A 72089-nucleotide genomic window follows, 5' to 3' on the forward strand; every position below is an offset into this window, starting at 1 on the left:
GACCTCTCATGATTTTAAACACCTCTATCATATCCCCCCTCAGCCGTCTCTTCTCCAAGCTGAACAGCCCTAATCTCTTCAGCCTTTCCTCATAGGGGAGCTGTTCCATTTCCCTTATCATTTTGGTAGCCCTGCTCTGACCTCACGGCTTTCTGTGTATTCTCTTAGAATTTCTCTTTCCTGAGATTTGTAAGGCAAGACTCACCTTATCTCAAACCAGGTTGACTCTTCCCCAATAATCCTTATCTATCTATATATACACACAGACCGAAAATATTATTTAATGGAGATGTTTCTGAAAAATGAAAACAAGTCTTTGTGATAATGTAAGATGTACTAAATCAAACTGAGAAACTCAAGAGTAAGAGGGACGGACGTATGATATTCACCCCAGAGATCTGAATGAACTTAAACACAAAATTTCAAACCTGTTGCTAGTAATCTGTAAACTATTATTTAATATAGATACAATTGTTATGCTTTATATGCAAATTAGCAAATGTGGGATATTTAGATTATTTTTCTTAGTTTAGGAAGATGTATTTTTAAAGTGGAGTAAATGAAATGGATGATTTTTATAGACTAATCAAAAGGCATCCTAAACAGATAAATCTTTAATAATGTTTTAAAAGTTCTAGCACTGTTTGTTAGATGTAATTTCTGTAGAATATACTTCCATAAAATCAGAGAAGCTACTGACAATGCCCTGTTCCAGGTCTCAGCAGCTGAATTCTGTAACACTTGTAAGGCATTTAGGTTGTATTTAGGTGAACCAAGATGTAGGGGTACAGTAGTCTAATAAAATTAAAATCAAGCTTGTACTACAGCACGGAAATCTGAGGCAGTAAGAAATGGTTTCATGATACGTACAACTCACAACTTCAAAGAAATGGAGGTTACAACAGACTTGGTTTGTTCTGTAAAATCAGGTCATTGTCAAGAAAGAGACTTTTTGCAGTTAAAGTAATTCATAGATCACTATGACTGATCAGAAATGATCTTGGAAAAACAAGGTGATTCCTGCATTGTAGAACAAGGACCTCAGTTTTGGCTAACGTAAAGGCCAACTTATTAAAGCTGAGCCACTGTCTAATTGAAGACATACAGCATTATATCATCTGACCGTGCCATCCCAAGATGCCTTTGTGTGGATGAAAAACCTCAATATTACGGCCCTGACGGTATCCAGCAGTAAGCCCCGCAAGAAGCCTGGAAATAGGAGTACTGCACAAATTAGAGAATACTCCAGACAATACAGCACAACAGTTGTGAGCAGGACGCATGCAGAGCAACCAGAGTTACGCAAGTATGACCAAAACCACTGCTAAGCTATTCCTGAAATGCAAACGACTCACAGTTGGCACAGCAGAATTTTCTGGTCAGTGGTGTCAAAGGTTGAGGAGATGTCAGGAATAATCAGCACATCATTTTCTCCCTGCATCAAGACCTCTCCTCAGTGGATGGAGCGGCTCCCCTATGCTGAGAGGGTAGATGGGTTAGGGCTCTTCAGCTTGGAAAAGAGACGGCTGAGAGGGAACATGATATAAAATCATGAGAGGGGTGGAATAAAGATGATTATTTACTTTTTCAAATAATACTAAACCAAGGGGAGCCTCCAGGAAACTAACAGCCAGCAGATATGAAACAGATCATAGGAAGTGCTTTATCACCCAGCAGCGCACTATCGAGCTGCCAGAGGATGTGAGCAAGGCAGCGAGCACAGCAGCGTTTAAAAGAGGTTGGGAAAAGTCCATAAACGCATTATTAGCCAGGCAGAGTAACGAAAGCTCTCGCTGTCCCTGAGAGTGAGGAACAGGAATTGGATCTGCTTTAGAGGATCTGGCAGGTGCTTGTGACCCAGACTGAGCGCTGCCAGAGTCTGGATGCCAGGCTTGATGGACCTTAGTCTGTCCCAGCATGGCATTTATGTTCTTCTGTTTTCAATCAAGATTTAAGCCAGATTTGAGCGAGGATATCACCTGCACAGAAAAGCTCTGGAATGGGAATACTTCCGTGGAAGGAGAGAGATGTGTTGTCAGAGTTTGTTATAGGTCTGATGTGACGGGAGGATGAACACTGTTCAACACTTGTTAGGTCCTTAAATGGTTAATCTCTATCCAATGACTTTGTTCTTTTTTTGCCCTTCCACAATTTGTGGACAGATCTATGGCCTGAGTTAAACTCTCACAGAGTTATTTGTATTTCTTTTACAAGTTACACTACTTTGTCCAAGATTTCCTTGGTGCCTAATGTATGCCTTGGACAAATATTATGAACATATAATATGGCCTGCCGGGGCAGATCAAGGTGGTCAGCTCACAAGCACCCAGGAGATCCCCAAAAGTACCTCTATGTCTTGTTACTCACTCTCTGGGATAGCGGTCAGTATAAAGAGATATTACGATACTGTACATGAGCATTCACGTTCACGTAGGTCCCTCTTCAGGTGTCCGACATCCCTTAGCATTGAGCCAATGAAAGACTTCACAGCTTATTCAGTTTCTAGCTCTCTCCATAGCCTTTATGGCTACTGAACCCATTACAATAAAATCTCTAAATATCGCAGCTCCTTTCAGTCTACAAGAACGATGGAGGAGAGGCTTCTCCAATGTAAATATCTAATTCTTTGTGAACAATGTGTCCAATGTTTTACAAAATTATCTGGCTAATGTGGAAAATCATTTGAAACATAATTTGTTGTGGCAGAAGGAAAACGATCTGAAGTGATCATGAAGTCAGGAATCCTAACAACACAAAACCTGTAATGCATTTCCTTACTAACCTGAAACCTTCGCACATTCTGTCAGTGTTTTCCCGGGAATGTGTGAATAGGAAAAGGTTTTGAGATTTATAATTTTTTCTCTTTCTGATTTTTCAGATTTGGACAATTTTAAATCAACCAGTTCTACGTCCAGTCTCAGATGCTGATCCTTCTTTTATAAAATGCATTGGTTGACCTGGGCCAATATAGAAATGCCCCTGACCATTGCCCGTAAATCAACATTTTCCTGTTGCAGTAACTGCGGTTCCTCTTTCATCTTCTTTTGTCCCTCATATTCAGAAATCCTTCTGCCTCATCTATGTGGCTTTATCAACATCTGGACAGCTAGAGACATTGGACCCTCACACAAGGGATTCTGACCCTTCTGAATCATCCTTAACCCACCGTCTCTATCTGACTCAGAGGTCAGAGGCACTAATAACGTTCCTGTGAGATCAGTAAGGAGGTCGTCCCCTCCAGCATCAAATCCACACTCTGCCCCATCTCCTGCAGCTCTGGTTTCAGTGGCGGCAGAGCAGCTCTGGTAATTGGGAGAGCAGGGGGAGAGAGGCTTCCATCAGGAATTTTTTATAGGTTTAGTCCACTTTGAGTATGATAAGGAGGAACAGAGACGTTTATCAGACTCTAACCTGTTTTTGCTGCATTTGTTGCATTCTGGGATCACTTTATGTTCTGTTTATCATCTCTCCCTGGAGCACAGCACTGTAGGAGGTGATGGGTTTCATATCTGACGCTAACACTAGTAGTCGATGACATAATTAGAGTCCTTACCTTAAGGAGAAAGGATTCATCTGCACCATCTTCAGTCTGGAAATCCTCAGCTCTCGGTGTTATTTATCCTCCCAGCTGGTCCCTCTGGGAAAGGATCACTGAAGTTGACGATGAGAAATCACAGATTACACAAAAGAGATTCAAGTAAGCTTTAGCTCGTTTATTTTTCCAGGTTGTGAGTTTCCAATTAATCAAAACAAGATTAATGAAACTATAAGAGGAGTAATACAAGAAGACAATTACAAATTACTAGCCCTGATAACCGCTATTTCAAATAGACCTCTTTATATCTCCTCAGGTTGTCTCCTACCCCTGTGTTTCCTATGTAATAAGAAAACGATGTTTGTAATAAGAATCTATTGATTTTGTTGCAATGTTAAGGGCAGAATTGCCCAATATTAAGATTATAATTTCTGTATATTCTGATACAATATATTTTGTTGTATATTTATTTAAAAGCTGATAAATAAAAAATTAAAAAAAACAAAAACAAGATTAATGGTTTTAAGTTGTCCACATGGCAGAGTGCACTAAAAGGTGAATTTTAGAAGCGCTATGCGCGCATTAGTTATGGGATGTGCGAATATGTTGGGTCGGCAGATGGCGAGAAGATTTGAAAAGCCACCCGGTTTTCAGAAGGCATCGGAGCGTGGGTCTGGTCTGGGGGAGCATGGGCATTACAGGAGTTTAATGTGAATTTTGCGTGTAAATGCTTAAGCGCACTCGAGCGTGCCAGGGTCCCTGCCCCATATCTTTACTTCTGCTATGGGTGACGTGCAAGTGAGAAAACAAAAACATCTGTGCACATCAGCGGGGTTTTAAAGCTCAGGGCTAACAGAGGGGAAGGGAAGTTATTAAAATAGTGGGAGTTTGGAAGACCTATCCCTTAACTGGAGCGAACTGGTTTTACTGGCAATGGCATTGGCGCACAGCCCTTTTCAAATCCCTCCACTTAAGGGGTAGAAGAGAGATTTGTGTGCACAGGCAGGCGACCACTTACAACTGAGCTCATGTGTGTGAGGCCGTGCATGTATGTTATAAAATAGGCATGTCCCTAGGCACGGGACGATGAATGCATGCACATGTGCCCCACGTGCTGCTTTGAAATTTTCATCTAACTGTGCAGTCACGCTTCTGACGTCTGGGTTATACCCTTAGCAGTGCGAACCATTTCATCAGGCCAATTGGTGTTTATCTGCCATTATCTACGATGTTACTTATGGAAAATATATAGAGGAAAGCAGAGCCAACATCACAACTGAATCAACAAATGAAAAGTGGGGGAAATATAGATCATTGCATCAAAGTTTATAAGTACCTAGAAGCAGATAGTCCTAAAAGGATGTTGCACGTAATGTCCACCCTGTGCAATGTTGTTATGACTGTGTTGTGAGCCTAACTTTGTTTGTGGTACACCAGATGCACATGGAAGTGATCCGCAGAGATTAATGATAATATTTTATGAGGGTCACAGAGTTTATAAAATACCATGTATTTTTGCCCTGAAAATATCCAAGTATATTTCAGTATGCACGCTGCGTAAATTTGCAATGCAAGAGCACGCATACTTTCTGTTCCCAGTTTATAAAAATACACATCTAATAAGTGTGACACATCGTGTGTCATAACTCAGGTATTTGTATAAAGTAGGTGCATACTCTGCTTCTGAAAATGCTTGTGTATGTACTTGGTATCACCAGTTCTCCAACATCTCCACCAGTGCATCCAGAGCCTCCAGCACTTCATCCTGAATCCCCGCTAGTAAACCTAATGCTCCAAGCCAAAAGCTACAAACAAATGACAAGGGCCATTTCAATTGCACGAGCCTTATATTAAGATACTTTTTATAAAGTTCCCTTCTTACCAAAAGCCAGGAGGATGTAAGAGGGTGGGAGGTGGATCACGACGTGTCACCACGTTGGCATTTGTGCATGGATTGTCCTTATAGAGACCGGGCAGTCACAGGAGAGAGGGAGGTGCATTGGGTGTGTAGAAGCTGACTTTTAAAAAGGAGCAAGACTGGAAAGTTGGGGGCTGATGGGAATCAATGGGAGGACTTGGGTGCACATCTATCTAGGTTGTTGGATTTCAAAGTAGGAAGACAAAAGTCTGTCCAGGATGAGGAGAAATCTGGCAGCTGGCAGGAATCTTTACCAGTGGAGACCATATGACTGTGACGATGATCTTTCTCTGCCAACATCTATTGTCCCACTATGTTCATGGAACGGGCGCCCGAGGAAAGTGCTTGACACAACACTGGAAAGTGAATTCATGAAAGCATGGGAGAAGCACACGGGATTCATACATGTGAGAAGCAGATGGAATTCATGAAAGCATGGGAGAAGCACACGGGATTCATACATGTCAACAGGAAGGAAAGCACACGGGATTCATACATGTGAGAAGCAGATGGAATTCATGAAAGCATGGGAGAAGCACACGGGATTCATACATGTCAACAGGAAGGAAAGCACACGGGATTCATACATGTTCCCAGCAATTCATACATGTTCACAGCAATTCCTCACTAATTCAGACACTGACTCCTACCTAAACTCTCTGACAAGTGTAGCCTATACACTTATGCCTCTTCTCATCATATTATTGTATTATCTAATTTGTTCAGTTATGCCTTCTATCGCTCCGGCTATCCTAGCCCTCCAGGTTAATACCCCTTGTTATATGTAACTTTCATTTCTTGTTATATGGTTGACTTTGTTATTCCCCTCATGTTATCTGTAAACCGATCTGATATGAATTTTCTTTCATGAAGGTCGGTATATAAAAATGTTAAATAAATAAAATAAATAAATGTGAGAAGCAGATGGAATTCATGAAAGCATGGGAGAAGCACACGGGATTCATACATGTCAACAGGAAGGAAAGCACACGGGATTCATACATGTCAACAGGAAGGAAAGTCTGACAGCACCTGGGGTCTAGGGCTTTGCCCCTGAACACTGAATGGGGGCAATGGGGAATATCTGCTCTCATGGCAAATGTTTCTATGTTTTCAGATACAGGATCTCAAGAAAAGGACCTGGCACCTCAGTAATAGCAGTGGCTACTCCCTAAGTAAACTTGATTAATAGCAGGTAATGTACTTCTCCTCCAAGAACTTATCCAATCCTTTTTTAAACCCAGCTACACTAACTGCACTAACCACATCCTCTGGCAACAAATTCCAGAGCTTAATTTATTTATTTATTTATTTATTTAATTTCTTTTGTATACCGACATTCGATCGAGATATCACATCGGTTTCCAGATAACTAAAGGAATAGGGTGGTAACAGCCCTATTTTACATTATAACATGGTATTAAATAGATATAAGAATATTTTACATTATAACATGGTAATAAATATAACAAGAATATTTTACATTATAACATGGTAATAAATATAACAAGTTGTAACAGAACTAACAGGATTACATGGAACATTAGACTATAGTATATAACATATGTACATAAATGGCTTGTTGAAGAGGATAAATTATGGTAAGGAGAGCAGGGAGTGTAGAGGGAGTAGGGGAGAGGAAGGGATGTGTGGGAGGAAGGTAGTGATAGGGAGGGAAAGGGTGGTGGGAGATGCTTGTGTAGGGAGGGAAAGGTGTGGGGCGAGATGCTTGTGGAGGGGGCATGGAGTGGATGGTGCGATATAGTGAGTAGGTTGTATGAAAGTCAGTTTTTCTCACACTGCCTTTTATTCTTCCTACTGACTTAACCCCTACGTCTTTATCTTTTCACAGATCCCACTCTCTCCTCAGAGGAGGAAGAGGAGCCTAACTTACTGCAGCCAGCAGGCCATCCCAGCTCCCACCGGTGACGAGTCTGCACCCTTCCTTTTCCTCCCGCTCACTAAAACCACCCTCTGTTTGGCTCCAGTATTTGAGGATGCAGGTCCTGGAGTGGCGCTGCTTTTGAAGGAGGAAGGTTAGGCTGCTGGGCCTCCTCTTAGCAGGCACAAGCCAGAGCCTCCTGCAGCTTCCAGGGCTGCATTTTTGGGAGGAGAGGAACCTCCTCAGTTAGAGCTGTGGAGTGGCCGTGCTGGAATGTGGCCACTCTTCAGGGTGACCTCGGGGGGTTACCTGGCTAACATCTGAGAGCCCCCAGCTCTGCACCAGGCTCCTCATCCTGCCGTCTCCTCCTCAGCTCCCTGGGGTCCTTTCCTTTAATCCCCGTTTTGCTTCCCGGATCTCTGTTCCCGTCCTCCTCCAGTTATGTTTTGTATGACAAAACATGTTTTTATCTACCTCTGGTGTGATGTATTTTGTTTGGTACGTGAGGCCATGTAACCCCTCGCTCTACCCGTGGACGAGGCTTTCTGGGGAAAGGAGGTGCAGAACATGGAGGGGGAACACTAAGGCAGGAGGTGTCAGAAATGGCAAATAATTGAGGTCCCCTCCTTAGCTAGAAACTGAACCTGGATAAGAGTTCCAGAGGCCATGCCTCATATTTTATTTTAGGGGAACACTGTTATTATGCCACAAGCTATACTTCAGGGTTTCCTGCATGGGGGATGGGGGTGCACTCACCTTGCTGTTAGAATTCCTCACTTTTAAGTCTCCCTGCATACAGCACTGATAATCACAGCACACAGAATAGTAAAGTCACTACTTACTAATTCACCAGGAGAGTTGTTTTGGGGTGTCCAACATTTATCTTTTACCGATAAGGTCATTACAAGTGCTTTTAGAAAGTTTGTGGGGGGAGCTCCTGGAGAGGTGAGAGGGCACTTCCTGAACCCCGGTCGGACTTCAGACAATGTCCATCTTGCTGATTACCCCGGGAGAGTTTGCGTTTGGGCATACCATCTAGCCCGATTGGTGCGCTGCGGGACACGTCATAGGGGCATGTCTCCTGGACCTTTAAAGCTGCCGGCTTGGCGGCACGTGGCTTTGTCCAGCTTTGTCTGGATTCGCCTGGATTGCCTGGTTATTTTCTTTCTTGAAATGTTTGTTAAATGGGGAAGAAAAGGAAAGCCAGGATTGTAACTTTCTGTCCGAGCCCGATGGATGTTCATCTGACTAGGGTGAATGAACTGCCAGCCGGGGACTGTGAGGGAGGCACGTCTACTGCTTCCTTGAGTGCCGGCAATGGTCTTCCTCCTCCTCAGCCTGCTGCTTTACTATCAGGAGAAACCTCAACGGTAAGAGACCTGCCAGTTCTTAATGAAGCTGAGAGTGAGTTTCCTACTGAGTCTCCTAAGCCTCTGGTCAGTCCATCTGGTTGCTATTCTACAATCAGTGAAGTTAAATTATCATCTGAGAGGCCTCAACTAAATGTTGAAGAACTTACTGATGTTATACTCACTGATTTGTGGAGGATGTTAGCCAAATTGGACTCTAATGTTTCTCAAGTTATTGCACTTCTTTCTTCCTTAGTGAATGCAAGTAGATCTATTCAAGAGCAGAGTAAGAAAATTGGTGAATTAGAATCCTCTGTTTCTAATTTGATGTCTAAGGTTCAGTATTTTCAGAATGCTGAAAATATGCATATTAAAGATAGCCTTGTGTTACATAGCGAGATTGAAAATAATGAAAATTTAATGAGATCAAAGAATTAACATTTGGTGAATGTTCCACACACACGGTTATTATCTGCTTTTGAAATGTTTAAGACATTTCTTCAAGAAATATTAGCATATAATGCTGATAATATTCCAGCCATCTCTAAAATCTGTTATTTCTCTTGGCAGATCAATGATCGTGATAATTTACAGAGAGAACATGAGGAGGTAACATCTAGTCCAGGGATATCTACTTTATTGGAGGAGTCAATCGATGTAAAAAACAAGAGGGCTACCCATTTTTGTATCCTGTTTAGAACAGGATAAAGAAATCATATTTGAGAGATTCTTTAGGAATAAAGATGTTCGATTTTGTGGTTAGAATCCACAACACAATGCAGGAGCAGAAGCCTGCACTTCAAATATTCAACACCAAACAGAGGGAAGTGCAGGTAATTCAATAAGTCCCCTCAACTTCAGATTCTTTCCATCAAAGGTTTCTTTTTATTTTACATCGGCAGCTCCATTGCTTAGACAAGCACAGAACTTAAGAAGGGTCCCCCGACATGGACCTGTGTTTCGTCAAACCCGGCTGCGTCGGGAGGGACAAGCATTTAGAGACAGGGACCCGTGTTGGGGGACCCTTCTTAAATTCTGTGCTTGTCTAAGCAATGGAGCTGCTGATGTAAAATAAAAAGAAACCTTTGATGGAAAGAATCTGAAGCTGAGGGGACTTATTGAATTACCTGCACTTCCCTCTGTTTGCTGTTCTGTTTTGTGGTCAGAACATTTTTCTATTTCCTGATGTCTCTAGATCCACACAGGTCATAGGAGGCATTTTCTGTCCCTGAAAAGTAGGATTTTGTCTATTGGTGGTACTTTCTTTTTGAAGTTTCCTTGCAACTGTTTTATTACTTTTCAGGCAAAGACATTTATTTTGACTGACCCCCTGCATCTCGAGACCTTTTTCCTTGATAAACCCACCTCAGGGGAGACTTCTTCTTTAGCAACATAAAGAATTAAGACCTATAAATGTGAATTGACTCCTCCCATTCTATATTACGATCTCTCCCCCTGATTATTGGGTCTAAGTATGTAGCTAAACTTTGGTTACATTGTATAATGTGTATTTTCCAAGACTGCAAACTTTGTTGCTTTTTCTTTTCTTTTATGTTGTAAAATTAAAAATTCAATAAAGAATAAAGAAAGTTTGTGTTTCTAAGTTTCTGTGGTGTGAGGAAGCTAGAATCAGTAGGAGGTTATATTGCTGAATCCACTAAAGAAAGGTTTAGTGACCAAAATGGATAATGCAGACAGAGTGTGTGTGTGTTTGTAACATTAAGAACAGTAGTTTGCCACCTTTCTGTGTCGAATCTTCTAATTTTCCTGTGCACTGCAGGATGCCACCGTGCAGGTTAGTACATGTGTTGTACAGTTTTGGGGCAATTTACAATCAAGCCCTTACTCTGTGCAGGGGTTTGATAGTTTATTAACTTAAGAGCATAACAGATACCATGCTAGGTTCAAGGTCCATCAATCTCAGCAGTGCAGGTCCCAAATACCCAGCAGATCCCATGAAATAGAACTAATTCCTGTTACTCATTCACAGCAATAGCTTTTGTTAGTCTACAGTTAGTACAGCTGTGTTTAAAAAAGGATTGGATAAGTTCTTGGAGGAGAAGTCCATTACCTGCTATTAAGTTCACTTAGAGAATAGCCACTGCCATTAGCAATGGTTACATGGGATAGACTTAGTTTTTGGGTACTTGCCAGGTTCTTATGGCCTGGATTGGCCACTGTTAGAAACAGGATACTGGGCTTGAAGGACCCTTGGTCTGACCCAGTATGGGATGTTCTTATGTTCTTACCTGGCCAATAATATGTTATGGACTTTTCCTCCAGAAACTTGTCCAAACCTCTTTTAAAACCTGCTATGACATTTGTCTTCACCATGTCCTCTGGAATGGAAATAAGAAAAAGAAATGCATAGATGGGAGGGGTCAACAAACAGGCTGCAGGTGAGACATTTTTATTAGACCAACTCAAACCCATTCATTGGTGACGAGTTTTCCAGAGCTTTGCTCCCTTCACCAGATCAATGAAAAGACAGAGCAGTAACTGCCTAATATGAAATCAACAGAATAAATTCAGGAAATGTTTCCATGATTTTAATGAGGTCAATACAGTACAAGACATTTATTTCTCAGATTCCAGATAGCAGAGAAACAGAAAAATAGAATTTGTGACAGCACGTAAAGATTTCTAGAGCTACTCCTTCTCTACCTAATAACGAAATGTCCTTAGTATGCAGGATGTGAGGTGCATATGTTTATATGCAACAGAAATCCTTTGTAAATTGAGCCCAAGGAAGTATAGAAAATATTGCAGTTTATCTTTTGGTTGGTTGCATGGTTTAACTCTTGCTAATTTGAAAAATGTTCTCATGAGCCTTAGGAAATTGCGTTCTGCTAAAATGTTTTCTTAAGGCTTCTTTTACCTCTCTGTTTTTCAGGGTATAAATGATGGGGTTAATCAGAGGGATTAAAACATTATACAGCAGAGCAATGAGCTTGTTTTGATCCAGTGACTGCATGGATGCTGGTCTCATATACAAACATGTTAGAGTTACATAGAAGAGAATAACGACCGTGAGGTGTGAGGAGCAGGTGGAGAAGGCTTTGCGTCTCCCCTCCGCAGACCTGATCCTCAGGATGGCAGAGATGATGTAGACGTAAGATGTAAGAGTTCCAGTAAAGCAGGGCACTGCTACAAATCCACCCAAAATATAAGTCACAAGATCAATGGTGGAGGTGCTGGTGCAGGAGAGTTTTAGCAGGGCTGAAAGGTCACAGAAGAAATGGTTAATCTCATTGGACCTACAGTAAGAGAAGTGAGAAAAAATGACAGTGTGTGTCACTGGTTCAAGAAATGAAAACATACAGGTGCCCATGGCCATCAGCACACAGAGTCTCTTATTCATGATCACAGCATAGCGCAGGGGGTGACATACAGCGACGTAGCGGTCATAAGCCATGACTGTAAGAAGAAGAAGTTCTTCACATACTGAAAAGATGAAAAAATATGCCTGTGTAAAACACCCAGCTGCAGTAATACATTGCCTCTTCCTTATGAAGATATCCAGCAGTCTGGGGAGAGTGACTGAAGTGTAAGAGATATCAAGGAAGGACAAGTTACAGAGGAAAAAGTACATGGGGGTGTGCAGGCGAGGGTCCAGGCACGTCAGGGCTATAATAGTGAGGTTCCCCATCAGGATGATCAGGTAAATCAGTAAGAACAGAAGGAAAAGGGGGATCTGCAGGTCTGGATATTCAGGAAACCCCAGAATGATGAATTCTGTCACTGTGGTGAGATTTTCCTCTTCCATTGATTTCTGGGAGGAGAAGAGTTGGAAAGAATGATGAGAACAAATGAGACACAGAGCTCAGACTATGAACACAGTTGCTGTAGGTAAGTAAGTACCATATTGCCTGGTAAATTTATTTATTATGTAATTGGTTGCACCGAATGCACACATTGGGACATAAAGTTCAGCCTTCTTTACACAACCCACAGTTGTGGAATTATTAGATGAAATATCTTTTTAACTACATGTATCATAGAAGTCCTCCAAAAGGCAACATCATCCTAGCACCAATAAGACTGACTCTCCTCCTGAATTAATATAGTCCAAGAGTGCATTAGAACTCACTATTGGCCAGTGGCGTCCAATGTTGCATGCTTTGAACCTGCACCACAGCTTGACCTGCCGGCTTTCTGTGTATTCTCTTAGAATTTCACTTTCCTGAGATTTGTAAGGCAAGACTCACCTTATTTCAAACCAGGTTGACTCTTCCCTAGTAACCCTTATCTATCTATCCACACACACAGACCGAAAATATTATTTAATGGAGATGATTCTGAGAACTGAAAACAAGTCTTGGTGATAATGTAAGATGTACTAAATCAAACTGAGAAACTCAAGAGTAAGAGAGACGGACGTATGATATTCACCCCAGAGATCTGAAAGAACTTAAACACAACATTTCAAACCTGTTGCTAGTAATCTGTAAACTATTATTTAATATAGACACAATTGTTATGCTTTATATGCAAATTAGCAAATGTGGGATATTTAGATTATTTTTCTTAGTTTAGGAAGATGTATTTTTAACGTGGAGTGAATGAAATGGATGATTTTATAGACTAATCAAAAGCCAACCTAAACAGATAAATCTTTAATAATGTTTTAAAAGTTCTAGCACTGTTTGTTAGATGTAATTTCTGTAGAATATACTTCCATAAAATCAGAGAAGCTACTGACAATGCCCGTTCCAGGTCTCATCAAAAACAAAAAGAAAAAAACGGAGTAAGCTTGTTGGATTATAAAGATGAATGAATGCATGAGCCCGTGGAAATGAATTGAAGACACTCAATTTATGGACCAGCATTAGGGTTTTATAAGAAATTCTAGAATGATCCAGAAGCCAGTCTAGCTCTTTTAACATGAGGCAGATGTGATCTGTCGTAGAGCGGCCAGTGAACAGCCTAGCAGCTGAATTCTGGTTGTATTTAGGTGAACCAAGATGTAAACAGTTACAGTAGTCTAATAAAGTGAAAATCAGAGTTGTATACAGCATGGAAATCAAAGGCAGTAAAAACTCACAACTTGAAAAAAAGGAGGTTACAACAAACTTGGGCCTGGATTTTCTAAAATTGCAGGCCTTTGAGAGTCACGTGGTAATGGGGAGCGGGCCTGTGAAAGCCGGCAGCGATCACACCACCGCGGTGTTATCGCTGCAGGCTTTTGCACCCAGTAGCGACATCGTATAAGGTGATGCTATTGGGCGCGTTACTGGCGGCGATAAGGGTCCTTACCTTTTCGCCGTCAGCGAAGTTTCCACAGTGTCCACCACGACGCTGCCCCGATTCCTCCTCTTCCGGTGCTGACGCCACGCTGACTCCACCCCGATCTAGGTATGGCGTGCTATAGGGTTAGAAAATAACCCCTTGATTTGTTCTGTAAAATTAGGTCATTGTCAAGAAAGAGACTTTTTGCAGATGAACTAATTCATAGATTACTATGTTTGGATAAGTTCTTGGAGGAGAAGTCCATTAACTGCTATTAATCAAGTTTACTTGGGGAATAGCCACTGCTATTAATTGCATCAGTAGCATGGGATCTTCTTAGTGTTTGGGTAATTGCCAGGTTCTTGTGGCCTGGTTTGGCCTCTGTTGGAAACAGGATGCTGGGCTTGATGGTCCCTTGGTCTGACCCAACATGGTAATTTCTTATGTTCTTATGTTATCAATCAGAAATGATCTAGGAAAAACAAGTTGTTTCCTGCATTGGAGAACAAGGACCTCAGTTTTGGATAAGTTAAAGACTAACTTATTAAAAGTGAGCCAGTGGTGTCAAAAGTTTAGGAGATAGGAAAACAAGGTGATAGATGCCAAAGTCTTTTTCAATTCTTTATTAAGGTGGAGACGTGTAAAACAATTGCCCGACTCAAGCTGAGTTTCATCACTTTTGAAGTGGCAACCTCAGGGGCTTACTGATTCATTGTTTCTCATTGTGAGATGAAAGGCTTTTATATTGTAAACGATCAGTGGTGCCAATGGGAAAAATATACTGACAATGTTCCGTGTCGATAGAGGAACTTAATTATTAAGATTTCCTTTCCGTTCCACACCTGGGATTGTAATCTCTACTCTTAACTGACTTTCTTTTCCAGCCAGCAGATATAAAACATCCTAGGGAGCACCTTTTCATTCAGTGGACTACCAAGTGTGGATGTGAGCAAGGTGACTAGCATAGCAGGGTTAAAAGAGGTTGGGACAAGTCCATAACGCATTATTAGCCAGGCAGACTAAAGGAAGCTATCGCTGTCCCTGGGAGTGAAGAACAGGAATTGGATCTGCTTTAGAGGATCTGGCAGGTGCTTGTGACCCAGACTGACCGCTGCCAGAGTCTGGATGCCAGGCTTGATGGACCTTAGTCTGTCCCAGCATGGCATTTATGTTCTTCTGTTTTCAATCACGATTTAAGTTAGATCTGAGCGAGGATATCACTTGCTCTGGAATGGGAATACTTCCGTGGAAGGAGAGAGATGTGTTGTCAGAATTTGTTATCGGTCTGATGTGATGGGAGGATGAACACTGTTCAACACTTGTTAGGTCCTTAAAAGGTTAATCTCTATCTAATGACTTTCTTCTTTTTTACCCTTCCACAGATTTGTGGACAGATTTATGGCCTGAGTTAAACTCTTACAGAGTTATTTGTATTTCTTTTACAAGTTACACAACGTTTGTCCAAGATTTCGTTGGTGACTAATTTATGCCTTGGACAAATCTTAAGAACATATAATATGGCCTGCCGGGACAGATCAAGGTGGCCGGCTCACAAGCACCCAGGAGATCCCCAAAAGTACCTCTATTTCTTGTTACTCACTCTCTGGGATAGCGGTCAGTATAAAGAGATATCACAATACTGTACATGAGCATTCACGTTCACGTAGGTCACTCTTCAAGTGTCCAATATCCCTTAGTGTTGAGCCAATGAAAGACTTCACAGCTTATTCAGATTCTAGCTCTCTCTCTCCATAGCCTTTATGGCTACTGAACCCATTACAATAAAATCTCTAAATATCACAGCTCCTTTCAGTCTACAAGAACGATGGAGGAGAGGCTTATCCAATGTAAATATCTAATTCTTTGTGAACGAGGTGTCCAATAATTTACAAAATTATCTGGCTAATGTGGAAAACCATTTGAAACATAATTTGTTGGGGCAGAAGGAAAACGATCTGAAGGGATCATAAAGTCAGGAGTCCTAACAACACAAAACCTGTAATGCATTTCCTTACTAACCTGAAACCTTCGCACATTCTGTCAGTGTTTTCCCAGGAATGTGTGAATAGGAAAAGGTTTTGAGATTTATAATTTTTTCTGTTTCTGAATTTTCAGATTTGGACAATTTTAAATCAACCACTTCTAAGTCCAGTCTCAGATGTTGATCCTTCTTTTATAAAATGCATTGGTTGACCTGGGCCAAGATAGAAATGCCCCTGACCATTGCCCCTAATGCAACATTTTCCTGTAGCAGTAACTGCGGTTCCTCTTTCATCTTCTTTTGTCCCTCATCTTCAGAAATCCTTCTGCCTCATCTATGTGGCTTTATCAACATCTGGACAGCTAGAGACATTGGACCCTCACACAAGGGATTCTGACCCTTCTGAATCATCCTTAACCCACCGTCTCTATCTGACTCAGAGGTCAGAGGCACTAATAACGTTCCTGTGAGATCAGTAAGGAGGTCGTCCCCTCCAGCATCAAATCCACACTCTGCCCCATCTCCTGCAGCTCTGGTTTCAGTGGCGGCAGAGCAGCTCTGGTAATTGGGAGAGCAGGGGGAGAGAGGCTTCCATCAGGAATTTTTTATAGGTTTAGTCCACTTTGAGTATGATAAGGAGGAACAGAGACGTTTATCAGACTCTAACCTGTTTTTACTGCATTTGTTGCATTCTGGGATCACTTTATGTTCTGTTTCCCATCTCCCTGGAGCACAGCACTGTAGGAGGTGATGGGGTTTCATATCTGACGCTAACACTAGTAGTCGATGATATAATTAGAGTCCTTACCTTAAGGAGAAAGGATTCATCTGCACCATCTTCAGTCTGGAAATCCTCAGCTCTCGGGGTTATTTATCCTCCCAGCTGGTCCCTCTGGGAAAGGATCACTGAGGTTGACGATGAGAAATCACAGATTACACAAAAGAGATTCAAGTAAACTTTAGCTCGTTTATTTTTTCAGGTTGTGAGTTTCCAATTAATCAAAACAAGATTAATGGTTTTAAGTTGTCCACATGGCAGAGTGCACTAAAGGTGAATTTTAGAAGCGCTATGCGCGCATTAGTTACGGGATGTGCGAATCTGTTGGGTCGGCAGATGGCGAGAAGATTTGAAAAGCCACCCGGAGACGCGCCCGGTTTTCAGAAGGCATCGGAGCGTGGGTCTGGTCTGGGGGAGCATGGGCATTACAGGAGTTTAACCTGAATTTTGCATATAAATACTTAAGTGCACTCGGTCGTGCCAGGGTCCCTGCCCCATATCTTTACTTCTGCTATGGGTGACGTGCAAGTGATAAAGCAAAACATCTGTGCACGTCAGCGGGGTTTTAAAGTCAGGGCTAACAGAGGGGAAGGACGGCTATTAAACTAGGGGGGGTTTGGAAAACCTATCCCTAAACTGGAATGAACTGGTTTTACTGGCAATGGCATTGGCGCACAGCCCTTTTAAAATCCCTCCACTTAAGGGGTAGAAGAGAGATTTGTGTGCACAGGCAGGCGACCACTTACAACTGAGCTCATGTGCATGAGGCCGTGCATGTATGTTATAAAATAGGCATGTCCCTAGGCACGGGACGATGAATGCATGCACATGTGCCCCACGTGCTGCTTTGAAACTTTCATCTAACTGTGCAGTCACGCTTCTGACGTCTGGGTTATACCCTTAGCAGTGCGAACCATTTCATCAGGCCAATTGGTGTTTATCTGCCATTATCTACGATGTTACTTATGGAAAATATATAGAGGAAAGCAGAGCCAACAACACAACTGAATGAACAAATGAAAAGTGGGGGAAATATAGATCATTGCATCAAAGTTTATAAGTACCTAGAAGCAGATAGTCCTAAAAGGATGTTGCACCTAATGTCCACCCTGTGCAACGTTGTTATGATTGTGTTGTGAGCCTAACTTTGTTTGTGGTACACCAGATGCACGTGGAAGTGATCTGCAGAGATTAAGGATAATATTTTATGAGGGTCACAGAGTTTATAAAATGCCATGTATTTTTGCCCCGAAAATATCCAAGTATATTTCAGTATGCACGCTGCGTAAATTTGTAATGCAGGAGCACGCATACTTTCTGCTCCCAGTTTATAAAAATACACATCTAATAAGTGTGACACATCGTGTGTCATAACTCAGGTATTTGTATAAAGTAGGTGCATATACTCTGCTTCTGAAAATGCTTGTGCATGTACTTGGTACCACCAGTTAATGGATTGTCCTTATAGAGTCCAGGCAGACAGGAAAGAGGGAGGTGGACTGGGTGGCACGTGTAGAAGCCGATTTTTAAAAAGGAGCAAGACTGGAAAAGGTGGGGCTGATGGGAACCAAGGTGAGGACTTGGGTGCACATCTACCTAGGTTGTTGGATTTCAGAGTAGGAAGTCAAAAGTCTGTCCAGGATGAGGAGAAATCTGGCAGCTGGCAGGAATCTTTACCAGTGGAGACCGTATGACTGTGAAGATGATCTTTCTCTGCCAACATCTATTGTCCCACTATGTTCATGGAACGGGCGCCCGAGGAAAGTGCTTGACACAGAACTGGAAAGTGAATTCATGAAAGCATGGGAGAAGCACACGGGATTCATACATGGGAGAAGCACACGGGAAAGTCTGACAGCACCTGGGGTCTAGGGCTTTGCCCCTGAACACTGAATGGGGGCAATGGGGAATATCTGCTCTCATGGCGGATGCTTCTATGTTTTCAGATACAGGATCTCAAGAAAAGGACCTGGCAACTCAGTAATAGCAGTGGCTACTCCCTAAGTAAACTTGATTAATAGCCATTAATGGACTTCTCCTCCAAGAACTTATCCAAACCTTTTTTGAACCCAGCTACACTAACTGCACTAACCACATCCTCTGACAACAAATTCCAGAGCTTAATAGTCAGTAGGTTGTATGAAAGTCAGTTTTTCTCACACTGCCTTTTATACATAATGACTTAACCCCTACATCTTTATCTTTTCACAGATACCTCTCACTTCTCAGAGGAGGAAGAGGAGCCTAACTTACTGCAGCCAGCAGGCCATCCCAGCTCCCACCGGTGACGAGTCTCCAGCCTTCCTTTTCCTCCCGCTCACTAAAACCACCCTCTGTTTGGCTCCAGTATTTGAGGATGCAGGTCCTGGAGTGGCGCTGCTTTTGAAGGAGGAAGGTTAGGATGCTGGGCCTCCTCTTAGCAGGCACAAGCCAGAGCCTCCTGCAGCTTCCAGGGCTGCATTTTTGGGAGGAGAGGAGCCTCCTCTGTTAGAGCTGTGGAGTGGCCGTGCTGGAATGTGGCCACTCTTCAGGGTGACCTCGGGGGGTTACCTGGCTAACGTCTGAGAGCCCCTAGCTCTGCGCCAGGCTCCTCATCCTGCCCTCTCCTCCTCAGCTCCCTGGGGTCCTTTTCTTTAATCCCTGTTTTGCTTCCCGGATCTCTGTTCCCGTCCTCCTCCAGTTATGTTTTGTATGACAAAACATGTTTTTATCTACCTCTGGTGTGATGTGTTTTGTTTGGTACGTGAGGCCATGTAACCCCTCGCTCTACCCGTGGACGAGGCTTTCTGGGGAAAGGAGGGGCAGAGCATGGAGGGGGAACACTAAGGCAGGAGGTGTCAGAAATGGCAAATAATTGAGGTCCCCTCTTTAGCTAGAAGCTGAACCCGGATAAGAATTCTAGAGGCCATGCCTCATATTTTATTTTAGGGGAACCTTGTTATTATGCCACAAGCTATACTTCAGGGTTTCCTGCATGGGGGTTGGGGGTGCACTCACCTTGCTGTTAGAATTCCTCACTTTTATGTCTCCCTGCATACAGCACTGATAATCACAGCACACAGAATAGTAAAGTCACTACTTACTAATTCACCAGGAGAGTTGTTTTGGGGTGTCCAACATTTATCTTTTACCGATAAGGTGCAATTGATGACTGAAACTTCATTTTCTAGTCATTACAACTGCATTTAGAAAGTTTGTGGGGGGAGCTCCTGGAGAGGTGAGAGGGCGCTTCCTGAACCCCGGTCAGACTTCAGACAATGTCCATCTTGCTGATTATCCCGGGAGAGTTTGCGTTTGGGCATACCATCTAGCCCGATTGGTGCGCTGCGGGACACGTCATAGGGGCATGTCTCCTGGACCTTTAAAGCTGCCAGCTTAGTGGCGCGTGGCTTTGTCCAGCTTTGTCCGGATTCGCCTGGATTGCCTGGTTATTTTCTTTCTTGAAATGTTTGTTAAATGGGGAAGAAATGGAAAGCCAGGATTGTAACTTTCTGTCCGAGCCCGATGGATGTTCATCTGACTAGGGTGAATGAACTGCCAGTCGGGGACTGTGAGGGAGGCACGTCTACTGCTTCCTTGGGTGCCGGCAATGGTCTTCCTCCTCCACAGCCTGATACCTTACCATGAGGAGAAACCTCAACGGTAAGAGACCTGCCAGTTCTTAATGAAGCTGAAAGTGAGTCTCCTACTGAGTCTCCTAAGCCCATTGTCAGTCCATCTGGTTGCTATTCCACAATCAGTGAAGTTAAATTATCATCTGAGAGGCCTCAACTAAATGTTGAAGAACTTACCCGTAATGGAGAAGGTTTTCATGGGTTTTCATGGGTAATGATTCAGATGATTCAGATGGACTGAATCAAATCACGGTGAACCTAGAAGATGTGGTAGGCCTGATTGACAAACTGAAGAGTAGTAAATCACCTGGACCGGATGGTATACACCCCAGAGTTCTGAAGGAACTAAAAAATGAAATTTCAGACCTATTAGTAAAAATTTGTAACTTATCATTAAAATCATCCATTGTACCTGAAGACTGGAGGATAGCAAATGTAACCCCAATATTTAAAAAGGGCTCCAGGGGCGAGCCGGGAAACTACAGACCGGTTAGCCTGACTTCAGTGCCAGGAAAAATAGTGGAAAGTGTTCTAAACATCAAAATCACAGAACATATAGAAAGACATGGTTTAATGGAACAAAGTCAGCATGGCTTTACCCAGGGCAAGTCTTGCCTCACAAATCTGCTTCACTTTTTTGAAGGAGTTAATAAACATGTGGATAAAGGTGAACCGGTAGATATAGTATACTTGGATTTTCAGAAGGCGTTTGACAAAGTCCCTCATGAGAGGCTTCTAGGAAAAGTAAAAAGTCATGGGATAGGTGGCGATGTCCTTTCGTGGATTGCAAACTGGCTAAAAGACAGGAAACAGAGAGTAGGATTAAATGGGCAATTTTCTCAGTGGAAGGGAGTGGACAGTGGAGTACCTCAGGGTTCTGTGTTGGGACCCTTACTATTCAATATATTTATAAATGATCTGGAAAGAAATACGATGAGTGAGATAATCAAATTTGCAGATGACACAAAATTGTGCAGAGTAGTTAAATCACAAGCAGATTGTGATAAATTGCAGGAAGACCTTGTGAGACTGGAAAATTGGGCATCCAAATGGCAGATGAAATTTAATGTGGATAAGTGCAAGGTGATGCATATAGGGAAAAATAACCCATGCTATAATTACACGATGTTGGGTTCCATATTAGGTGCTACAACCCAAGAAAGAGATCTAGGTGTCATAGTGGATAACACATTGAAATCGTCGGTTCAGTGTGCTGCGGCAGTCAAAAAAGCAAACAGAATGTTGGGAATTATTAGAAAGGGAATGGTGAATAAAATGGAAAATGTCATAATGCCTCTGTATCGCTCCATGGTGAGACCGCACCTTGAATACTGTGTACAATTCTGGTCGCCGCATCTCAAAAAAGATATAATTGCGATGGAGAAGGTACAGAGAAGGGCTACCAAAATGATAAGGGGAATGGAACAACTCCCCTATGAGGAAAGACTAAAGAGGTTAGGACTTTTCAGCTTGGAGAAGAGACGACTGAGGGGAGATATGATAGAGGTGTTTAAAATCATGAGAGGTCTAGAACGGGTAGATGTGAATCGGTTATTTACTCTTTCGGATAGTAGAAGGACTAGGGGACACTCCATGAAGTTAGCATGGGGCACATTTAAAACTAATCGGAGAAAGTTCTTTTTTACTCAACACACAATTAAACTCTGGAATTTGTTGCCAGAGAATGTGGTTCATGCAGTTAGTATAGCTGTGTTTAAAAAAGGATTGGATAAGTTCTTGGAGGAGAAGTCCATTACCTGCTATTAAGTTCACTTAGAGAATAGCCACTGCCATTAGCAATGGTTACATGGAATAGACTTAGTTTTTGGGTACTTGCCAGGTTCTTATGGCCTGGATTGGCCACTGTTGGAAAAAGGATGCTGGGCTTGATGGACCCTTGGTCTGACCCAGTATGGCATTTTCTTATGTTCTTATGTTCTTACTGATGTTATACTCACTGATTTGTGGAGGATGTTAGCCAAATTGGACTCTAATGTTTCTCAAGTTATTGTACTTCTTTCTTCCTTAGTGAATGCAAGTAGATCTATTCAAGAGCAGAGTAAGAAAATTGGTGAATTAGAATCCTCTGTTTCTAATTTGATGTCTAAGGTTCAGTTATTTGATATTAAAGATAGCCTTGTGTTACATAGCGAGATTGAAAATACTGAAAATTTAATGAGATCAAAGAATTAACATTTGGTGAATGTTCCACACACACGGTTATTATCTGCTTTTGAAATGTTTAAGAAATTTCTTCAAGAAATATTAGCATATAATGCTGATAATATTCCAGCTCTCTCTAGAGTCTGTTATTTCTCTTGGCAGATCAATGATCGTGATAATTTACAGAAAGAGCATGAGGAGGTAACATCTAGTCCAGGGATATCTACTATATTGGAGGAGTCAATCGATGTAATAAACAAGAAGGCTACCCTTTTTTGTATCCTGTTTAGAACAGGGTAAAGAAATCATATTTGAGAGATTCTTTAGGAATAAAGATGTTCTATTTTGTGGTAGAACATTTTTTTATTTCCTGATGTCTCCAGACCCACCAGACTCGTAGGAGGCATTTTCTATCCCTGGAAAGTAGGATTTTGTCTATTGGTGGTACTTTCTTTTTGAAGTTTCCTTGAAAATGTTTTATTACTTTTCAGGCAAAGACATCTCTTTTGACTCTGCATCTCGAGACCTTTTTCCTTGATAAACCCACCTCAGGGGAGACTTCTTCTTTAGCAACTTAAAGAATTACGACCTATAAATGTGAATTGTCTCCTCCCTCTCTAAATTTCAATCTCTTCCCCTGATTATTGGGTCTAAGTATGTAGCTAAACTTTGGTTACATTGTATAATGTGTATTTTCCAAGACTGCAAACTTTGTTGCTTTTTTTTTCTTTTATGTTGTAAAATTGAAAATTCAATAAAGAATAAAGAAAGTTTGTGTTACTAAGTTTCTGTGGTGTGAGGAAGCTAGAATCAGTAGGAGGTTATATTGCTGAATCCACTAAAGAAAGTTTTAGTGACCAAAATGGATAATGCAGACAGAACGATTGTGTGTGTTTGTAACATTAAGTAGAGTAGTGTGTCACCTTTCTGTGTCGAATCTTCTAATTTTCCTGTGCACTGCAGGATGCCACCGTGCAGGTTAGTACATGTGTTGTACAGTTTGGGGGCAATTTACAATCAAGCCCTTACTCTGTACAGGGGTTTGATAGTTTATTAACTTAAGAGCATAACAGATACCATGCTAGGTTCAAGGTCCATCAATCTCAGCAGTGCAGGTCCCAAATACCCAGCAGATCCCATGAAATAGATCTAATTCCTGTTACTCATTCACAGCAATAGCTTTTGTTAGTCTACAGTTAGTGTAGCTATGTTTAAAAAAGGATTGGATAAGTTCTTGGAGGAGAAGTCCATTAATGGCTATTAATCAATTATACTTAGGGAATAGCCACTGCTATTAATTGCATCAGTAGCATGGGATCTTCTTAGTGTTTGGGTACTTGCCAGGTTCTTATGGCCTGGATTGGCCACTGTTGGAAACAGGATGCTGGGCTTGATGGACCCTTGGTCTGACACAGCATGGCATGTTTTTATGTTCTTATGTTCTTACCTGGCCATGGAAATAAGAAAAAGAAATGCATAGACAGGAGGGGTCAACAAAAAGGCTGCAGGTGAGATACTTTTATTGGACCAACTCAAACCCATTCATTGGTGACGAGCTTTCCAGAGCTTTGCTCCCTTCACCAGATCAATGAAAAGACAGAGCAGTAACTGCCTAATATGAAATCAACAGAATAATGTCAGGAAAAGTTCCCATGATTTTGGTGAGGTCAATAAAGTACAAGACATTTATTTCTCATATTCCAGATAGCAGAGAAACAAAAAAATAGAATATGTGACAGCATGTAAAGATTTCTAGACCTACTACTTCTCTACCTAATAACGAAATGTCCTTAGTATGCAGGATGTGAGGTGCATATGTTTATATGCAACAGAAATCCTTGGTAAATTGAGCCCAAGGAGCTAAAGAAAACTTTCCAGTTTATCTTTTGGTCGGTTGCATGGTTTAACTCTTGCTAATTTGAAAAATGTTCTCATGAGCCTTAGGAAATTGTGTTCAGCTAAAAAGTTTCCTTAAGGCTTCTTTTACCTCTCTGTTTTTCAGGGTATAAATGATGGGGTTAATCAGAGGGATTAAAACATTATACAGCAGAGCAATGAGCTTGTTCTGATCCAGTGACTGCATGGATGTTGGCTTGACATACAAACATGTTAGAGTCCCATAGAAGAGAATAACGACCGTGAGGTGGGAGGAGCAGGTGGAGAAAGCTTTGCGTCTCCCCTCCGCAGACCTAATCCTCAGGATGGCAGAGATGATGTAGACGTAAGATGTAAGAGTTCCAGTAAAGCAGGGCACTGCTACAAATCCACCCAAAATATAAGTCACAAGATCAATGGTGGAGGTGCTGGTGCAGGAGAGCTTTAGCAGTGCTGAAAGGTCACAGAAGAAATGGTTAATCTCATTAGACCCACAGTACGAGAAATGAGAAAAAATGACAGTGTGTGTCACTGGTTCCAGAAATGAAAACATACAGGTGCCCATGGCCATCAGCACACAGAGTCTCTTATTCATGATCACAGCATAGCGCAGGGGGTGACATACAGCGACGTAGCGATCATAAGCCATGACTGTAAGAAGAAGAAGTTCTTCACATACTGAAAATATGAAAAAATATGCCTGTGTAAAACACCCAGCTGCAGAAATACTCTGACCCTTCCTTACACAGATATCCAGCAGCTTGGGGAGGGTGACTGAGGTGTAAGAGATATCCAGGAAGGACAGGTTACAGAGGAAAAAGTACATGGGGGTGTGCAGGCGAGGGTCCAGGCACGTCAGGACTATAATAGTGAGGTTCCCCATCAGGATGATCAGGTAAATCATTAAGAACAGAAGGAAAAAGGGGATTTGTAGCTGTGGAACTGCAGGAAACCCCAGAATGATGAATTCTGTCACTGTGGTGAGATTTTCCTCTTCCATTGATTTCTGGGAGGAGAAGAGTTGGAAAGAATGATGAGAACATATGAGACAAAGAGCTCAGACTATGAACACAGTTGCTGTAGGTAAGTAAGTACCATGTTGCCTGGTAAATTTATTTGTTATGTAATTGGTTGCACCGAATGCACACATTGGGACATGACGTTCAGCCTTCTTTACACAACCCACAGTTGTGGAATTATTAGATGAAATATCTTTTTAACTACATGTATCATAGAAGTCCTCCAAAAGGCAACATCATCCTAGCACCAATAAGACTGACTCTCCTCCTGAATAAATATAGTCCAAGAGTGCATTAGAACTCACTATTGGCCAGTGGCATCCAATGTTGGCCAGTGGCAACCACACATAGAAACATAGAAACATAGAAACATAGAAATGACGGCAGAAGAAGACCAAATGGCCCATCCAGTCTGCCCAGCAAGCTTCCCTCATTTCTCCTCTCATACTTATCTGTTTCTCTTAGCTCTTGGTTCTAATTCCCTTCCACCCCCGCCATTAATGTAGAGAGCGGTGATGGAGCTGCATCCAAGTGAAATATCTAGCTTGATTAGTTAGAGGTAGTAGGGGTAGTAACCGCCGCAATAAGCAAGCTACACCCATGCTTATTTGTTTTTACCCAGATTATGTTATACAGCCCTTATTGGTTGTTTATCTTCTCCCCTGCCGTTGAAGCAGGGAGCTATGCTGGATATGCGTGAGGTATCAGTTTTTTCTTCTCCCCTGCCGTTGAAGCAGAGAGCTATGCTGGATATGCATCGAAAGTGAAGTATCAGGCACATTTGGTTTGGGGTAGTAACCGCCGTAACAAGCCAGCTACTCCCCGCTTTGTGAGTGTGAATCCTTTTTTCTTCTCCCCTGCCGTTGAAGTTATGCTGGATATGCATGAAGCATCAGTTTTTCTTTTCCTCTGCCGTTGAAGCAGAGAGCTATGCTGGAAATTCGTGATGTATCAGTCTTTCTCCCATGCCGTTGAAGCAGAGAGCTTCAACGGCATGGGAGAAACGGCATGGGAGAAACACCAAACCTTTACAGCTCTTACAGAACGCTGCTGCACGTATCCTTACTAACACTAGAAAAAGAGATCACATCACTCCTACACTCATTGAACTCCACTGGCTACCAGTCCAATCACGTATCCTGTTCAAAACTCTATCCCTCATTCACAAAAGTATCACTAATGAAAACTTCAGTTGGCTCAGCCCCCCCTCCTACCTCGTTCCTCCACTAGATCCACACTTCCTGCCCTCCAAGGAACCCTCCGTTCCCCCTCCATCAAACCCTACAAGCTAAAATAGACAATGAATAGAGCCTTCTCCCTCGCCACCCCCACTCTCTGGAACTCCCTCCCTCCAGATATCCGCACAGAAACATCCACCCCAAAATTCAAAAAGAAACTAAAAACTTTGCTTTTTCAACAAGCCTACCTTCCCTCTACTCCCTCCACTTGATATATGAAAGCCACTTGTCCATATCACTCTCGTCTCCATTGTAAATATATTGTACATTATTTCTCTATTATTAATTTGATGACTTTCTCTGTTGTAATACCTGTTTAGCTTTTTAATTTTAGTTTCTGTTCCATGTAAAGGCTCCGCCTGTTAGTTCTGAGTTAAATGTACACCAATACGCTGTGCAAACCGCTGTCGGTATATAAAAAAATGTTAAATAAATAAATAAAATAAATAAATGTTGCCTGCTTTGAACCTGCACCACAGCTTGACCTGCCGGCTTTCTGTGTATTCTCTTAGAATTTCTCTTTCCTGAGATTTGTAAGGCAAGACTCACCTTATCTCAAACCAGGTTGCCTCTTCCCTAGTAATCCTTATCTATCTATATATACACACAGACCGAAAATATTCCTTAATGGAGATGATTCTGAGAACTGAAAACAAGTCTTGGTGATAATGTAAGATGTACTAAATCAAAATGAGAAACTCAAGAGTAAGAGGGACGGACGTATGATATTCACCCCAGAGATCTGAAAGAACTTAAACACAACATTTCAAACCTGTTGCTAGTAATCTGTAAACTATTATTTAATATAGACACAATTGTTATGCTTTATATGCAAATTATCAAATCTGGGATATTTAGATTATTTTTCTTAGTTTAGAAAGATGTATTTTTATGTGGAGTGAATGAAATGGATGATTTTTATAGACTAATCAAAAGCCAACCTAAACAGATAAATCTTTAATAATGTTTTAAAAGTTCTAGCACTGTTTGTTAGATGTAATTTCTGTAGAATATAGTTCCATAAAATCAGAGCAGCTACTGACAATGCCCTGTTTCAGGTCTCAGCAAAAGCAAAAAGAAAAAAACGGAGTAACCTTGTTGGATTATAAAGATGGATGAATGCATGAGCCCGTGGAAATGAATTGAAGACACTCAATTTATGGACCAGCATTAGGGTTTTATAAGAAATTCTAGAAAGATCCAGAAGCCAGTCTAGCTCTTTTAACATGAGGCAGATGTGATCTGTCGTAGAGCGGCCAGTGAACAGCCTAGCAGCTGAATTCTGGTTGTATTTAGGTGAACCAATATGTAAAATCAGAGTTGTATACAGCATGGAAATCAAAGGAGTAAAAACTCACAACTTGAAAAAATGGAAGTTACAACAAACTTGGGCCTGGATTTTCTAAAATCGCAGGCCTTTGAGAGTCACGTGGTAATGAGGGGGGGGGGGGGGGAAGCGGGGAGCAGGCCTGCGAAAGCTGGCAGCGATCACACCACCGCGGTGTTATCGCTGCAGGCTTTTGCACCCAGTAGCGACATCGTATAAGGTGATGCTATTAGGCGCGTTACTGACGGCGATAAAGGGGCCTTACCTTTTTGCCGTCAGCGAAGTTTCCACAGTGTCCACCCTGACGATGCCCCGATTCCTCCTCTTCCGGTGCTGACGCCACCCCGACTCCACCCCGATCTAGGTATCGTGTGCAATAGGGTTAGAAAATAACCCCTTGATTTGTTCTGTAAAATTAGGTCATTGTCAAGAAAGAGACTTTTTGCAGATTAACTAATTCATAGATTACTATGTTTGGATAAGTTCTTGGAAGAGAAGTCCATTACCTGCTATTAATCAAGTTTACTTAGGGAATAACCACTGCTATTAATTGCATCAGTAGCATGGGATCTTCTTAGTGTTTGGGTAATTGCCAGGTTCTTATGGCCTGGATTGGCCTCTGTTGGAAACAGGATGCTGGGCTTGATGGTCCCTTGGTCTGACCCAACATGGCAATTTCTTATGTTATCAATCAGAAATGATCTAGGAAAAACAAGTTGTTTCCTGCATTGGAGAACAAGGACCTCAGTTTTGGATAAGTTAAAGACCAACTTATTAAAAGTGAGCCAGTGGTGTCAAAAGTTTAGGAGATAGGAAAACAAGGTGATAGATGCCAAAGCCTTTTTCAATTCTTTATTAAGGTGGAGACGTGTAAAACAATTGCCCAACTCAGGCCGAGTTTCACCACTATTGAAGTGGCTACCTCAGGGGCTTACTGATTCATTGTTTCTCATTGTGAGATGAAAGGCTTTTATATTGTAAACGATCAGTGGTGCCAATGGGAAAAATATACTGACAATGTTCCGTGTCGATAGAGGAACTTAATTATTAAGATTTCCTTTCCGTTCCACACCTGGGATTGTAATCTCTACTCTTAACTGACTTTCTTTTCCAGCCAGCAGATATAAAACATCCTAGGGAGCACCTTTTCATTCAGTGGACTACCAAGTGTGGATGTGAGCAAGGTGACTAGCATAGCAGGGTTAAAAGAGGTTGGGACAAGTCCATAATGCATTATTAGCCAGGCAGACTAAAGGAAGCTATCGCTGTCCCTGGGAGTGAGGAACAGGAATTGGATCTGCTTTAGAGGATCTGGCAGGTGCTTGTGACCCAGACTGACCGCTGCCAGAGTCTGGATGCCAGGCTTGATGGACCTTAGTCTGTCCCAGCATGGCATTTATGTTCTTCTGTTTTCAATCACGATTTAAGCCAGATCTGAGCGAGGATATCACCTGCACAGAAAAGCTCTGGAATGGGAACACTTCTGTGGAAGGAGAGAGATGTGTTGGTCTGATGTGATGGGAGGATGAACACAGTCCAACACTTCTTAGGTCCTTAAAAGGTTAATCTCTATCCAACGATTTTGTTCTTTTTTACCCTTCCACAGATTTGTGGACAGATTTATGGCCTGAGTTAAACTCTCACAGTTATTTCTATTTCTTTTACAAGTTACACTACTTTTGTCCAAGATTTCGTTGGTGACTAATTTATGCCTTGGACAAATCTTAAGAACATATAATATGGCCTGCCGGGGCAGATCAAGGTGGCCGGCTCACAAGCACCCAGGAGATCCCCAAAAGTACATCTATTTCTTGTTACTCACTCTCTGGGATAGCGGTCAGTATAAAGAGATATCACAATACTGTACATGAGCATTCACGTTCACGTAGGTCACTCTTCAGGTGTCCGACATCCCTTAGCATTGAGCCAATGAAAGACTTCACAGCTTATTCAGTTTCTAGCTCTCGCCATAATCATTATGGCTACAGAACCAATTAGAATAAAATCTCTAAATATCGCAGCTCCTTTCAGTCTACAAGAACGATGGAGGAGAGGCTTCTCCAATGTAAATATCTCATTCTTTGTGAACAATGTGTCCAATGTTTTACAAAATTATCTGGCTAATGTGGAAAATCATTTGAAACATAATTTGTTGGGGCAGAAGGAAAACGATCTGAAGTGATCATGAAGTCAGGAGTCCTAACAACACAAAACCTGTAATGCATTTCCTTACTAACCTGAAACCTTCACACATTCTGTCAGGGTTTCCCGGGAATGTGTGAATAGCAAAAGGTTTAGAGATTTACAATTTTTTCTGTTTCTGATTTTTCAGATTTGGACAATTTTAAATCAACCACTTCTAAGTCCAGTCTCAGATGCTGATCCTTCTTTTATAAAACACATTGGTTGACCTGGGCCAAGATAGAAATGCCCCTGACCATTGCCCATAATGCAACATTTACCTGTAGCAGTAACGGTTGTTCCTCTTTCATCTTCTTTTGTCCCTCATATTCAGAAATCCTTCTGCCTCATCTATGTGACTTTATCAACATCTGGACAGCTAGAGACATTGGACCCTCACACAAGGGATTCTGACCCTTCTGAATCACCCTTAACCCACCGTCTCTATCTGACTGTGAGGTCGGAGGCACTAATAACGTTCCTGTGAGATCAGTAAGGAGGTCGTCCCCTCCAGCATCAAATCCACACTCTGCCCCATCTCCTGCAGCTCTGGTTTCAGTGGCGGCAGAGCAGCTCTGGTAATTGGGAGAGCAGGGGGAGAGAGGCTTCCATCAGGAATTTTTTTATAGGTTTAGTCCACTTTGAGTATGATAAGGAGGAACAGAGACGTTGATCAGACTCTAACCTGTTACTGCATTTGTTGCATTCTGGGATCACTTTATGTTCTGTTTCCCATCTCTCCCTGGAGCACAGCACTGTAGGAGGTGATGGGTTTCATATCTGATGCTAACACTAGTAGTCGATGATATAATTAGAGTCCTTACCTTAAGGAGAAAGGATTCATCTGCACCATCTTCAGTCTGGAAATCATCAGCTCTCGGTGTTATTTATCCTCCCAGCTGGTCCCTCTGGGAAAGGATCACTGAGGTTGACGATGAGAAATCACAGATTACACAAAAGAGATTCAAGTAAACTTTAGCTCATACATTTTCTCAGGTTGTGAGTTTCCAATTAATCAAAACAAGATTAATGGTTTTAAGTTGTCCACATGGCAGAGTGCACTAAAGGTGAATTTTAGAAGCGCTATGCGCGCATTAGTTATGGGATGTGCGAATCTGTTGGGTCGGCAGATGGCGAGAGGATTTGAAAAGCACCCGGAGACGCGCCCGGTTTTCAGAAGGCATCGGAGCGTGGGTCTGGTCTGGGGGAGCATGGGCATTGCAGGAGTTTTACCTGAATTTTGCATATAAATACTTAAGCGCACTCGAGCGTGCCAGGGTCCCTGCCCCATATCTTTACTTCTGCTATGGGTGAAGTGCAGGTGATAAAACAAAAACATCTGTGCACGTCAGCGGGGTTTTAAAGTCAGGGCTAACAGAGAGGAAGGAAGGCTATTAAACTTGGGGGGGTTTGGAAGACCTATCCCTTAACTGGAATGAACTGGTTTTACTGGCAATGGCATTGGCGCACAGCCCTTTTAAAATCCCTCCACTTAAGGGGTAGAAGAGAGATTTGTGTGCACAGGCAGGCGACCACTTACAACTGAGCTCATGTGCGTGAGGCCGTGCATGTATGTTATAAAATAGCCATGTCCCTAGGCACGGGACGATGAATGCATGCACATGTGCCCCACGTGCTGCTTTGAAACTTTCATCTAACTGTGCAGTCACGCTTCTGACGTCTGGGTTATACCCTTAGCAGTGCGAACCATTTCATCTGGCCAATTGGTGTTTATCTGCCATTATCTACGATGTTACTTATGGAAAATATATAGAGGAAAGCAGAGCCAACAACACAACTGAATGAACAAATGAAAAGTGGGGGAAATATAGATCATTGCATCAAAGTTTATAAGTACCTAGAAGCAGATAGTCCTAAAAGGATGTTGCACCTAATGTCTACCATGTGCAATGTTGTTATGATTGTGTTGTGAGCCTAACTTTGTTTGTGATACACCAGATGCACATGGAAGTGATCTGCAGAGATTAATGATAATATTTTATGAGCTATATAGCGGGGGCAACAGAGTTTATAAAATACCATGTATTTTTGCCCTGAAAAACTATTCCTCAAAGGGACTCCTATACAAAATAGTTGAGATAATTTATTTCCAGTGCATTGTTTCATCAATGGTCCTTGCTGCTGAATTTCAAAGAATCCAACTTTGATTAATCCTAGAACCTAACCCCTATTGCAGGAAGGTACTAGTGAGGAATCTCGAGTGGTCCAGAAGATTCTAGGAGATGTTCTGAATGGGTCCTGGGGTTTATCTCATTAGTTAAAGGCACAGGAATTACTGCAGGCAGTTTGGTATTGCACACGGGCAATGCTGAGGGAGCATGCACGAGGCACAGCAGATCTGCTGCTCATAGGTCTACGTGGATGCTCCTCCTCAAGACCTTGACTGTTGTGAGAAGAGGCTGCAATCGGGTCCATTTGCTAAATCCACTGAAGGAAAGGTTTAGTGACTGCAATGGACAATGCAGAGTGTGTGTGTGTGTGTGTGTGTGTGTGTTGGTGTGTGTGCGTGTGTGTGTGTGTGGTGTGTGTGTGTGTGTGTGTTGCTGTGTGTGTATGTGTGTGGTGTGTGTGTGTGTGTGTGTGTGAGAGAGAGAGTTTTTAAAATAAAGGGCAGGACTGGCCACGCCTCTCGGTGATGAATCTGCTGATTTTCCTGCCACCCCAGAGGTCAGTGCATGTGCTTTACAGTTTGGGGGGTGCTTTTTGGTGAAATGTTTGCCAATGCTTTCACCCAGGGACTTTTCACCGGTTCTCAAAGGGAATGTATGTGTGTATCATTTTCATTTCTGAACTGCTCCAGGAAAAAGTCTCCGCCAAGATTTGCACCCATTTTTCTGTGGATTCTTTCCCCCCGAAAAACAAATTGAGTCATTTCAAAAATAGAAAACTAGGGTGTGTGGTTGCCTCCCCCTGTCTAACCCTACCCTGGGAACACCTCAGTGAAAGCAGAGATGAAAGTAGGCACCTTGTACATCATTACATAGAGGAGGTAATTTTCTCAAAGGCTTCTTATCCACAAAACATTGCTCTCTCCAGTATGATAATTATCTGTTGGCAACTGGTTGCCCTTTCCGTAAGCACCTTGTTTTCAACTCAGCCACCATTGCCCGGCTGTGAAGATCAGTATAAGAGGAAAGAATGACCTCTGGGGGTGATGAATTGCACAGCCCTGCCCCAGAGGCTCCTGATGAGTTTCCCCGTAATACAAGGTGACCTTCAGAGAGCAGCAAGGTCAGCAAGCAGATGCTAAGAGCCTGATTTACTAATTCTTTTTTTTCTGGTCTGTGTCTAAGGAGAAAAAGATTCATAAATCAATGGTATGAGAAGTTTATTAATTTAAGAATATAAGAAATGCTATGCTGGGTCCATTGAGCCCAGTATCCTGTCTCCAACAGTGGCCAATCCAGGACACAAGTACCCGGCAGATCCCCTAAAGCAGATCCAGTTCCTGTTACTCAGTCCCAGGGACAGCAATAGCTTTCTTTAGTCTGCCTGGCTAATAATGTGATATGGACTTTTCCCAACCTCTTTTAAACCCTGCTGTGCTCGTTGCCTTGATCACATCCTCTGGAATAGAAATACATAGAAACAAGGGTCAACACACGGTTTGTAGGCAAGATCTTTTTATTGGAGTAACTCAAGATATCTGTGATGAGCTCTGCTCACTTGATCAGATCAATGAAAAGTCAGAGCAGTAACTGCCTAATATGCAATGAACAGGAAAAAAAAAAACTCAAGAAAAGTTCCTTTGATCTTAGCGAGAACAATAAGGTAATGAGACACTTGGCTCTCAGATTCCAGGTATCAGAGAAACAGAAATATAGAGAATTTTATAGCATATAAAGATTTGTATACCTATTCTTTTTGCAGACATCCTTAATAAAGAAGAAATTGGTCACACGTTTATATGTACTTATTTATTTATTAAAGGCTTTTATATACCGACTTTCTTGATACAAATCAAATCTACTCGGTTTACATCAAACTAAGTAGTAACTATAACCAACCAATCAACAAGAGACAATTTGAAGGAGCATAAAGTTACATTATAACAAGGAAGCCTTAACTGGGAGTAGGAAATAAGAAAGGGAGAACGAAGATAAAGTACTATACACAAGAGAGTATGGGAGGGAGGCAAGGAGCCGTCCTCATGATAACTTGTAAGCGTGATTTAGCATTTATTTATTTATTTACATAATTTCTGGAACAATTCTAAGTCAGGCTGTTGGGCTAATAGCGGGGAAGGCTCAGCAGAACAGCCATGTTTATATGCAACAGAAATCCTTTGAAAACTCAATCCAAGGAGGTATAGCAAACATTCCAATTTATCTTTTGCTTGGTTGCATAGATTTATCCTTGCTAATTTGAAAAATGTTCTTCTGAGAGTTAGGAAATTGCAACCTGTTAAAAAGATTCCTCATAGCTTCTTTTACCTCTTTATTTTTCAGGCTGTAAATGATGGGGTTAATTAGAGGGATTAAAACATTATACAGCAGAGCAATGAGCTTGTTTAGATCCAGAGACTGCATGGACGCTGGTCTCATATACAAACAAGTCAGAGTTACATAGAAGAGAATAACGACTGTGAGGTGGGAGGAGCAGGTGGAGAAGGCTTTGCGTCTCCCCTCCTTGGAACGGATCCTCAGGATGGCGGAGATGATGTAGATATAAGATGTCAGAGTTGCAATAAAGCAGGGCAGCATTACAGACTCACCCAAAATGTAAGTCACAAGATCAATGGTGGAGGTGCTGGTGCAGGAGAGGTTTAGCAGTGCTGAGATGTCACAGAAGAAATGGTTAATCTCATTGGACCCACAGTATGAGAAGTGAGAAAAAATGACAGTGTGTGCCACTGGTTCCAGAAATGCAAAGATCCAGGTCCCTGTGGCCATCAGCACACAGAGTCTCTTATTCATGATCACAGCATAGCGCAGGGGGTGACATACAGCGACGTAGCGGTCATAAGCCATGACTGTAAGAAGAAGACATTCTTCACATACTGAAAATATGAAAAAATATGCCTGTGTAAAACACCCAGCTGCAGAAATACTCTGACCTTTCCTTATGGAGATATCCAGCAGCTTGGGGAGGGTTATCGAGGTATAAGAGATATCGAGGAAGGACAAGTTACAGAGGAAAAAGTACATGGGGGTGTGCAGGCGAGGGTCCAGGCACGTCAGGGCTATAATAGTGAGGTTCCCCATCAGGATGATCAGGTAAATCAGTAAGAACAGAAGGAAAAGGGGGATTTGTAGCTCTGGGAATTCAGTAAACCCCAAAATGATGAATTCTGTCACTGTGGTGAGATTTTCCTCTTCCATTGGATTCTGGGATGAGAAGAGATGGAAAGAATGAAGAGAAGAAATGAGACACAGAGCTCAGACTATGAACACAGTTGCTGTAGGTAAGTAAGTACCATATTGCCCACGAAGATCCACATAATATATTTGTTAGATAACACTGGGGAACACAATTTTCATTGAGTTAGATCTGACACTTGCTTTTGACTAACTTTTGACAACTGAATCCAAAAATGACCCCAGTTTTTCTCTATCATGTCAACTTTTTAAGGTACAGGATACCCTTCCTTTGTCCCAAAAATCATACAAAATGTACATACAAAGGAAATAAAAGAAAAAATTACCTGAATATACTGTTTATTTAGAGTTATTTTATTCATAAAAAGACTATATATTGTTACTGTAAGTCAAATTGTGTACAAGTAGTAAAGTTCTGCTACCAAACATACATATTAAGGTAAAAATTTATGCTTATAACTTTTCCAGCAGTGTTCAATCTGTGGGCAATCGCGCCTGATGCTCCAACAATAGTCAGCCATCATATGTACATCCCATCGACCCTGATACCTTGCCTCCATGACCTTCAAATCTTGGTGGAATCGTTCACCTTGCTCATCACTGACTGCACCAAGGTTTTTCGGGAAGTCAGCAAGATGACTATGCAGAAAATGTACCTTCATGCTCAGATTGCAACAAAGCATTTTGAAACTCTCCAAGAGTTTCTGGACAATTTCGGTGTAATTCTGTGCTTGTGTATTTCCAAGAAAGTCCTTAACAAGGGTTTTGAATGACAACCAAGCATTCTTTTGGAGTTCTGACATTGTCCCAATGAAATGTTCATCTTTAATGAGCTGCCAAATCTGTGGACCGTCAACCACACCGGCTTGTATCTTTTCAAAGGACAGGCTAGGAAATGCCAAAATGAAATACAATAAAACAGTCTCCTTCAGTTGGCAAAGCTTTAACAAATTGCATTTTGATAAATCCAGGCCTAAGATAGGCTGTAGAGAAAAAACTTGACATGATAAAAGAAAACTAACTGCAGTTTTGAAATCAGCACGCCTATTTAAGTCTAAAACAGCTGAAAAATCAAACTCAACAGGAATTATGTTAAAAATTGTTCCCCAGTGTAATTAATTAGTTCACTTAATAAACACTTTGGGACATGAAGTTCAACCTTCTTTACACAACCCAGAGTTGTGGAATTATTTGATGCAATTTTTTTTTATTGAATTAAATGGATCATAAGAAGTCTTCCAAATAGACTCATCATCCTAGGACCAATCCAGGGCCGGCGGAAGCACTAGGCGAACTAGGCGATCGCCTAGGGCGCTGAGCATTAGGGGGCGCCGAGCCGCTGACGGCCAATGGCCGCCGGTGGACGTCATCCCAATGGCAGATACACACAGCAAGAAGATCGCAGGGCCGTGGTACAGTCGCGTCTAAACATGCTGGTGCTCCTCCTCCTTCCTGCCCGCGCGGCCCCGGAAGAAAAATGTTGCCGGAGCCGCGCGGGCAGGAAGGAGGAGGAGCATCAGCCAATGCAGGAACTTCTCCTCCTTCCTGCCCGCGCGGCCCCGGAAGAAAAATGTTGCCGGAGCCGCGCGGGCAGGAAGGAGGAGGAGGAGCATCAGCCAATGCAGGAACTTCTCCTCCTTCCTGCCCGCGCGGCCCCGGAAGAAAAATGTTGCCGGAGCCGCGCGGGCAGGAAAGAGGAGGAGCATCAGCCGCGTGCCGGAAGGAGGAGGAGCATCTGCCACGTTCAGAAGAGGATCAGCGCGGCTCGAGAAGACCGGGGCCGCTGCAGAGCCCATCCTGCAGTGGCCCGTGAAGAGGAGGCCCAGAGGTGAGAGAGACAGACTGAGGGTTTGTACAGTGTGTATGTGTGCGTGTATGAGATGAGTTGAGAGACTGTGTGTGTGTGTGGGAGTGAAGACCTGAATGTTTGCAGAGACAGCATGGGAGAGCCTTTGTGTGTGTGAGAGACAGCATGTGGTAGTGAGAGCCTGTGCTTGAGCAAGACAGCATGTGGGAGTGAGAGAGAGCCTGTGTGTGTGTCAGTCAGCATGTGACAGTGAGAGCCCGTGTGTAGGAATGATTGTATGAGAGAGAGCATGTGACAGTGAGAGCCTGTGCTTGAGCAGGACAGCATGTGGGAGTGAGAGAGAGCCTGTGTGTGTGAGTCAGCATGTGACAGTGAGAGCCTGTGTGTAGGAATGATTGTATGAGAGAGAGCATGTGACAGTGAGAACCTGTGCTTGAGCAAGACAGCATGTGGGAGTGAGAGTTAGACAGCATGTGCAAGAGAGAGACTGTGTATAAATGATTGTATGAGGGACAGCATGTGAGAATGAGTGCCTGTGTATGTGAGAGAGAGAAAGCATGTGAGAATGAGAACCTGACCGTGTGTTTGAGGGAAGCAGACAGATGGAGAGAAAAGAAATATGTTATAAAAGGAATTGGCAAAAAAATAAGAAAGGGAAGGTGGAAAAAAAAAAGCCTGTGACCAACCGATTAGAAAACTAAGATCAGACAGCAAATGTAAAAAGAAATAAATTACTTTTTACTGATTGGAACATGTAATCTTTGGGAATGTGCAAGAGTAGCACTTTCTCTATGCGGATCTCACAATGTACGAGATCAGCATAGAGGAACTGGAAGCCCATGGGGCCTGCACAGAGGAGGCAGCAGAATGGGCTTCAGTGCCAATAGCAGCAATCAGCACCTCCGCAATAGCCATACAGCGGCAGTGACAGTGGCAGCAGAAGAATGAGAGAGGCTCTGAGGTTGCTGGCAAAAGAAAGAGAGGGGGTCTCTGCCTTTAGTGTGTGCATGTGTATGAATGGGAGTTTGCCTGGCGGTGTATGTGTGTGAATGCATGGGTGCCTGCCTGAGGGTGTGTCTGTGAATGAGAATGTATGGGTGTCTTCCTGGGGTTTGTATGTGTGAGAATAGGTGCCTGCCTGTTTGTGGTGTATGGGTGTGTGTGAGAATAAATTGGTGCCTGCCTGGGGGTCTGTGTGTGTGAGAATGAATGTGTGCATGCCTGGGGGATGGGGAGGGAGTGGTGTGAAAATGAATGGGAGCCTGCCTGGGGTTCAGTGTGAGAATGACTAGGAGCTTGCCTGTGTGTGTGTGTGTGTGAGAATGAGTGGGAGCTTGCCTGGGAGTGTGTGTTTGTGTGTATATGAGGGAGCCAGTGAGAGTGAGAGCATGAGTGTGTATGAGAAAATCCAGGGGAGTAAGAGTTTGTGTGGGGGTGTGTGTGGAGGGGGAGAGAGTGCCTTAGAGCCTGAGTGTGTCAGTGTCTGTGAGAGCGAGAGGTTATGGTTGGGTATAAGAGCATGAATGTGTATGTATGTGACAGTGTATGTGTGAGAGAGAATGGACATGTGAGTATGTGTGAGAGAGAGAGGATAACCTCCTAATCCTTGATAATATCAGGATGACTGGAAATCAAGAGCTCCCATGTATGGACAGTTAGGGGCCTTTTAAAATCCTTATTAGTTTTAATTATTGTGTGTTATTTGATATATGTACTGTTTTGAAATATTTTATTGGTGTTTGGGAAATTGTAAAAAATGTATATGATTTTAATTAATAGAAATTCTATTTATCAGTAGTTTTAAAATATTTTATTAGTATGGTTTTACTATTATAACTGATGCTTTGTTTCTTGATTTTATTTGTTTTATGAGGAATGGTGGTTCTGTTTTTCCATTATTAATACACAGAGTCTGGCTTCTTGGGGTTTCCATTCCAGTTTTTGTCTAATTTGTGCTCCTTTATTTTGTATTCTGTATTTGGTGAGGGTCTGTCTCTGCTCTGTGTGTGTGACCACGATGAGAGATTCTGCTAGCATGTAGTGTCTGTATAGGGATCTATAGCAATTGGGTTTGTTTTGTTTCCTCAGTAGGTGGTGTATTGGTATTCTAGGACCCAGTGTAATATTTACCCATGCTTTTTCACAGGTAGGGTTATTGTTGTTTGAGTCCTTGGTGTTATTACTGTTATGTTATGATGGGATTGCAGTATAGATTTTGGGTGTCTCTTTTGCGGTGCTTTATGTTAGTTCACAATGTGTCTGGCAGTGGAAGGTGTTTGTGCTGCTGTTGCTGTGAGGTGACACCAGAATTTGAAAATATCTTTTAGTATGATGAGCTGTAAGGGAAACATGCAAGCTCCATTGTTTGGGGGAATTTCAGTAGATGCACAGAGTTACAGAACTGGAGGTGCAGGATTTGTATTGACATTCTGTCCCTTCCTATATATTCCAGACTTCATTCTCATAATCATAATCATACTAGAAGTGTGAAACTGGCCAGCTTTTTAAAATAATGCAGAGGACCCTTTGGACTTTTTTTAACAACACTTTTTTTTATAACCAATTTTAAAGCAGGATCCATGCTATAGAGGTGGGTGTGATGAAGAAATGTCATTTTGGCTCCCCCCCCACCCAAAACAAATTCTTCTGTCTAGAGATGCCACTGATTTTCTGTGGCACACAAATGCATTGGCCCCTGGGCGCCGGAGACCCTTGGTGCGCCACTGGGTGCGAGCCATATGGGGCCGCAAGTGGTGGCAAAGAGGAGTGGAGATTTGGCAGGCCGCAAGCAGTGCCTAATCTGCTCGCGACCCAGAAAACCCCAGTCAGCGGGCGTGATTGAGAATGAGGTAGGAGTCGGGGCCGAGACCGGGGGGGGGGGGGGGGGGGGCGCAAGGAAGAAGGCTCGCCTAGGGCGCCAAATCCCCTTGCACCGGCCCTGGACCAATCACATTGACCCTCCTGATGAATTAATACGTCCAATTGTGCAATAGAACTTACTGTTTGTCACTAATATTGACCAGTGGCATCCAATGTTGAATCCTTTGAACTTGCACCAGAGCTTGACCGCATGACCTTCTTAGAATTTCTCTTTTCTAAGATTTGTAAGGCAAGACTCAGCTTTTCTCAAATCAGGTTGACTCTTCCTCAATAATCCTTATCAATCTAAATACTCACAGCAAAAATATTCTTTGCTGCTGATGATGGTGAATTAACTTAATGATGGTATAGAAAAGATTTTAAATAAATAAATAAATAAATAAATAAATAAATGATGAGTGTAAGCAACTAAAGCAAATTTCTGTGGTAATGTAACATGTAATAGATAAAACTGACAAACTCAAGAGTAACAAATCACCAGGCATGAATGGTATTGACCCCACAGAACTGAAAGAACTCAAACAAGAAACTGCAAACCTGTTGCTAGTAACCTGTAATCTGTTATTTAAAACACTCGCAATACCTGAACACTGAATGTAATGCCAGTTTTTAAAAGGGTTGCAGGAGTGATCTGGGAAACTATAGATTGGTACGAGATAGCAAGGATTACAATCCAGCTAATTCTGACCACTTCTAAGCTGCCTGCTTGGAATATCTCCTACTACCCTCCGGGGTAATTTGCTGATTCCTAGAAGCTCTGGGTACCCGCTCCTTGGGGGCCCTTCTGCTTCTATCCACCCTCCGGGGTTTGCCTTGTTCTAACTACCCAGGACACCCGCTTCTCGGGGGTCTTCTCTGCTCTTTCTCCAGGGACCCTGCTGGAAGGGCTTAGGTACTCGCTCCTCAAGGGCCCACTCTCTCTCTTGGGTATCCTGCACCACGGATATGTTGGTGAGTGGAGGCTAAGTACCCGGAGGTATTGACGTCATGTGGTGGGGGCCGCCCCAGAGGTTCCCGCCATGATGCATTCAAAGGAGTGGGTAGCGCGCACACCCTAGGAGGCCTCAGGAGAAAACATGGCGAAGGCAATCACCCATGCCAGTCCAGGGACACCGGAGAGGTTGGCAAACAGCAGCGGAGGCAGCCATCTTTCCCAGAGGAGAGGAGAGAGGTAGAAAAGAGGTAAGGCAGAGAGGGCACAGCCATCTGCGACCGATGGATGAAATACTCATATTAAGACTGTAACCAAAAATGTCTTCTTCAAATTAAGGGTTTTACATGGCCTGAAAAACCTTCTTGAACCAATTTCAAGTTAGTGGTTCAGACATCAGTGTTACCTGTTTATTTATTACTGCAATGCCATACACCTTGGACTTCCTCAGTTGACTCTAAAACCTCTTCAACGTCTTCTCGATTCTACAGCACATTTAATTAGTGGAGCTAAATGTACTGATCACATTACGCCGACTTTAATCCATCTTCAGTGTCTTCCAGTCCCTTATAGAGTTCATTCAAAGATACTACCTATGACCCACAAATTGTTTCGTACTTCTTCATTTCCCTGGATAAATTCAATCTTATGTATATTTACCAACCAACCAGGAATCTTAGATCTCGGGAGCGGGTACTTCTTAAGGTGATTTCAATAAGAACAGCAAGACTGTCATCTGCAAGAGACTCTGCTTTTTCGGTAGCTGCCCCCAGTTTATGGAAACCCGCTCTAATGGTTTTCCTGTTTAAGCAAGTGTTTAAGTGTTAAGAGTCTGTGTACTTTTGGTAGCTTCTCCTATTCTATGGCATACTATTCTGGTATTTTAGAGCCTTATGGAGTGTTTAAAAATCTAATTACAGTCTTATAGGCCTTCCTAATTAAGCAAACATTTATCTGGATGTATGTCCGTTAGGAGATGGTCCTTGTTGAGCTTGATTGTTGTACTATTTTATGCAGTTTGATAATTTATATTTTTATTTGTTGATTATTATATATGTTATTTTGTACATCACTTAGGGCCGGATTTTAAGAGGGTTACGCGCATAAGTTATGCGCGTAACCCTCTTAAAAGGCCCCTGCAAGCGCCGGGACGTGCGTAAGTCCCGGGGCTTTGCAAAGGGGGCGTGTCCGGGGTGTGTCAGGTGGGCGGCGCGAATTTCGGGGCGGGGCGGGAGGTGTGTTGGGGGTGTGATGCTGGCCCGGGGGCGTGGTCGAGGCCTCCGGACCAGCCCCCGGGTCAGGTGATGGCGCGCCAGCAGCCCGCTGGTGCCCACAGATTTACGCCTGCCTCTGGCAGGTGTAAATCTGCCGACAAGGTAGGGGGTGGATTTATATAGGGCCAGGGGGGTGGGTTAGGTAGGGGAAGAGAGGGGAAGGTGAGGGGAGGCGGAAGGAAAGTTCCCTCCGAGGCCGCTCCGATTTCGGAGCGGCCTCGGAGGGAACAGGTAGCGTGCGCCGGGCTCACAAATGTGCACCCCCTTGCGTGCGCTGACCCCGGATTTTATAAGATACGCGCGGCTACGTGTGTATCTTATAAAATCCAGCATACTTTTGTTCGCGCGTGCGCTGTTTTTGAAAATGTACCCCTTACAGCTTACGGACAAACAGGCCAATTTTAAAAGCCCTGCGTGCATAAAAGTTAGGAGTTATGTGTGTGGCTGGGCCCTGTGTGCTGCTTGCATATTCTAAAGGGCCCCCCCCGATACAGCTGAAGTGCTGGGCCTGAAGAAAGGGGCGGGCCAGGGGGCAGGGTCTGGGCTAGGGAGGGGTGGGACGGAGGGCGGGCCAGGACAGCGCCATTACACAATGTCCTGGGGAAGAATGCGCTGGCAGCCAGGCCGGCGTGCGGAGATGATTTCTGCTCTGAGGAGCAGTAAGTATGACCCCCCCCCCCCCAAAAAAAAATACTAGTTAGGGGAGGAGAAGGGGAGGAAAAATAGGGTTAGGATTGAGGAAGGTCTCTCCCAGTCCGCTCCTTAATTGGAGTTATCTGCCTAAGTTACACCTGCTCAATAGCAGATCGAGGCTGAGACGGGTAAGACTTATCCGGTTAAGTAGCAGTTTATTTAGGGATATTCCTCAGTATAGCAGCGCTGCTGAATATCCCATCTAATTTAGCTGGATAAGTCTATCCGGCTGACATGGATATCTGCTTGTGTTTTGAATACTGACCCCAGTCTGCTGATTACTGTTACTCAAAGTCTGCTGAGCATCAGCTTTTGGATGCTTCATAATCATCTGACGTTAAACATTGGGAAAACAGAGCTTGTTTTTCTAGGGATACTGATTTTGGTACTGGGGACATCCATCCATTCAGTTTAAAGACTCAGTCCAGAATTTAAACCTCACACTCAGCAGCTTCTTAGGTCAGGTACTATCAATTATGCATATTATGACATTTAAAATACATTTTAAATCAAAGGGATTTTTGGATTGTGATTCAAGCTTTTGTGCTTAGTCATTGATTATTGGCAATCTCTATACATTGGGCTCCTTTCTTCCTCCTTGAGGGCCTTACAGGTCCTTCAGAATTTGGCAGCTTGTCTCGTCATGGGGGAACACCTCTGGGACCTTGTATCTCTGTTGCGACAAAAGTTACCATTGCCTCCCAGCTAAGCTGCAGGTGGATTTTAAAATCTTAACTTCCTAGCTTGCTTGGTTTGTATAAGCCTTCCTGTAATTTACAGTCCCAGGGAACATTTTTACTTGCAGAAGAGCCAGGCCTAAACAAAGGGGTGAGACAGGGGGTCAGGGCCTGGGTGGAGAGGAGCAGGGTAGGGGACGGGCCGGAACAGCATGTGCTGGTAGCTGGCCAGCAAGCGGCATCTACTGCAGTAAGGTAACTAACAAAAGTAGAATCTAATAGCTAGGAAGGGATTAAGGGTCAGGGAGGAGAGGGGAAAAGGTAGGAAGGTTAGGTAGGGGTATAGGGAAGTTCCTTCCTAGTGCACGCCTTAATTAGAGTGGACTGGGAGGGAACTGGGGAAGCCCTAATAGCATCACCGTGCATTGCTTTTTTAAAATCCCCCCCCCCTATGTGCTTGAGTCGGGGACTGCTCGCATAGGCGCATGTGGATGTTAAAATTTGGCACACGTGCATGCAGATATCATATCACTGGAACTGAGCACACATGGACAGGCACGCGCTCCTTTTAAAATCGACCCTTAAGGAGATTAGCACATCCAAAACACACGCCCAAACAAATATTTACTTATTTATTTATTTAACACTTTTCTATACCGACCTTCATAGATAAAACCATATCGGATCGGTTTACATCGAACAGGGTAGAAAAAAAAACTGTAGTGACAACTAACGTAAATTAACAAATGGTGTGGAAGAGGCAAAGTTACATTCAACAGGGAGAAAGAACTTGGAGGCTTATGTAGTTAATAGCAGCCATCACGTGTAAATTCCATATAGATAAGGCTATTAGCTATTACCATCCAATACAAAAAATACTGCAGGGCATCCAGTGTGCACTTTTTAATGCAACAAATTTAACTCCAGCCCCGGAGGTGGCATTAAGTCAATCTGTGAGTCAAGGGCTCATGAGAAATAAAAAAATAGAGTCCTCTGTGGCTCCTCCTACTTAGTATCATTGAGTCACTTAAATTTACTGCTTGTGGTGTTGAAAAATAAATGTATATTGGCTTGATTTAAAAAAAAAAAATCTGGATGCACAATTTAGATGCCCATAGCAAGGGGTATTGAGCTCTGGGCGTCTTCAGCAACCTTAGTAAAATTGGTCTCAAGAACTGGGAGCTCATATTGAGCACCTGTTGCAATTATGGGTGCCCAATGCAGTTGAGTGCTAGGGATGCACAAATCTCCCTTAGTGCATCCTTTTTAATGCAGCCCCTCATTTAAATACTGCATTGGGCGCACAGGGGATGTGGCTGTATGCGCGTTTTCATCGGCCACACTGTGCGATAGTTCCTTGGGAAGGGGAGGGAGGAACAACAGGAATAACTCATAAGTTGACCCTTCCTTTCACCACTGTAAGAAATTCTATGACAGGACAAAAAACATCAAAGTTAGAGAGGAGAGCCAGAGTAGCTTTCACACCGTTCCCATCTTGGTTGAAAGAGACTTTCTTAATATGCAGGACATGAGGGTCATACATTTATATGCAATAGAAAAAATCCTTTGAAAATTCAGCCCAAGGTTGTATATTAAACATTCCACTATATCTCTTGGATGGTCACATGGTTTAACCCTTGTTAATTAGAAAAATGCTAAAATGTTTTCTTAAGGCTTCTTTCACCTCTTTGTTTTTCAGGGTATAAATGATGGGGTTAACCACAGGGATCAAAACATTATACAGCAGAGCAATGAGCTTATTTTGGTCCACTGATTGCATGGATGTTGGTTTGATATACAAAGATGTCAGAGTTACGTAGAAGAGAATAACGACCGTGAGGTGGGAGGAGCAGGTGGAGAAGGCTTTGTGTCTCCCCTCTACGGAACGGATCCTCAGGATGGCAGAGATGATGTAGACATAAGATGTCAGAGTTAAGGTAAAGCAGGGAAGCATTACAAGCACAGCCAAAACGTAAGAGAAAAGATCTATGATGGAGGTGCTGGAGCAAGAGAGTTTCAACAGTGCTGAGAGGTCGCAGAAAAAATGGTTAATCTCATTGGACCTACAGTAAGAGAAGTGAGAAAAAATGACAGTGTGTGTCACTGGTTCCAGAAATGAAAACATACAGGTGCCCATGGCCATCAGCACACAGAGTCTCTTATTCATGATCACAGCATAGCGCAGGGGGTGACAGACTGCGACGTAGCGGTCATAAGCCATGATCGTAAGCAGAAGAAATTCTTCACATACTGAAAATATGAAAAAATATGCCTGTGTAAAACACCCAGCTGCAGAAATCTTCTGATGCTTCCTTACACAGATATCCAGCAGCTTGGGGAGGGTGACTGAGGTGTAAGAGATATCCAGGAAGGACAAGTTACTGAGGAAAAAGTACATGGGGGTGTGCAGGCGAGGGTCCAGGCACGTCAGGGCTATAATAGTGAGGTTCCCCATCAGGATGATCAGGTAAATCAATAAGAATAGAAAGAAAATGGGAATTTGCAGCTCTGGGAATTCAGGAAATCCAAGAATAATGAATTCCGACACTGTGGTGAGATTTCCCTCTTCCATTGGATTCTGGAACGAGATGGGATATAAAAAATAAAACATTTTTGAGACACAGCGCCCAGTCTATAAACACAATTGCTGTACCATAAGGCCACTTAGACACACAGAATATGGGGCAGATTTTAGAAGCTCTACGCGCGCTGAGCCTATTTTGCATTGGCCCAGTGACGCACGCAAGCCCCAGGACGCGCTTATGTCCCGGGGCTTTGTGAAAGGGGTGGGGTGGGGGTGCGACCGAGGCCTCCAGCACAGTGCACCAGCACTCGGCCACCGCGCGCAACCTACGCCTGCCCGGAGGCAGGCTCAACTTATGGAAAAAAGGTTAGTGGGGGGGGGTTCAGGTAGTGCAGGGGGGTGGGTTAGGTAGGGGAAGGGAGGGGAAGATGGGGGGATGTGGAAGGAAAGTTCCCTCCGAGGCCGCTCCGATTTAGGAGCGGCCTCGGAGGGAACAGGGAAAGCCATCTGGGCTCCCCTAGGGCTCGGCGTGCGCAAGCTGCACAAGTGTGCACCCCCTTGCGCTCGCCGACCCCGTATTTTATAAGATGCGCGAGGCTGCGCGGACATGTTATAAAATCAGGCGTAGATTTGTGCACCTCGGGTTGCGCGCACAAATCTACACCCGCGCATAGGTATTAAAATCTGGCCGTATATTTGTTACATAATTGGTTGCACTGAAAGAGCATTTTGGGATATGAAGTTCAACTTTTTTCACACAATCCATAGTTGTGGAATTATTTGATGTACTTTTTTTTCTACATGGATCATGGGAAGTCTTCAAATGGCCAACAATGCTGAGTCTCCTGATGAATGAATATAGTCCAACAGTGCAATAGAGCTCATGATTGGCCACCAGTAGCACCAATGTTGAATCCTTTGAATGTACATCACACCTTGACCTCAGAGCCTTTTCTCTGTTCTTTTCTGAAATTTGTAAGGCAAGTCTTCTCTTTTTCTAACGCATGTTGACTCTTCCCCATTAATCCTTATCTAAATACCCACATCAAAAATATTGTTTGATGGCGATGATCTTGAGCAATTAAATTAAAAGCTTTACTTCCCAAAAGACTTGATAATTTGAAATATGACTTCATCACTTCCTGCATTGAAGAATGGGAGGCTGCTACCTTACGGCTGAAGTTTTAATCGGCTACGCGCTTGCTGCCTGCATTTTCAAAGGAGCCCAGCCACTCACGTAGTTCCTGTTACGCGCAGAAGTGCCGAGCTGAAGGAAAGGGGGCGGTCCTGGGGGTGGGGAGGGGAGGTCCAGGGGGGAGGGGCAGGGCTGGAAGTGGCCGGTACAGTGGCCATTTGCCACTGGGCCGGGGAAGCGGGTGTGGGCAGTCGGCCGGTGCGTGCAACAAACAAAATTAAAAAAAGGTTGGACAACGGGTTTAGGGGGTGGGGAGGAGAGGGGAAGAGGAAGGGAGTATGGATAGGGGGGTTGGGAGGTGACTGGGAGAGGCCCAATCTCGTCGCTGTGCGTAGTTTTCTAAAATTACCCCCCCTGTGCACGTTGCCCGCACCTCTGTTGCGAAAATAGTGAACCTATCCCTGGAAGAAGGCGTATTGCCTGATTTCCTAAAAATGTCTATAGTGAAACCCATTCTCAAAAGTCCCCTTAGTACCCTCCAGCTATAGGGAAGCTTCCAATTTACTTTGTCTTGCCAAGATAATCGAAAAAATGTTCACAAAGGGGTAGATTTTCAAAACTTGCGCGCACGCATCCATGTGCGCGCACTACCTGGCACGCACACATGGAGATGCGATTTTATAACATGCGTGCACCGGTGTGTGCATGTAATAAAATTGGGGGTTGGCGCATGCAAGGGGGAGCATATTTGTGCAACTTGCACGTGCCGTCGCCTGCGGCCTTCCGCAGTTCCCTCCCAGTCCACTCCAATTTAAGAGCAGCCTGGGAGGGAACTTCCCTACTCCCTATACTAACCTTCCTACCCCTTCCCCTAAGCTCCCATAGTCACCTAAACTTAATTCGGAAATGAACAAAATTAAGATGAAGACAGCAAAAGATCTTCATTCAAAAATTGGAAGAAGGATCCAACAGAAGAAAATAGGATAAAGCATAAACATTGGCAAGTTAAATGTAAGACATTGATAAGACAGGCTAAGAGAGAATTTGAAAAGAAGTTGGCTGTAGAGGCAAAAACTCACAGTAAAAACTTTTTTAAATATATCCGAAGCAGAAAGCCTGTGAGGGAGTCAGTTGGACCGTTAGATGATCGAGGGGTTAAAGGGGCACTTAGAGAAGATAAGGCCATCGCAGAAAGATTAAATGATTTCTTTGATTTCGGTGTCATAGTGGATAACACATTGAAATTGTCGGTGCAGTGTGCTGCGGCAGTCAAAAAAGCAAACAGAATGTTAGGAATTATTAGGAAGGGAATGGTGAATAAAATGGTGGATGGTGAGACCACACCTTGAATACTGTGTGCAGTTCTGTCACCACATCTCAAAAAATATATACTTGCACTGGAGAACGTACAGAGAAGGGCAACCAAATGATAAAGGGGCATAGATTGGCTCCCTTGTGAGGAAAGGCTAAAGAGGTTAGGGCTGTTCAGCTTGGAAAAAAGACAGCTGAGGGGGGATATGATAGAAGCTTACAAAATTGTGCAAGGACTTGAACATGTTAATTTAAATCGGTTATTTACTCTTTCAGACAATAGAAGGACCAGGGAGCACTCCATGAAATTAGCAAGTAGCAGATTTAAAACAAATTGGAGAAAATTCTTTTTCATTCATCGCACAATTAAGCTCTGGAATTTGTTGCCAGAGGATGTGGTTACAGCAGTTAGTGTAACTGGGTTTAAAAAAGGTTTGGATAAGTTCCTAGAGGAAAAATCCATAAACTGCTATTAATCATTAAGGCATCTTAGCTTGGGATTTATTTAATGTTTGGGTACTTGCCAGGTACTTGTGACTTGGATTGGCCTCTGTTGGACACAGGATCCTGGGTTTGATGGACCCTTGGTCTGACCCAGTCTGGCATGTCTTATGTTCTCCTTTTCCTTTATGTCATTAGCCGGAGCCTTGAACGTGCTAGAGGTTTACATGTCTGCCATTCAGAAATGGCTATTTTGTAATAGGCTTGCTATGAAGGTTAAAAAATCTGAAAAAATCCTTATATCTAGACATGAGATGACAGAATATATCCCAAGTTTTCAGAAAACAGAGATCAGTCAGAGGTGTGTGATTTGGGGGTTGCAATTGACACAAGATTAATATCGTCTGTAATTTAGTGAAGTCCGGTTACTATAAACTGAGAATGCTGAGAAGGTTAATACCATTTTTGGAGGCCAAAGATTTTAGGCTAATGCTCCAAACTATAATGTGGAATACCCTGCCAGAAGGCTTCAGGAATGTAACAGATAAAAAAAAAACCTCTTTAAAAAAAGGACTCATAACCTGGTTATTTCAGCAGGTGTTTACTCATTTAATTTTGGGATCCTAATTGAGAGCTGATGTAAGAGATGCCTATTGATATTTTAATTTATTGTATTTTATTTGATGATTTTGTGTTGATGTGAGGCTGGGTGATTATTTTGTCTATTATGCTGAAGTTTTTACTTGTTTACAGTAATTGTATTTATTATTTGTTTAATTTTTGTTTTATGAATGTTTTATTGTAAATCATCTTTTAGCTAGTGTCTAAACAATTTTAAATAAATTAATAAAGCTAATTCTGTGATAAGGAAAGATAAAATAGATCCAAATGCCAAATTCAAGAAATCAGCAGGGACGTATGATATTCACAGCAGAGATCTGGAAGAACTGAAACACACAATTGCAAACCCGTTGCCAGTAACCTGTTAGCTATTATTTAAAATAGGCAGAATAGCTGAAGCTTTAAGAGTGGTCAGTGTAACACCAGGATAATCTGGGAAACCTTACAGCAATGAGCCTAACGTCAAGGATGGGCAAAATGGTAGAAGCCATTCTTAAAAACATAATTACTGGGCACATAGATAGACATGGCATAACGGGGCAGCGTCAACGTGGTCTTAGCAGGGGAAGGTCTTGTCTTATCATCCTTTACAATTTTCTGTAGATAAAGGTGAACCAGTTGATACAGTGATTCAGAAGGAGTTTAACGACGTCTTCCATGAGAGCCTCCTTGGGGAATGAGAAGGTCATGGGGTAGGAGGCACTGTGTTATCGATGAATTGGTAACTGATTATGACAGGAAACAGAGAATTGGACTAAATGGTCAGTTTTTCAAATGCATAAAGGTCATTGGTGAAGTTTGAAGGTTTGGGAAACTAAAGATGGGGGTGACCTGTAAATATGGGGGTGACCTGTAAAGATGGGGGTGACCTGTATGGCACGGCCGATGCTAACCTAAGCTTGCAGGGCAGACTGGATGGACCAGTTGCTCCTTTTCTGCTGTCATTTCTAAGTTACTGCTACAAGGATCAGTACTGGGACCTGTGTTTATTTATTTATTTATTTAAAAACTTTTATATACCAGTATTAGTATGCATACATCATACCGGTTTACAATGTAACTTAAAAGGCAGAAATTACAATGAACAGGGAGGGCGAACAAGGAGGAGTATACAAAGAGCAGGAGGTGGAGGAATTGTGTTGTTTTACAAACTTGGAAATGATCTGAAAAAGGAATGATTATTTCATTTAGAAGTGGTAAAATTATTCAAAGCTGTTAAAACAGCAGAGTATTGTGAAGAAGTGCAGGGGGACCTTGTGAGACTGAGAGACGGGGCATATGAACGGCAGATGAAATTTCATGTGGCTTATGTGAAAGTGATGCCCGTAGGGGGAAATAATCCCAGCTTCAGGTACACAGTGCTGGATTCTGAATGGGAAGTCACCACCAGGAAAAGCATCTTGCAGTCCTCATCAACAATATGTTTAAATCTTCAGCTCGATGCTCAATAAAGCAAAAAAGAATAAGAGGAATGATCGGAAAAGGAATGGAGAATAAAACAGAAAATATCCTCTTGCCTCTGTATTGATCCATCCTGCGACCACTCCTCCAGTATTGTGAGCAGTTCTGGTCCTCCCATCTCAAGAAAGACAGAGCAGAACTAGAAAAGGTGCAGAGGAGGGCGACAGAAGTGATAGAGGGGAAGGGGCATCTCTCCTGTGATGGGCGGCTGAGAGGGGACATGAGAGAGGTTTATAAAATCAGCAGTGGGCTGGGACGGGTAAACAAAAGATGATTATTTACCCTCTCGAATAAATCTAAACCAAGGGGAGCCTCCAGGAAACTAACAGCCAGCAGATATAAAACAGATCATAGGAAGTGCTTTATCACCCAGCGCACTATCGAGCTGCCAGAGGATGTGAGCAAGGCAGCGAGCACAGCAGCATTTAAAAGAGGTTGGGAGAAGTCCATAACGCATTATTAGCCAGGCAGACTAAAGAAAGCTATTGCTGTCCCTCAGGCCAATGCAATAATCTGGGCATTAATATTCAGCTCACAGTTGCTTAATGCACAAGTTACATTTTTTTAAGCCCCCGATGCAATAAGCAAATGCTGTGCTAATGTATCAGGGGTTTAGAAAAAAGGGCATTGACTGGAAAATGTGCATTCAGTACAGGATGAATACTTATTTTAAACCTGGGTAGCAGGAGGAAGCTCTGGGCTGCCTGATGTTTGGCCAGGAGGGGAGCAGGAGACAGCAACAGAACTGACAAAAATGAATGAAATGAAAAATATCGCATGGACGCCACAGGCAAGAGTATCCTAAAAATGCAGCAACGTTTGTGCTTCTCAGGCCTCTCCCACTCCTAGTGCCACTTCCGACACGCCCGCTGGAAACGTTTCTCCAACTCACGAGCAGGAGTAAAATTTCCAGTGCAAAGAAACCTTGTGCTAAGCCTGCTCACCTGCATTACCATGGCATTTCCATGCAGGGTCACTGAGCAGGACTCACACTCTGTCTGTGCATCAGCAGGAAGGTTTATGTGCATAAAACGTGCATTCCAGTGCAGGTAAAACTGTCTGTTCAGCTGAGCGCATCTGTCTTCCAGTAATGAGAACTAGATCAACCTTTTGGGATCTGTCAGGTAGCTGTGAGCCAGATGTTGGGCTCCATGGACCTTGCTCTGACCCAGCAGGGCACTTTCTATGTTCTTATTCAAGATGAAACTCAGATCTGACCAGGGCATCTTAGCTCACAGACGTTCTGGAATGGGATTAATCCTTCTGTAGAATGAGAGAGATGTGAGGTCAGGATGTGTTAGAGGGCTGAAGGTCACTGTCCAACACTTCTATCCTTTACCCTTCCACACATTTGTGGACAGATTTATGGCCTGAGTTAAACTCTTACAGAGTTATTTGTGTTTCTTTTACAAGTTACACTACTTTTGTCCAAGATTTCGTTGGTGACTAATTTATGCCTTGGACAAATCTTAAGAACATATAATATGGCCTGCCGGGACAGATCAAGGTGACCGGCTCACAAGCACCCAGGAGATCCCCAAAAGTACCTCTATGTCTTGTTAGTCACTCTCTGGGATAGCGGTCAATATAAAGAGATATTACGATACTGTACATGAGCATTCACGTTCTCGTAGGTCCCTCTTCAGGTGTCCAACATCCCTTAGCGTTGAACCAATGAAAAACCTCACAGCTTATTCAGATTCCAGCTCTCTCCATAACCATTATGGCTACTGAACCCATTACAATAAAATCTCTAAATATCACAGCTCCTTTCAGTCTACAAGAACGATGGAGGAGAGGCTTCTCCAATGTAAATATCTAATTCTTTGTGAACAACGTGTCCAATGTTTTAGAAAATTATCTGGCTAATGTGGAAAATCATTTGAGACATAATTTGTTGGGGCAGAAGGAAAACGATCTGAAGTGATCATGAAGTCAGGAGTCCTAACATCACAAAACCTGTAATGCATTTCCTTACTAACCTGAAACCTTCACACATTCTGTCAGTGTTTTCCCAGGAATGTGTGAATAGGAAAAGGTTTTGAGATTTATAATTTTTTCTGTTTCTGATTTTTCAAATTTGGACAATTTTAAATCAACCACTTCTAAGTCCGGTCTCAGATGCTGATCCTTCTTTTATAAAATGCATTAATTGACCTGGGCCAAGATAGAAATGCCCCTGACCATTGCCCGTAATGCAACATTTACCTGTTGCAGTAACTGCGGTTCCTCTTTCATCTTCTTTTGTCCCTCATATTCAGAAATCCTTCTGCCTCATCTATGTGGCTTTATCAACATCTGGACAGCTAGAGACATTGGACCCTCACACAAGGGATTCTCACCCTTCTGAATCACCCTTAACCCACTGCCTCTATCTGACTGTGAGGTCAGAGGCACTAATAACGTTCCTGTGAGATCAGTAAGGAGGTCGTCCCCTCCAGCATCAAATCCACATTCTGCCCCATCTCCTGCAGCTCTGGTTTCAGTGGCCGTAGAGCAGCTCTGGTAATTGGGAGTGCAGGGGGAGAGAGGCTTCCATCAGGAATTTCGTACAAGCTTTAATCAACCTGGAGCAATACCGGGCAGAGTAAGGAAGTTTATCAGATCGTAATCTCTTTCTACATCTGCTTTTTCTGCATTTGTTGCATTCTGGTATTCCTTTTATGTTTTGTTTACCGTTTCTCTTCTGAGCTCAGCACTGAGCACTGATGGGGTTTCACATACGATGCTAACACCAGTAAAACCAGTAATAAATAAATGGCACACTCAGAATCCTTACCTTCAGGATAATGGGTGGGACTACATCAGCTCTGATCTGGTGATCCTCAGCTCTCAGAAATGTTTATACTCACTGCAAAGCCATCTGGGAAATGATCCCTTGGGTTGACGATGGGTTGATGGCAGAAATTCACTGAGCTTTGGTTTATACTCACTGCAAATCCAACTGGGAAATGATCCCTTGGGTTGACAGATGGGTTGATGGCAGAGATTCACTGAACTTTGTATGTGGCTAAGTGATGATGGCTGAATATCTGCCTTGGATCAGCAGCTTAGCAAATAATTTCTCAATTCAGCTAAATGGTTGGCAGGATGGTGGCATAACTGGGAGCACCTGAGTTAGCTAGACAAGTCATCTGAAAAGACTCATCCTAAAGTTATCCTGATATATTTATCTGGCTAACTTTTACATAGCCAGGGATCTACAGTGGTGCAACTGCCCCATCAAATGTTGAAGCTAAGTTAGCCAGCTAGTGGCTGAATATCTATCTCTGTAGGTTTCCATTTGATCACAAAGAACAAAGCAAACGTGGAGAACAATATAGAGAAATACAATAGCATTCATAAGCACTGAGAACCGGACAGTCCTAAAATGGTGATGATATAAATTTATTGCATGTACACAATTCCTGCAATATCAGAAAGCAATGTGCAATTCTCTCCTTACAAAGTTGTATTGACAATATAAAATTTATTGCATGTACATAATATTTGCAGTATAGGGTTGCATTGTGTAAGTCTCTCACAACTTTGACAATATAAAATTTGTTGCATGTACACAATACCTGCAATATTGAATCAGATTGTGCAATTCTCTCCTCACAAAGTTGTGTTGACAATATGAAATTTGTTGTATGTATACAATACCTGCAATATCGGATTGGATAATGCAGTTCTCTCCTCACAAAGTTGTGTTGACAATACGAAATTTGTTGTATGTACACAATACCTGCAATATCGGATTGGATAATGCAATTCTCTCCTTACAAAGTTGTGTTGACAATATAAAATTTGTTGCATGTACACAATACCTACAATAGACTGAATCGGCTTGTGCAATTCTCTTCTTAGAAAGTTGTGGTGACAATTTAAAATTTGTTGCATATACATAAAACCCACAATATCTGATCTGATTGTGCAATTCTCACCTTACAAAGTTGTGGTGACAATATAAAATTTATTTAATGTACACAATACCTGCAATATTGGATCGAATAGTGCAATTCTCTTTTTACAAAGTTGTGGTGACAATATAAAATTTATTGCATGTACATAATATTTGCAATATAGGGTTACATTGTGTAAGTCTCTCACAACTTTGTAAGTTGTGCTGACAATATAAAATTTGTTGCATGTACACAATACCTGCAATATTGAATCAGATTGTGCAATTCTCTCCTCACAAAGTTGTGTTGACAATATGAAATTTGTTGTATGTACACAATACCTGCAATATTACCTGCTGCCGCTATATCAACAAATTCAACCTTAAATCCTTCATCACCAATACAACTAAAGAATGCTATTTCAAACTCCAAGTGCTAAAAATCTTAAACCTCTTCTTTCACTTCAGTGACTTCCGGCTAGTAGTCCAGTCTTTAATCCTGTCTAAACTGGATTACTGCAACTCTCTACTGCTAGGTCTTCCAGCCTTATCCACAAGACCATTACAGATGGTGCAGAATGCCGCAGCGAGGCTACTCACTAACACAAATAAAAGAGCCCACATAACACCTATTCTTCACAGCCTCCACTGGCTTCCTATAAAAGCTAGAATCTCCTACAAGACATTATCAATGATCCACAAGGATATCATGGGCATTGCTCACCTAAATCTAATCACACAAATCCGCCCTCACACATCACAAAGACCCATCAGATACAACTACAAAGGTTCCTTATATGCTCCCCGATCAAATCTACACTAACAAAACGAGCACTCTCCACTGCTGGGCCCACCCTCTGGAACTCATTACCGCCGGATCTCTACGCCAAGAGACCTGTCATCTAACTTTTAAGAAAAAACCTAAAACGTGGCTTTTCAGGCAAGCTTATTCAGAGTCACAAGATCACTCAGACACCGGTCAAAGAGGAAAATAGTCCAACATCAGATCATCGATCACCCATATTCCCCTCAAGAACCAACCACGCCAGACCTGAAAAACTCACCTGTTTAAGACTACTTCTCTGATTCATCAGTCTTCTTTAATTCATGCATAACTCAGTTTTTGCATTTCAACAAGGTATATGTACCCTCACATCACAATTAGACTGTCCCTCCAATATTCAAGATATTTATTCACGCTTTAAACTTTCCTGATATTGATCTTCGTCCTGTTGACGAGTTATTATTATCATCAGTATTATTATTGTTTATGTAATACTCAAGTTGTATTATATTTAAGTTAAGCTGTATTATACTTATATTTAAGTTGTATTTATAGTTATATTTATATGTGATATGTTAAGAAAATATATGTTAAGAAATGCTGTTTAATGTAACGCCTTTATTGCGACAGTTAATGTTCTATGTAAACCCGACCCTGGATTCGATACTTGTATTGAGAATGTCGGTATATAAAAATCCGAAATAAATAAATAAATAAATAATATCAGATTGGATAATGCAATTCTCTTCTTACCAAAGTTGTGTTGACAATATAAAATTTGTTGCATGTACACAATACCTACAATAGATGAATTGGCTTGTGCATTACTCTTCTTAGAAAGTTGTGGTGACAATTTAAAATTTGTTGCATATACATAAAACCCACAATATCAGATCTAATTGTGCAATTCTCACCTTACAAAGTTGTGGTGACAATATAAAATTTATTTAATGTACACAATACCTGCAATATTGGATCAGATAGTGCAATTCTCTTTTTTACAAAGTTGTGGTGACAATATAAAATTTATTGCAAGTTTTACTATACCTGCAATATTGGATCGAATTGCAATTTTTTTTGTTTTTTTATCTATTGCAGACCCTGAATTAGTGAATGGTGGCTGCATCACCTGCTACAACTTTCAAACTTCTATTCTGGGATTCACGTTGCCACATTAGAGAGTGGAAGAGAAACCTGCAGATGTCTGAAGTTATTCTGTTTAACAGAGAGCTTTTACCTTTCGAGATTGCCTAAGAAAAAATGTACCCACAACACTTGCACCTCATTTTGGAGCAAGCACTATTTTTTTTTTTTTTTTGCTTAAAACAAGTTTACTTTTTAAAATACAAATGCATGCAGTGTTTCAATCACCTGCCCTAACTCAGTCCCTAAATGTGGGGAAAAGTAAAGCTCGCTGTTATCCGTGGGCAGGGAGACCATAGAAAAATAGAAATGATGGCAGAAAAGGAGCCAACGGTCCATCCAGTCTGCCCATCAAGCTTATGGTAGCATCTGCTGTGCCATACAAGTCACCCCATACTTAGTTTCCCAGACCGTCAAAGTCAGGGCTCTATTTGGTTGCTGTTTGAGTTCAATTCCCTGTTACCTCTCGCTATTGAAGCAGAGAGCAATGTTGGAGTTACATCCAAGTATCAGGCTTATTTATTTTATTTATTTATTTAAAATCTTTTCTATACCGTCGTTAGGTAGAATACCATCACAAGGGTTTACAGTGAGGCACATATATATTAAAGCTGTATAAATTAATTCAATCTATAGGAAGTGCCAATAAGTTCCGGTGACATAGTTACATAATAAAGACTATTGCAAAAGTTAAAGATCAGTCCTTTTCATCGCTTCTTAGTTTTAATTGTATATATATATAGCTCTATCATGAAGTATGATTTTTTAATAACGCGCTAATTGATCTTAAAGGTGCTGCATTCTGCTGAGCTGCTGCCAGAATTCATTTCCACTATCCACTGCTCTCTTTGTAAAATGCTTGCTTGTAAAACAAGGTTTTTAAACTCTTTTTAAATATTTTGAAATCTCTCTGTAGTCTAACTTCTGAGGGCGTGGTGTTCCATAGTATTGGTCCGGCTAGGGATAGGGCCCGTTCTCTAACTTGGGTTAGTCTAGCTGTTTTAACTGAAGGGATGGTTAGGAGTGCTTTGTTCGCAGATCTGAGGTTTCTATTTGGGACATGAACACGCAGTGCTGTGTTCAGCCATTCTGATTTTTTGTCGTGTATTAATTTATGTATTGTGCAAAGTGTTTTGTATTGAACTCTGTATTCGATGGGTAGCCAGTGTAGGTCTGCTAGAGTTTTGGTAATGTGATCGTTTTTTTCGTTTACCAGTAAGTACTCTTGCGGCAGAGTTTTGCAGCATTTGGAGTGGTCTTATTGTTGTGTATGGTAATCCAAGGAGGAGGGCATTACAGTAATTGTGCTAGCAAATATTGGTGCTTGTTGGATTGTTCTGAAGTTTTTCGGAGTTAATAAAGGTTTTAATTTCCTAAGTACCATGAGTTTTGGCGTAGCCTCTTTGACTTTAGTGATATTTGTGTTGTTTGAGGTTCAGTTCTGGTGTCAATAATTACACCGAGGTTTCGTACTTTTTCAGTTAATTCTATTTTCTGATTATTTCTGAGGCAGTATTGGGGTTTGGACAATCGTTAGATTTTTTCGCTCTAAAATGTAAGAATTCAGTTTTCTCGATGTAATTACCAGCTCCATTGGTTTAGTAGCTGTTGATGATATCTATGTACATATTTGCTAGATTAAGTGTTTTTTTCCAATGTTGTCTTCAATTGGTAGTAGTAGTTGAATGTCGTCAGCATAGATGTAGTGAATGACTCCCATGCCTGCTAGGAGGGTGGCATAGCGGCCAGCATGGTAAATATTAAATAGTGGGCTGATAGTGCTGATCCCTGTGGGACTCCTGGTTTGTAGATTTATTTTTTCTGACAGTATGTTATTTATACAGGACTTGGTAAAATCTGTTACTTAGGTATGATCTGAACCAGGCTTATAGTCTTTTCTGTAATCCAATTCTTCTAATCTCTTTAGAAGTATGTCGTGATTTTTACTGTTGTCAAATGCTAATGATAGATCTAACATCATCAGGATTGTAATGTTTTCCGCTATTGAATCCTCTCAGGATGTTGTCAGTCAGTGAGAGCAGTAAGGTCTCAGTGCTATAGTGTTTACAGAATCCATGTTGTGCAGGTATAGTATATTGTTGTTATCTAAATGTTTAGACAGTTACTTTTGTACAGTTTTTTCTATTAATTTTGTGATTAGTGGTAGATTTGAGACTGGTCTGTAATTGCTTAGAACCAGGGGGTTGCTGTTTTTTTTTCTTAGAATTGGTTTAATGATTGCTCCTTTTAGTGTGTCCAGCATGGATCCTTCTGTAAGGGAAAGGTTTATGATTTTTGCTAGTATTGGGCAATTATGTTTGTTAATTTTTTAATGTCAGTAGTGGGCATGGTGTTGATTATATGTGGTGCAGGATTTATCTCTTTCAGCAAGGATTCTACTTCAAATTCTGTTGTCTCGTCAAAACTGGACCATTGTGAGGTTAAGGGTAGTAACCGCTGCATCAGCAAGTTACCCCGTTCTTGTTTGTTTTCCCAGACCGTAAAATTCAATGTCCTTGTTGATTTCTGTCTGAATCTAATTCCCCTTTTCCTCTTTTCCCCCTGACGTTGAAGCAGAGAACAATGATGCAGTTGCATCAAGAGTATGAAGGCTTATTGGTTAAGGGCAGTAACTGCCACACCAGCAAGTTACCCCCATGCACTTGTTTCTTCATTTCCATCCTCTCGCCTTTAGGGTTCCAGAGTGTTCATCCCATGCCCCTTTGAAATCTTTCACTATTTTCATCTTCACCACCTCCTCCAGAAGGGCATTCCAGGCATCCACCAGCCTCTCTGTGAAGAAATATTTCCTGACATTGGTTCTGAGTCGTCCTCCCTGGAGCGTCATTTCCTGACCCCTAGTTCTACTGATTTCTTTCCAACAGAAAAATTTTGTTGTTGATTGTGCATCATTAAAACCTTTCAGGTATCTGAAGGTCTGTGTCTTATCACCCCTGTGCCTCCTCTCCTCCAGGGTGTACATATGAGGCTCTCCTCATAAGTCATTTGATGGAGACCCCCCACCACCATATTGGTCGCTCTTCTCTGGACCGCCTCCAACCTGAGACACGGGCTCCAGAACTGAACACTGTACTCCAGGTGAGGCCTCACTGAGGACCTGTACAAGGGCATCACCACCTCCTTTTTCTTCCTGGTTATTCCTCATCTATGCAGCCCAGCATTCTTCTGACTTTAGCCATCGCCTTGTCTCATCGCTTCAACACCTTCAAATCATCAGGCACTATCAGACCAAAGTCCCTCTCTTGCTCCGTGCACAACATCCCTTCACCCCCCTTCACCATGCAGAGTTTTCCAGGGGTAACCATTGGACATCAGGTAGGAGGTGAAACTCTGCATGCATAACATTTCCCAGCATAATGTTTGAAAAACATTCATGAGTGTAAGTTTGCTTTAGTGGAAAGTCTGCATGTAAAAATGTATGTCCAGTCTTTACCCCGAGACGTGCACACCACACAGTTCTTAACTGACCCCTGAAATGACCCAATGCACAGAATTGGTCCTGGCATATAAAGTCTTCTTACTAGGGATGTGCTTTGATTTTCGTGTCATTTTCATTTTGAGTCATTATCTGTTCAATTTCATTTTTTAAACAGTTCGGGGATGTTTATTTCGGGTTTTGCTCATTTCGGAGTTAGTGCGCACTAAGTGAAAATGTACCAATCAGTTTAAAAAGTGTTAATTTGGGAGGAATTCATTAGCTAGAGGTTCTGCATTCCCATTGGCTGCCTCCTTAGTTACTTGTTGGTGTTTGTGGGGGTAACAAGGTGTAAACAAACAAGTGATGTAATTATAGCATCAAGTTCTAGTCAGCAAAAGCAGGTAACGCAAATGCATATTTAGAATTTGCAATCCCTTTGTATTTTAGGAAAGGGGCCCTGGTATTTGGGGATATGCATACTTTGAATTCCCCTGGTGTGAGTCTGTGTGTTTGGGTGGTGGGGGGGTGACTAGTGAGAGGGGGAGTAACTGAGGTGACTCTATGGGGATGGCAGGTGAGAGTGAGACTGCTTGGGGTAGTGACTGGTGAGAAAGGGTAATTGCCAGGTTCTTATGGCCTGGATTGGCCTCTGTTGGAAACAGGATGCTGGGCTTGGTGGACCCTTGGGCTGACCCAGTATGGCACTTTCTTATGTTCTTATGTTCTTAAAGAGACAGCTTGTTGAGTGCGGGGTGGGACTAGTGAGAGTGAAAATGATTGGGGTGACTATATGGGGTGACATGTGGGAAAGAGAGGCAGCCTGGTGTGTGTGTGGGGTGACTTGTCACCCCATACAGTTACACCATTCAACCCCCCCCCCCCACACACACCAGGCTGCCTCTCTTTCCCACATGTCACCCCATACAGTCACCCCAGTAACTCTCCCTCTCACCAGTCACCCCCACATACCAAGCTGCCTCTCTCTCACCAGTCACTACCCCAAGCAGCCTCTCTCCCACCTATCATCCCCATACAGTAACCCCAGTTACTCCCCCTCTTACCAGTCACCCCCACATACCAGGCTGTATCTCTCTCACCAGTCACCATCTCAACCAGTTTCTCTCCCCACCTGTCACCCCAGTCACCCCTGTCACTACCCCTCTCAAAAGTCACCCCACATACCAGGCTGCCTGTATCTCTCCTATCTATCACCCCATACAGTCACCCCATTCATCCCCTCTCACCACTCACAACTCCAACCAGTCTCTCTCCTACCTGCCAGGCCATACAGCCACCCCAGTCACTCCCCCTCTCACCAGTCACCCACACACACACCAGGCTGCATCTCTTTCACCAATCACCACCCCAACCAGGCTCTCTCCCACCCACCACCTCATAAATTCACCCCAGTCATGTCCCCTCTCATCTTTTACCACCACCCCACCCAAACACACAGACAGACACAAGGGGAATTAAAAGTATGTATGTACCAAAATGCCAGGGACCCTTTCCTAAAATACAAGGGATTGGCAAATTCAAAATATGCATTTGCATTATATGCTTTTGCTGACAGGGGCTCTTAAATGGGGGGCTAATCTCAGTTAAACACACAATTACTGAGATTATACCTGGGGCCTTGAACCCAGGAGCTTATCCCCTACACAAATGGCCACACACACACTTTGATTCAGTACATCATGGTTCCAGGTAAGAAAGTAAGTTTATTTGAGCAATAGGAGGATGGAACAAATAAATCAGATCATATAGAAGAAGTAATGGTAGATAATAACAATTGCTACATAGTTATAAAAAGCCTACATTTCCAATGGATCAGCCATACCATCACATCCAGGGCTCTCTCTCTCCTCTCTTTCTCGCTGTCTCTCCTTATACACTACAAACGCTTGTGAAAGCAACGGTGTTCCCTCCCTCTGAGTTCTTATCAGGTTTTGGACACAGCTGTGTAGCCTTCATTCTCTCTCTCAGGCTTTAGTGTAAGTTAATTGCTAGTTTTCTCATAAACAGACTCTTGCCTGTTTGTAAAATTTTCACAATGCAAGACAATAAACAGGAGTTCACTCAGAGGTTGGCCTGTGTCCTTCAAACTAGTTTGTGTCTGGGTGAAAACTCTGAACCCAGATGGCCTATCCTCAGCAAAAGTAACAAAAAATGACTCCAACACCTGGTTGCAGTAACTGGAGTCTCTCTTTACTCGCTGTTATTTCTCCTGATGTATTCAAATCCTTTCTGTGTCTTCTGCATGACTTTATCAATATCTCTAAAGCTTCTTCTCTTTCCAATTCCAGTTCCTTAGTATCTGCTTCCCGGGAAGAAACCTCTACAATGTGACTTTACCCACGTCATTCATTTTTTACTCTTCAGTGCTACCACTCTCTCAGAAGGTCATGAGAACATCATTCCCCCTCCAGTGACTTCACCAGCATCACACTCTTACATATCTCTTCCCTATGCCACTCTCCTCTGCTACCTTTAAAAGCATTGCTCTTCTAAATAGCTCTCTACAGCTTAAATATTTTCACCCTGGCACCATCTGTATAGATTTCAGTGGCATCACCCTCCAGTCCATGGTGTTCATATCCAAAGACACTGATGACACCAAAATCTTACCCTCATGACTATCTATTTTCTCTGTCCGCAACCCATATTGACTTCCATCCCTCACCTTGTAACCACACTCTCATAACCATGTGAATCATCTCTATGGTCTCCGCTGAGAATGGGTGCTCTACTATAAGTGGAATACAAGAAACTTAAAACAAATAAATAAATAACATCACCCTCCCAGCCAAGTCGCTTATCAAGCAGACAATCTTCTGATGAAATCACAGCATGAATATCTAAGATGATTTAGTATATTTTACAGTGGGAATTGAGCAGATGGTGAATTCCAGTTACAATATTTCATTTTTTTTCAGGTGTCATAGAAACAGGACAATAGAATATAAGATAAACCACCTGTACCCTCCCACTCTGCCCTTAATAAAGAGATATTAGTTTTAGTAGTATAATATTCTGGTCAGTAAATTGTCAAAGAATGGACAGTTGGAGGCCTGAGTATGACTATATATGCACAGGCATATGACAAATATAGTACCACATGTCAATTTATCTCTTTGTCAGACATGATGCTTAATTGCTAACATGGAAAATTTATTCGAAGGAAATAGTTTTCTGCTAAAAACATTTCTTAAGGCTCCCTTTACTTCTCTGTTTTTCAGGCTGTAAATGATAGGGTTAAACATGGGAATTAAAACATTGAACAGCACAGCAAAGAGTTTGTTCTGATCCAGTGACTGCATGGACGTTGGTCTCATATACAAACATGCCATCGTCCCATAGAAGAGAATAATGACCGTGAGGTGGGAGGAGCAGGTGGAGAAGGCTTTGCGTCTCCCCTCAGTGGATCGGATCCTCAGGATGGCGGAGATGATGTAGGCATAAGATGTCAGGGTTAAGAGAAAGCAGGGAAGCCCTACAAACACACCCAAAATGTAAATTGCACATTCAATGGCAGAAGTGCTGGAGCAGGAGAGCTTTAGCAGTACTGAGGGGTCACAGAAGAAATGGTTAATCTCATTGGACCCACAATAAGAGAGATGAGAGTAAAAAACAGCGTGCGTCACTGGTTGCAAAAATCCCCAAATCCAAATCCCTGTAGCCATCAGTACACAGAGTCTCTGATTCATAATCACTGTGTAATGCAGGGGATGACAAATTGCGGCATAGCGGTCATAAGCCATGATCGTAAGAAGTAAAACCTCTGTACCAACCAATATCATGAAAAAATATATCTGAGTAATGCATCCATAGATAGAAATATTCTGAGTCTTTCTTAAGAAGATATCAAGAAGTTTGGGGATTGTGAGTGAGGTGTAAGAGATATCGAGGAAGGACAAGTTACAGAGGAAAAAGTACATGGGGGTGTGCAGGTGAGGGTCCAGGCACGTCAGGGCTATAATAGTGAGGTTCCCCATCAGGATGATCAGGTAACTCAGTAAGAACAGAAGGAAAAGGGGCATTTGTAGATCTGGATATTCAGGAAACCCCAGAATGATGAATTCTGTGACTCTGGTGAGATTTTCCTCTTCCATTGGTTTATGAAAGGAAAGGAAGGTGCCCTGTTATAGAGTCCATCATGCTAGGGTGAGAGAACATAGTAGAAATCTCATCTTTGTGAGACTTTCCTCACTCCAAATGACTTCAGATCTTCACTGAGGTGTACTGTGCTGTTCCTACTTCTCTATTTCTCATGAAAAACTGGTCCCTAAATCCTAAACCACCACCAGTACCTCATCTCCAGCTATTAGATGGCCCTCCTCTAGAGATTTAAATACTTTACTACTATGAAGTCCTTGTAGATAGGTTCTCTCTCTCTCTCTTCCATGCATTAATAACACATTTTAATGAATTGGATAACTACCTACCTGGATAAGTAGTCAGTGGCAGCCAATGAACATGGCTGGATATTCAGATGTCGCCACTTTGACAGATAAATCAGAGCTTAGCTGGATAAGAGGCTCTGAATATCAACCACACATTCTCCATAGTGAAGCTTTCAGATCTTGAGCTGTTTTTCTTTTTCTTTCGGCACAGGATGAATAATAGCTGGTTTTAGCCTCAGATAGGGATGGATTTATGATGTGAGTCACTGAATCCATCAGAAACATTTTCCCTTGTATCATAAGTCTGCATGGGCATGGCTCCAGTTTTCATGCGGAGAGAAAGCTAATTTTCCATGGCTTCTGCAGGTTTCCCCAGACAATTTAACAAGATCGTGCCCTTCCTACTTCTCTCTCCCATACATGAGTCAACGTCTGCCACATTTGCACATAACTTTATCGGGACTGAGCAGAGGTGTTTCTGGGGGGGCAGGGTAAGTGAGCCGTTTGGACTTACATGAATGAAATATCTCAAGAAAGATTTCTGAACTCACAATGGGAGGTGCAGCTTGTGCGGGGCAGATTCGAAGGGATAATTTCCAAAGCAAACGTATGCATGTTAAGTCTGCTTTAAAAAGCGGTGTAACTCACCAGTGCTTTGTCAACTTTCTTATATGTGTTATTTCACAATTCACGTTAAAATCCTGGAATGCCCCCTTTTAGCTATGGTTCAATACGAAGAGAGACTTATCAGATTACACTGTTGTCTGCGGGTGCTGTGGTTTCTCTCCATGTAAGGGCAGGTCCCCTCCTCTTATAATGTTTCAATGGCTGGACATTAGGGATGTGAATCGTGTCCTCGATCGTCTTAACGATCGATTTCGGCTGGGAGGGGGAGGGAATCGTATTGTTGCCGTTTGGGGGGGTAAAATATCGTGAAAAATCGTGAAAAATCGTGAAAAATCTAAAATCGCAAATCGCAAAACCGGCACATTAAAACCCCCTAAAACCCACCCCCGACCCTTTAAATTAAAACCCCCACCCTCCCGAACCCCCCCCCAAATGACTTAAATAACCTGCGGGTCCAGCGGCGGTCCCGGAACGGCAGCGGTCTGGAACGGGCTCCTGCTCCTGAATCTTGTTGTCTTCAGCCGGCGCCATTTTCCAAAATGGCGCCGAAAAATGGCGGCGGCCATAGACGAACATGATTGGACAACAGGAGGTCCTTCCAGACCCCCGCTGGACTTTTGGCAAGTCTCGTGGGGGTCAGGAGGCCCCCCACAAGCTGGCCAAAAGTTCCTGGAGGTCCAGCGGGGGTCAGGGAGCGATTTCCCGCCGCGAATCGTTTTCGTACGGAAAATGGCGCCGGCAGGAGATCGACTGCAGGAGGTCGTTCAGCGAGGGTTCCAGCGCCTCGCTGAACAACCTCCTGCAGTCGATCTCCTGCCGGCGCCATTTTCCGTACGGAAAATGGCGCCAGCCATACGCATATGGCCGGCGCCATTTTCCGTATGAAAACGATTCGCGGCGGGAAATCGCTCCCTGACCCCCGCTGGACCTCCAGGAACTTTTGGCCAGCTTGTGGGGGGCCTCCTGACCCCCACGAGACTTGCCAAAAGTCCAGCGGGGGTCCGGAAGGACCTCCTGCTGTCCAATCGTGTTCGTCTATGGCCGCCGCCATTTTTCGGCGCCATTTTGGAAAATGGCGCCGGCTGAAGACAACAAGATTCAGGAGCAGGAGCCCGTTCCGGACCGCTGCCGTTCCGGACCGCCGCTGGACCCGCAGGTTATGTAAGTCATTGGGAGGGGGTTCGGGAGGGTGGGGGATTTAATTTAAAGGGTCGGGGGTGGGTTTTAGGGGGTTTTAGTGTGCCGGCTCACGATTCTAACGATTTATAACGATAAATCGTTAGAATCTCTATTGTATTGTGTTCCATAACGGTTTAAGACGATATTAAAATTATCGGACGATAATTTTAATCATCCTAAAACGATTCACATCCCTACTGGACATAGCTCAATCAAACTTAGTGTGTGTGAGGAGCTAGGTCTTCAGGAGGATATAATACCATTTTAGTATTCAAACTTGGGGCGTGCTCTCCAGGGTAGGGTGAATGGAGCGCAGGAGGGGGGCAAAATTGCAATTTTTATCCTATGCAATCTATTGGGATTAGAGGCGAGACTTGATAAAATGTTGCCCCTTTTACTTGTTCATGAAAGTAAATCAAAGATATCACACACAGATTGCTAGGCAGCTCTAGATCTTCAGTGAGTGCATGAAGCCAACTTGCATGGATAGCCTCTTATTTTACACACCTAGGTTAAATGCTGGGTTACTGAACATCATTCCAGCACTTGTTACAACTGCTCCGTATCATGTATCAGGTTACCCTGTCCTTTTCTTGGCTGGTCTATGGTATTCTTCTCTATTCATTGCTGTTCCAGGTCATTCCTTGCTATTCCAGGATTGTGAAGTTATACTTTACTGCAAAAAATATAAGTGTGAGGTGCATTAATGTTCAATGTGGTTGCATATGATCAAGAAATTTCCAGTGATTTCAAAGATGAATGCACCTCATCATAGATAAATGGAAAGGGTCCTTTTCATCAGGATCCTGATTGAAACACACAAATGTAGATCTACTCAAACAGACCCCCAGCAGTGAATGGGTTGAGCAATTGCTCAATAATAAGTTTGCATTTTCATATGCAACCACATTGACTATAAGGCAGCACACATTTATACTTTTGGTTTTCCTATTTGTATGTATTCTGCACATAAATCCACTGTTTGTTTGTGGTATATACTTTAATGCAAACCAAATTCTTCCAGCATGAATAAATTATGTCTGATATCCCTAATATAAGCATGAGCTAGTCCTTCAGCTCCATACCGAGTTCTGAAATCCTTACCTCTCGCTTTAATGCGGCATAGGCTTTCAAGAACAAGTCCACTTCATCAGATGATATCTCCCGTCTCATATACAGCAAGCTCTTCCAAGCAGGTCTCCATCTCCTATGCACCAGCCCAAGTGATAACGGCAGAATTTCCTCAAAAGCAAATACTTTGTCTCTGCTTCCTTTCATGGCTCCCAATCTCTTTCTAATTTCAAACATCCTACAGCTCCCTTCAAAGCATCACCCTGTGCTCATCTGTTTCTACCTCAATTGCTACTCTGCACACAACACAGATGTTATGCATCTGTCCTCTACCTCTGTGCCTTCTCCCTTCCTGCTTCTCATCCCTGGATCTCCTTCTCTTTCTCCCTCTCTCCTCACCAAGCACCTCTCTCTCTTGACCTACAAATCCAGCTTCATTACCCAGTTCTTGTTGAGAATCTTCTCTAATTAGAGCCCTCTGCACTCCCTCCTCTCCATCCATCACACACTGCCTCTCCCTCATCACTGCACTCCTCTCCCTATGTAAGCCATCAGTGGCCCATGCTTCCCTCAGATTGTAAGATCTTAGAGGAAGGGACTCCAAAACTTATTTTTTGGAATGATTCTCTTTTTATTCCTTGAAGACTTTGTATAATTTATATCTTGTTTCATGTCTCATTCTTCTGCTACCAATAAAATATAGGATTATAAGTCTTACCTTCCGGGTAAAGTTTGGGTCTGCACCAGCTCTGATCTGGTAATCTTGAGCTCTCAGAAATATTTATACCCACTGCAGGGCCCTCTGGGAAAGGATCTCTAAGGCTGATGATGAACTGTTTTAGAGTGCAAAGGAAAGATTGAAGTGAACTTTATGCATTGGTTTAGAGTCTGTCTTACCATCTGACCAACAAGAGCAATGAGTCCAAATTAGGGAGAGCACAATGCACAGTGCATGAAACCTGCAAAATGCACAGAAATATCCTATCGTGAGGGGTGAAGCCTCTACAGCTGGTAGCTGGAATATATCCTTACTGGCTATGAAACATTACTGGGCAGGCGGCAAGGCCCAATTGGTCTTCACCTATCATTATCCACTCTTTTCCTGTGTTACTATATTGTGTTGCTATGACAAGAGAGATGTTTCCTATCATAACTACCAAAATGAAGGCATGTGCATAGGTTTGGTAGAAAGTCTACATGTAAAAATAATGCTCGGTCTTCAGCCCGATGCACGAAGCTCTAAAATGACCCCCTGAAGGCACAAGACATTCATTTCTCCATTTTTCATGTACCACAGGTACAGGTTTTCATCATGGCATGAAAGGATTTCTTTAACCTTCCAAAGGCCATGAATAAAGAGATGTTCTTTATATTCAGGGCAGTAAATTCTCAAAGACGGGTGGTTGCAAGCCTAAGAGAGACGTTCTGGACATGATTTGCAAAGCCATTTACATGCTTGAGTTTTCTGCATGCACCTGGCTGTAGTGCAATAGCTCAGGGCTCAGTTTGCATCAGCGAGTGAGCATAATCTGGTTTCATGCTGAAACCATGGGGCATTGTGGGGATAGAATTGGAGCAGCATTGGGACTTAACGTGCATTCAGGATTACAAGAGAAAAAACCCCTAGTTTTGGTAGAGCATTTATGTATGTAAATGGATGAGTGGAGATTTACCAAGTTATATTATAAATTGTATAGCAGGATTGCACATTATAAAATATTGCATAGTTCTGCTCTGACAGTACATGCACTTGTTTCAGTAAATGCAAATATTTCCATTGCATTGAAAGTGTATTAGCCTTTGGATGTGGTGACGCACAAGGCTCTGCAGGGATTGATTAAGAAGTAATTTAAATAGAAGAGAGAGAATTGCTCTGGTGCCTCTCCAGAGACACACATACCTGTGCTTGTGACCTGAGAAGTTTAAATGTTTAATTTCCAGGCCATAATATAAGCTGATCTCTTGCTGGCATTTTCCTCTTTTCTCCTATATTTCCTGTTGCATGCTTGAAATCTCTGTTTAATCCAGCTAGTGTTTTCAGACTCCTGGCTAATGTATATTGAAATAACTGAGCTTGTAATTTATAGAACATCTATCTGCAGGATCTGTTTTTCCCTCCCATCCTGCCCCACTCACACCCATCCCTGGGTTTTTTCTTCCTAAATAGTTCCTGTAAGGACTTGGTTAAGTGAATAATAAGACTAAATCTAACAGATTGTATAATAATTTATTTATTTATTTATTTATTTATTAAATATTTCTTATATAGTCACTATTACCAAAATGGCTTTTATTCAGTGTAACATTTGTGGTGCTTTTGTCCAATTTGTTTTCAGCTGTCTGCAATGAAAAAGCAGGTGATGTATTTGAAAGAGGAATTGTTCTGATTTCAAAGAACCTGCCCTACCTTGATGCAATCAGAATATTTTCCTCAGAAGTTTCAGAATCTCAAGAATAAATAGTTTACTGTGGGATCTGGCAGAATAAGACTTGTGACTTAATTCACACCCAAGACACCCAATCTCCCCAACTGGACAGCACCCTGAATACCCACCCTCACTCCCACAGAGAAATCAGATATCCAAGATTCAGAATCCCAGGATTAACTGGTTTACAGTCGGCTCTGGCAGAATAAGGCCTATGATGAAGAGACACCCACTCTCTCAACTGTTACCCTTACATAAGTCTTGTTCTGCTTTGGAAAATGAAGAAGCCCCAGCAAGAGAACATAAAGTGATAGCTGAAAGGGAAATAGTCGCCCAATACACTCAGAAACCCTCCAACATCTTGAAATGTAACTGGAACCTTGGTGGCACTTTTATAAAACGTAATACCCAATACAATTCGTAACAGTACTATATGTGCCTATCTGTAAACCGTTGTGATGGAATATAACTTAACGACGGTATAGAAAAGATTCCAAATAAATAAATGTCAGAAAAGAAAGCTGCTTCTTCTGGGAGACTCTGTCATCAGAGGAACCAATCTGGGAACTCAATTTGATAGGGACACAATGGTTAAATGAATTCCAAGATGCTCAACTAATAGAAATGCAAGCCAGGTGGTGAATGCAATTCTAGAAGAAAGTAAGAAAATTGATATCAATGTTATCATCCACCTGGGAACCAATGACCTCACTATAAACGGTGTCCACAAGGTACAGAAAGATTTCCAAAATCTAGGGGAGAAGATTAGACACATGGTAAAGACTATTGCCTTTTCAGAAGTGCTACCAGCTCATGGAAAGGGAAAGGAATGGTTATGCCATTGGAAGCTGAGGCCGCGTATGGAGCAATAAAAGATTATATGGTAAGGATGACCTACATGTGTCTGTGGCAGGAAAGAGGATGCTAAGTGAAAAATTCAGATCCTATATTATCAGGCATTTAAACTAGGGAGTGTGGGTGGGAGGAGGTGGCCAGTGAAATTGGAATATCACTCCCAAGCAATACAGGAAGTGGAAAGACAAAGTAACAAAATCAATCAGTTCAAAAAAACAGAAAAGGTGACTAGGAAGAGCAGCCGGAAAGCTATGACCACAAATGCTCATAGAGAGAGAGGGAGCAGTTTTAGATCTAATTTGGTGACAGAGGTAACGATGTGGGGCCGCTTGGCAATAGTGACCCTTGGTCTGACCCAGTATTGCATATCTTATGTTCTTATCCCAGGATACTGAGGGAGCTCAGAGATGTGCTGATGGGTCTGCTGAGTGACCTGTTCAATAGATCCCTGGAAACGGGAGCGGTGCCGAGTGATTGGAGAAGAGCGGTGGTGGTCCCGCTTCATAAGAGTGGAAGCAGAGAGGAGGCTGGAAACTACAGGCTGGTTAGCCTCATCTCAGTGGTGAGAAAATCAATGGAGACTCTGCTGAAGGAAAGGATAGTGAGCTATTTACAATCTGGTGGGTTCCTCAACCTGAGGCAGCATGAATTCACTAGGGGAAGGTCCTGTCAGACAAATCCATTTGATTTCTTTTATTGGGTGACTAAAGAATTTGATCAAGAAAAGCACTCAAAGTGATCTACTTGGATTTCAGCAAAGCTTTTGATATGGTCCTGCATAGAAGGCTTGTGGATAAAATGAGAAGCTTGGTATTAAGCACCAAGGTGGTGGCATGGATTACAAACTGGTTGATGGCTAGAAGACAGCGAGTAATGGCAAATAGAACCTACTCTTAAAAGAGAATGTCATAAGGATTAGTGTTGGGACCGGTTCTGTTCAACATCTTTGTGAGTGACATTGTGGAAGGGATAGAAGGTAAAGTTTGTTTATTTGTGGTTGATGCTCAGATCTGCAACAGTGTGGACACAATTTAAGAGAATGAGACGTGATTTAAGGAAACTTGAACAGTGGTCAAAGATTTAGTAGCTGGGATTC

At 42.6% G+C, this 72089-nt stretch overlaps 5 protein-coding genes across 5 annotated transcripts; all 5 read right to left on the reverse strand.

Annotated features, from left to right (window-relative positions):
* Positions 1-11478: 11478 nt before the first annotated feature.
* On the reverse strand, positions 11479-12450 carry LOC115078416 (olfactory receptor 1009-like). The gene has a single exon (XM_029581331.1). It carries the CDS (start codon positions 12448-12450, stop codon positions 11479-11481), a length of 972 nt encoding a protein of 323 aa, XP_029437191.1.
* Positions 12451-24403: 11953 nt separating this feature from the next.
* On the reverse strand, positions 24404-25324 carry LOC115078417 (olfactory receptor 1009-like). The gene has a single exon (XM_029581332.1). The coding sequence runs from the start codon at positions 25322-25324 to the stop codon at positions 24404-24406; it is 921 nt and encodes a 306-aa protein (XP_029437192.1).
* Positions 25325-34435: 9111 nt separating this feature from the next.
* Positions 34436-35431, reverse strand: LOC115078420 (olfactory receptor 1009-like). Its single transcript, XM_029581333.1, has one exon. It carries the CDS (start codon positions 35429-35431, stop codon positions 34436-34438), a length of 996 nt encoding a protein of 331 aa, XP_029437193.1.
* A 9433-nt stretch (positions 35432-44864) lies between these two features.
* Positions 44865-54153, reverse strand: LOC115078883 (olfactory receptor 1009-like). The gene is made up of 2 exons (XM_029581953.1): positions 53963-54153; positions 44865-46268 (listed from the first exon to the last, which is right to left on the reverse strand). Exon 2 carries the CDS (start codon positions 46260-46262, stop codon positions 45321-45323), a length of 942 nt encoding a protein of 313 aa, XP_029437813.1. The 5' UTR covers positions 46263-46268; positions 53963-54153; the 3' UTR covers positions 44865-45320.
* Positions 54154-63569: 9416 nt separating this feature from the next.
* On the reverse strand, positions 63570-64544 carry LOC115078421 (olfactory receptor 1019-like). Its single transcript, XM_029581334.1, has one exon. It carries the CDS (start codon positions 64542-64544, stop codon positions 63570-63572), a length of 975 nt encoding a protein of 324 aa, XP_029437194.1.
* Between the last annotated feature and the right edge of the window lie 7545 nt (positions 64545-72089).

This window comes from Rhinatrema bivittatum, chromosome 16 (assembly GCF_901001135.1).
Source record: "Rhinatrema bivittatum chromosome 16, aRhiBiv1.1, whole genome shotgun sequence".
NCBI classification, from domain to species: Eukaryota; Metazoa; Chordata; class Amphibia; order Gymnophiona; family Rhinatrematidae; genus Rhinatrema; species Rhinatrema bivittatum.

Bases quoted from the DNA above. Each gene is read 5' to 3' on its own strand.
- LOC115078416 (XM_029581331.1), bottom strand. From the start codon at position 12,450: ATGGAAGAGGAAAATCTCACCACAGTGACAGAATTCATCATTCTGGGG.
- LOC115078417 (XM_029581332.1), bottom strand. From the start codon at position 25,324: ATGGAAGAGGAAAATCTCACCACAGTGACAGAATTCATCATTCTGGGG.
- LOC115078420 (XM_029581333.1), bottom strand. From the start codon at position 35,431: ATGGAAGAGGAAAATCTCACCACAGTGACAGAATTCATCATTTTGGGG.
- LOC115078883 (XM_029581953.1), bottom strand. From the start codon at position 46,262: ATGGAAGAGGGAAATCTCACCACAGTGTCGGAATTCATTATTCTTGGA.
- LOC115078421 (XM_029581334.1), bottom strand. From the start codon at position 64,544: ATGGAAGAGGAAAATCTCACCAGAGTCACAGAATTCATCATTCTGGGG.